A 71,059-nucleotide genomic window follows, 5' to 3' on the forward strand; every position below is an offset into this window, starting at 1 on the left:
TGTCCCTTTTGACCGGTGGGAAGTGATACTTCTTTGTAGTGCAGATTTGCATTGCCCACTTGCTTGCTTGGCCAAAAAGGGCGTATGCGTTTTCTCCTGAATATATTCAGGAGAAAACGCATATGCCCTTTTTGGCCAAGTGCATCATTGTCGAAGTTGTGCCCCTCTTCCTGTGCTTTAAAGGCGATTCCAACGTACCTCATGAAATCTGTTTCCTGCTATTCTGCCTCGCTTTCAAGTCTGCATCATTGCCTTCCCTCAACAGAGTTTTGGACGATAGTTGTCCTTTATTACTTGGCCAGTTTGTGAATTGCTGTGCCCGTGAGCTCCATTTTTCAACTCGTTTTTGGTCAGCTGACCGCAAGTCCAAAATTTTGGTTCAGGACCTATACTGGTTCCCGGTGGGTGGCTGAGACTTTGGTTAATTCTTCTTCCTTCCGGGAAGTTAGAGTGATATGTGCCCGTCTAAATGCCTAACAGCTACTCTCTCATTGGTTCTCCCTCTTCCCTTTCATCCTCTGCCATATTGGCAACCTGTGCGAACCAGGAGTTTAAAGGGGCTGTCTCTCCAAGTTGGGAGGTTTATAGTAAAGCAGATGGAAAGTCAAACTGGAGCACCAGGAGAGGGACTATTCGTTGAGTTTTAGAAACCTTTCGTATTCACAGTGTGTCCGTTCTCTAGGTTTCCCGTACATGTTATAGCTGTAGTAATATTCCCGTCAACCTGGAGAGTTGGGACCCATGGAATGGGTGCCAGGCATTTGTGCTTTAAAGGGTCTGCATTTGCTCACCCAATCTCACCAATCGTCTCAGTCCCAAGTGTCCCTCCTTATGCCACATCCAGCTGTCATTGTAGATAGGGTCATTCCAGGTTTCATCAGAGACCCTGAAGGAATTGTAAAGAATTTCCCAGTATTTTTGTTTTGTTTTTGAAATTCCTTTTTATAGTGGGTTTGAGCTGATTCTCGCTGCCATGTTTATGGCAGTCTAGACACACTTGATTCCCTTACGGAGACATATCAATACATAGGTTTTAAGATTCTTACTAGTCAGATATATTCTTCTTCTGGAACTATGGGGTTTGAGTCCCTTTCACCGAGGAAGGTGTAGGTCTTTTCTATTCCATAGTTGGTTTTTGGAACGGTACCTGTGCTTATATCAAACTCCGGTTTTATGCATCACCCCACTTCTCCTTCCCCCTTAAGCAGGCATAAGAGTGTTTTCTAAATGTGAGACACTGTTCTCTTTCCTAACTCAGTTCAAGTGTAGCCATGTTTACAGGATCTTCATAAGTGATATTTTATGATAAGTTTCTTTTTCTGTGTGACTTATTTCACTTAGAATCATCGTACCTGAATCCACCCATTTTGCTGCTACTGGTCTTATGACATTGATTTCATGGCTGAGGGATATTCCATCGTACGTAAGTACCACAATTTTTTGAACCATTTTTATATTTCCTGGGATATTTAAGGTGTACCCAAGTTGAGGTCCTTGTAAGCAGTGCAGCCCTAAATATTGGGGTGGCTCTGTCTTATTGATTTTCAGTTTTCCCAAGGTATATTCCCTAGACTGGAAGTGCCCTTGGCTCTGTAGCTCTGTTGTTTACTTGTTTTAGGGAACACAATGCACTCCTCCAGAGAGGCAGTTGGCAATTTACATCCAGCCCATCAGCATAACAAGGCTCCCTGTTCTCCAGGGCCTGTCTTGCCTTTCTGGTTTTTACACATTTTGTGGATGTCCCTTTTGACCGGTGGGAAGTGGTACTTCTTTGTAGTGCAGATTTGCATTGCCCGCTTGCTTGCTTGGCCAAAAAGGGCGTATGCGTTTTCTCCTGAATATATTCAGGAGAAAACGCATACGCCCTTTTTGGCCAAGTGCATCATTGTCGAAGTTGTGCCCCTCTTCCTGTGCTTTAAAGGCGATTCCAACATACCTCTTGAAATCTGTTTCCTGCTATTCTGCCTCGCTTTCAAGTCCGCCTCGTTGCCTTCCCTCAACAGAATTTTGGACCATAGTTGTCCTTTATTACTCGTCCAGTTTGTGAATTGTTGTGCCCCTGAGCTCCATTTTTCAACTCGTTTTTGGTGAGCTGACCGCAAGTCCAAAATTTTGGTTCAGGACCTTTACTGGTTCCCAGTGGGTGGCTGAGACTTTGGTTAATTCTTATTCCTGCCGGGAAATTACATTGATATGTGCCCGTCCAAATGCCTAACAGCTACTCTCTCATTGGTTCTCCCTCTTCCCTTTCATCCTCTGCCAAATTGGCAACCTGTGCGAACCAGGAGTTTACAGGGGCTGTCTCTCCATGTTGGGAGGTTGATAGTAAAGCAGATGGAAAGTAAAACCGGAGCACCAGGAGAGGGACTATTCGTTGAGTTTTAGAAACCTTTCGTATTCACAGTGTGTCCGTTCTCTAGGTTTCCCGTACATGTTATAACTGTAATAATATTCCCATCAACCTGGAGAGTTGGGACCCATGGAATGGGTGACATGCATTATTGCTTTAAAGGGTCTGCATTTGCTCACCCAATCTCACCAATCCTCTCAGTCCCAAGTGTCCAGCCTTATGCCACATCCAGGTGTCGTTTTAGAAAGGGTCATTCCAGGTTTCATCAGACACCCTGAAGGAATTGCAAAGAATTTCCCAGTTTTTTTGTCTTGTTTTTGAAATTCAATTTTATAGTGGGTTTGAGCTGATTCTCGCTGCCATGTTTATGCCAGTCTAGACACACTTGATTCCCTTACGGAGACATATCAATACATAGGTTTTAAGATTCTTACTAGTCAGATATATTCCTCTGCGGGAAATATGGGGTTTTGAGTCCCTTTCACTGAGGAAGGTGTAGGTCTTGTCTATTCCATAGTTGGTTTTTGGAACGGTACCTGTGCTTATATCAAACTCTGGTTTTAGGAATCACCCCACCTCTCCTTCCCCCTTAAGCAGGCATAAGGGTGTTTTCTAAATGTGAGACACTGCTCTCTTTCCTAACTCAGTTCAAGTGTAGCCATGTTTACAGGATCTTCATAAGTGATATCTTATGATAAGTTTCTCTTTCTGTGTGACTTATTTCACTTAGAATCATCGTACCTGAATCCACCCATTTTGCTGCTACTGGTCTTATGACATTGATTTCATGGCTGAGGGATATTCCATCGTACGTAAGTACCACAATTTTTTGAACCATTTCCATATTTCCTGGGATATTTAAGGTGTACCCAAGTTGAGGTCCTTGTAAGCAGTGCAGCCCTAGGTTTTGGGGTGGCTCTGTCTTATTGATTTTCAGTTTTCCCAAGGTATATTCCCTAGACTGGAAGTGCCCTTGGCTCTGTAGCTCTGTTCTTTAATTGTTTTAGGGAACACAATGCACTCCTCCAGAGAGGCAGTTGGCAATTTACATCCCGTCCATCAGCATAACAAGGCTCCCTGTTCTCCAGGGCCTGTCTTGCCTTTCTGGTTTTTACACATTTTGTGGATGTCCCTTTTGACCGGTGGGAAGTGATACTTCTTTGTAGTGCAGATTTGCATTGCCCGCTTGCTTGCTTGGCCAAAAAGGTCGTATGCGTTTTCTCCTGGAGAAATCGCCTACACCCTTTTTGGACAAGTGCATCATTTTCGTAGTTGTGCCCCTCTTCCTGTGCTTTAAAGGCGATTCCAACGTACCTCTTGAAATCTGTTTCCTGCTATTCTCCCTCGCTTTCAAGTCCGCATCGTTGCCTTCCCTCAACAGATTTTTGGACGATAGTTGTCCTTTATTACTCGGCAGTTTCTGAATTGCTGTGCCCCGGAGCTCCAGTTTTCAACTCGTTTTTTGTGAGCTGACCGCAAGTCCAAAATTTTGGTTCAGGACCTATGCTGGTTCCCGATGGGGGGCTGAGACTTTGGTTAATTCTTCTTCCTGCTGGGAAGTTAGAGTGATATGTGCCCGTCCAAATGCCTAACAGCTACTCTCTCATTGGTTCTCCCTCTTCCCTTTCATCCTCTGCCAAATTGGAAACCTGTGCGAACCAGGAGGTTAAAGGGGCTGTCTCTCCAAGTTGGGAGATTGATAGTAAAGCAGATGGAAATTCAAACCAGAGCACCAGGAGAGGGACTATTCGTTGAGTTTTAGAAACCTTTCGTATTCCCAGTGTGTCCGTTCTCTAGGTTTCCCGTACATGTTATAACTGTAGTAATATTCCCTTCAACCTGGAGAGTTGGGACCCATGGAATGGGTGCCATGCATTATTGCTTTAAAGGGTCTGCATTTGCTCACCCAATCTCACCAATCGTCTCAGTCCCAAGTGTCCAGCCTTATGCCACATCCAGCTGTCGTTGTAGATAGGGTCATTCCAGGTTTCATCAGAGACCCTGAAGGAATTGGAAAGAATTTCCCAGTTTTTTTGTTTTGTTTTTGCAATTCCTTTTTATAGTGGGTTTGAGCTGATTCTTGCTGCCATGTTTATGCCAGTCTAGACACACTTGATTCCCTTACGGAGACATATCAATACATAGGTTTTAAGATTCTTTCTAGTCTGATATATTCCTCTGCGGGAAATATGGGGTTTTGAGACCCTTTCACTGAGGAAGGTGTAGGTCTTGTCTATTCCATAGTTGGTTTTTGGAACGGTACCTGTGCTTATATCAAACTCTGGTTTTATGCATCACCCCACCTCTCCTTCCCCCTTAAGCAGGCATAAGAGTGTTTTCTAAATGTGAGACTCTGTTCTCTTTCCTAACTCAGTTCAAGTGTAGCCATGTTTACAGGATCTTCATAAGTGATATCTTATGATAAGTTTCTTTTTCTGTGTGACTTATTTCACTTAGAATCATCGTACCTGAATGCACCCATTTTGCTGCTACTGGTCTTATGACATTGATTTCATGGCTGAGGGATATTCCATCGTACGTAAGTACCACAATTTTTAGAACCATTTTTATATTTCCTGGGATACTTAAGGTGTATCCAAGTTGAGGTCCTTGTAAGCAGTGCAGCCCTAAATTTTGGGATGTCTCTGTCTTATTGATTTTCAGTTTTAACAAGGTATATTCCATAGACTGGAAGTGCCCTTGGCTCTGTAGCTCTGTTGTTTACTTGTTTTAGGGAACACAATGCACTCCTCCAGAGAGGCTGTTGGCAATTTACATCCCGCCCATCAGCATAACAAGGCTCCCTGTTCTCCAGGGCCTGTCTTGCCTTTCTGGTTTTTACACATTTTGTGGATGTCCCTTTTGACCGGTGGGAAGTGATACTTCTTTATAGTGCAGATTTGCATTGCCCGCTTGCTTGCTTGGCCAAAAAGGGCGTATGCGTTTTCTCCTGAATATATTCAGGAGAAAACGCATACGCCCTTTTTGGCCAAGTGCATCATTGTCGAAGTTGTGCCCCTCTACCTGTGCTTTAAAGGCGATTCCAACGTACCTCATGAAATCTGTTTCCTGCTATTCTGCCTCGCTTTCAAGTCTGCATCATTGCCTTCCCTCAACAGAGTTTTGGACGATAGTTGTCCTTTATTACTTGGCCAGTTTGTGAATTGCTGTGCCCCTGAGCTCCATTTTTCAACTCGTTTTTGGTCAGCTGACCGCAAGTCCAAAATTTTGGTTCAGGACCTATACTGGTTCCCGGTGGGTGGCTGAGACTTTGGTTAATTCTTCTTCCTTCCGGGAAGTTAGAGTGATATGTGCCCGTCCAAATGCCTAACAGCTACTCTCTCATTGGTTCTCCCTCTTCCCTTTCATCCTCTGCCAAATTGGAAACCTGTGCGAACCAGGAGGTTAAAGGGGCTGTCTCTCCAAGTTGGGAGATTGATAGTAAAGCAGATGGGAATTCAAACCATAGCACCAGGAGAGGGACTATTCGTTGAGTTTTAGAAACCTTTCATATTCACAGTGTGTCCGTTCTCTAGGTTTCCCGTACATGTTATAACTGTAGTAATATTCCCTTCAACCTGGAGAGTTGGGACCCATGGAATGGGTGCCATGCATTATTGCTTTAAAGGGTCTGCATTTGCTCACCCAATCTCACCATTGTCTCAGTCCCAAGTGTCCAGCCTTATGCCACATCCAGCTGTCGTTGTAGATAGGGTCATTCCAGGTTTCATCAGAGACCCTGAAGGAATTGTAAAGAATTTCCCAGTTTTTTTGTTTTGTTTTGGCAATTCCTTTTTATAGTGGGTTTGAGCTGATTCTCGCTGCCATGTTTATGCCAGTTTAGACACACTTGATTCCCTTACGGAGACATATCAATACATAGGTTTTAAGATTCTTTCTAGTCTGATATATTCCTCTGCGGGAAATATGGGGTTTTGAGACCCTTTCACTGAGCAAGGTGTAGGTCTTGTCTATACCATAGTTGGTTTTTGGAACGGTACCTGTGCTTATATCAAACTCTGGTTTTATGCATCACCCCACCTCTCCTTCCCCCTTAAGCAGGCATAAGAGTTTTTTCTAAATGTGAGACTCTGTTCTCTTTCCTAACTCAGTTCAAGTGTAGCCATGTTTACAGGATCTTCATAAGTGATATCTTATGATAAGTTTCTTTTTCTGTGTGACTTATTTCACTTAGAATCATCGTACCTGAATCCACCCATTTTGCTGCTACTGGTCTTATGACATTGATTTCATGGCTGAGGGATATTCCATCGTACGTAAGTACCACAATTTTTAGAACCATTTTTATATTTCCTGGGATACTTAAGGTGTATCCAAGTTGAGGTCCTTGGAAGCAGTGCAGCCCTAAATTTTGGGGTGGCTCTGTGTTATTGATTTTCAGTTTTAACAAGGTATATTCCCTAGACTGGAAGTGCCCTTGGCTCTGTAGCTCTGTTGTTTACTTGTTTTAGGGAACACAATGCACTCCTCCAGAGAGGCAGTTGGCAATTTACATCCCGCCCATCAGCATAACAAGGCTCCCTGTTCTCCAGGGCCTGTCTTGCCTTTCTGGTTTTTACACATTTTGTGGATGTCCCTTTTGACCGGTGGGAAATGATACTTCTTTGTAGTGCAGATTTGCATTGCCCGCTTGCTTGCTTGGCCAAAAAGGGCGTATGCGTTTTCTCCTGAATATATTCAGGAGAAAACGCATATGCCCTTTTTGGCCAAGGGCATCATTGTCGAAGTTGTGCCCCTCTTCCTGTGCTTTAAAGGCGATTCCAACGTACCTCATGAAATCTGTTTCCTGCTATTCTGCCTCGCTTTCAAGTCTGCATAATTGCCTTCCCTCAACAGAGTTTTGGACGATAGTTGTCCTTTATTACTTGGCCAGTTTGTGAATTGCTGTGCCTCTGAGCTCCATTTTTCAACTCGTTTTTGGTCAGCTGACCGCAAGTCCAAAATTTTGGTTCAGGACCTATACTGGTTCCCGGTGGGTGGCTGAGACTTTGGTTAATTCTTCTTCTTTCCGGGAAGTTAGAGTGATATGTGCCCGTCTAAATGCCTAACAGCAACTCTCTCATTGGTTCTCCCTCTTCCCTTTCATCCTCTGCCAAATTGGCAACCTGTGCGAACCAGGAGGTTAAAGGGGCTGTCTCTCCAAGTTGGGAGGTTTATAGTAAAGCAGATGGAAAGTCAAACCGGAGCACCAGGAGAGGGACTATTCGTTGAGTTTTAGAAAACTTTCGTATTCACAGTGTGTCCGTTCTCTAGGTTTCCCGTACATGTTATAGCTGCAGTAATATTCCCTTCAACCTGGAGAGTTGGGACACATGGAATGGGTGCCAGGCATTTGTGCTTTAAAGGGTCTGCATTTGCTCACCCAATCTCACCAATCATCGAAGTCCCATGTGTGCACCCTTATGCCACATCCAGCTGTCGTTGTAGATAGGGTCATTCCAGGATTCATCAGAGACCCTGAAGGAATTGTAAAGAATTTCCCAGTTTTTTTGTTTTGTTTTTGAAATTCCTTTTTATAGTGGGTTTGAGCTGATTCTCGCTGCCATTTTTATGCCAGTCTAGACACACTTGATTCCCTTATGGAGACATATCAATACATAGGTTTTAAGATTCTTACTAGTCAGATATATTCTTCTTCTGGAACTATGGGGTTTGAGTCCCTTTCACCGAGGAAGGTATAGGTCTTTTCTATTCCATAGTTGGTTTTTGGAACGGTACCTGTGCTTATATCAAACTCTGGTTTTATGCATCACCCCACCTCTCCTTCCCCCTTAAGCAGGCATAAGAGTGTTTTCTAAATGTGAGACACTGTTCTCTTTCCTAACTCAGTTCAAGTGTAGCCATGTTTACAGGATCTTCATAAGTGATATCTTATGATAAGTTTCTTTTTCTGTGTGAGTTATTTCACTTAGAATCATCGTACCTGAATCCACCCATTTTGCTGCTACTGGTCTTATGACATTGATTTCATGGCTGAGGGATATTCCATCGTACGTAAGTACCACAATTTTTTGAACCATCTTTATATTTCCTGGGATACTTAAGGTGTATCCAAGTTGAGGTCCTTGTAAGCAGTGCAACCCTAAATTTTGGGGTGGCTCTGTCTTATTGATTTTCAGTTTTCCCAAGGTATATTCCCTAGACTGGAAGTGCCCTTGGATCTGTAGCTTTGTTGTTTACTTGTTTTAGGGAACACAATTCATTCATCCAGAGAGGCAGTTGGCAATTTATATCCCGACCATCAGCATGACAAGGCTCCCTGTTCTCCAGGGCCGGTCTTGCCTTTCTGGTTTTTACACCTTTTGTGGATGTCCCTTTTGACCGGTGGGAAGTGATACTTCTTTGTAGAGCAGATTTGCATTGCCCGCTTGCTTGCTTGGCCAAAAAGGGCGTATGCGTTTTCTCCTGAATATATTCAGGAGAAAACGAATACGCCCTTTTTGGCCAAGTGCATCATTGTCGAAGTTGTGCCCCTCTTCCTGTGCTTTAAAGGCGATTCCAACGTACCTCTTGAAATCTGTTTCCTGCTATTCTGCCTCGCTTTCAAGTCTGCCTCGTTGCCTTCCCTCAACAGATTTTTGGACGATAGTTGTCCTTTATTACTTGGCCAGTTTGTGAATTGCTGTGCCCCTGAGCTCCATTTTTCAACTCGTTTTTGGTGAGCTGACCTCAAGTCCAAAATTTTGGTTCAGGACCTATGCTGGTTCCCGGGGGGTCGCTGAGACTTTGTTTAATTCTTCTTCCAGCCGGGAAGTTAGAGTGATATGTGCCCGTCCTAATGCCTAACAGCTACTCTCCCATTAGTTCTCCCTCTTCCCTTTCATCCTCTGCCAAATTGGAAACCTGTGCGAACCAGGAGGTTAAAGGGGCTGTCTCTCCAAGTTGGGAGGTTGATAGTAAAGCAGACGGAAAGTCAAACGGGAGCACCAGGAGAGGGACTATTCGTTGAGTTTTAGAAACCTTTCATATTCACAGTGTGTCCATTCTCTAGGTTTCCCGTACATGTTATAGCTGTAGTAATATTCCCTTCAACCTGGAGAGTTGGGACCCATTGAATGGGTGCCATGCATTATTGCTTTAAAGGGGCTGAATATGCTCACCCAATCTCACCAATCGTCTCAGTCCCAAGTGTCCAGCCTTATGCCACATGCAGCTGTCGTTGTTGATAGAGTCATTCCAGGTTTCATCAGAGACCCTGAAGGAATTATAAAGAATTTCCCAGTTTTTTTGTTTTGTTTTTGAAATTCCTTTTTATACTGGGTTTGAGCAGATTCTTGCTGCCATGTTTATGCCAGTCTAGACACACTTGATTCCCTTACGGAGACATATCAATACATAGGTTTTAAGATTCTTACTAGTCAGATATATTCCTCTGCGGGAAATATGGAGTTTTGAGTCCCTTTCACTGAGGAAGGTGTAGGTCTTGTCTATTCCATAGTTGGTTTTTGGAAGGGTACCTGTGCTTATATCAAACTCTGGTTTTATGCATCACCCCACCTCTCCTTCCCCCTTAAGCAGGCATAAGAGTGTTTTCTAAATGTGAGACTCTGTTCTCTTTCCTAACTCAGTTCAAGTGTAGCCATGTTTACAGGATCTTCATAAGTGATATCTTATGATAAGTTTCTTTTTCTGTGTGACTTATTTCACTTAGAATCATCGTACCTGAATGCACCCATTTTGCTGCTACTGGTCTTATGACATTAATTTCATGGCTGAGGGATATTCCATCGTACGTAAGTACCACAATTTTTGAACCATTTTTATATTTCCTTGGATATTTAAGGTGTACCCAAGTTGAGGTCCTTGTAAGCAGTGCAGCCCTAAATTTTGGGGTGGCCCTGTCTTATTGATTTTCAGTTTTCCCAAGGTATATTCCCTAGACTGGAAGTGCCCTTGGCTCTGTTGCTCTGTTGTTTACTTCTTTTAGGGAACACAATGCACTCCTCCAGAGAGGCAGTTGGCAATTTACATCCCGCCCATCAGCATAACAAGGCTCCCTGTTCTCCAGGGCCTGTCTTGCATTTCTGGTTTTTACACATTTTGTGGATGTCCCTTTTGACCGGTGGGAAGTGATACTTCTTTGTAGTGCAGATTTGCATTGCCCCCTTGCTTGCTTGGCCAAAAAGGGCGTATGCGTTTTCTCCTGAATATATTCAGGAGAAAACGCATACGCCCTTTTTGGCCAAGTGCATCATTGTCGAAGTTGTGCCCCTCTTCCTGTGCTTTAAAGGCGATTCCAACGTAACTCTTGAAATCTGTTTCCTGCTATTCTGCCTCACTTTCAAGTCCGCCTCGTTGCCTTCCCTCAACAGATTTTTGGACGATACTTGTCCTTTATTACTCGGCCAGTTTGTGAATTGCTGTGCCCCTGAGCTCCATTTTTCAACTCGTTTTTTGTGAGCTGACCGCAAGTCCAAAATTTTGGTTCAGGACCTATGCTGGTTCCCAGTGTGGGGCTGAGACTTTGGTTAATTCTTCTTCCTGCCGGGAAATTAGATTGATATGTGCCCGTCCAAATGCCTAACAGCTACTCTCTCATTGGTTCTCCCTCTTCCCTTTCATCCTCTGCCAAATTGGCAACCTGTGAGAACCAGGAGGTTAAAGGGGCTGTCTCTCCAAGTTGGGAGGTTGATAGTAAAGCAGATGGAAAGTCAAACCCGAGCACCAGGAGAGGGACTATTCGTTGAGTTTTAGAAACCTTTCGTGTTCACAGTGTGTCCGGTCTCTAGGTTTCCCGTACATGTTATAGCTGTCGTAATATTCCCTTTAACCTGGAGAGTTGGGACCCATGGAATGGGTGCCAGGCATTTGTGATTGAAAGGGTCTGCATTTGCTCACACATTCTCACCAATCCTCTCAGTCCCAAGTGTCCAGCCTTATGCCTCATCCAGCTGTCGTTGTACATAAGGTCATTCCAGGTTTCATCAGAGACTCTGAAGGAATTGTAAAGAATTTCCCAGTTTTTTTTTTTTTGAAATTCCTTTTTATAGTGGGTTTGAGCTGATTCTCGCTGCCTTGTTTATGCCGGTCTAGACACACTTGATTCCCTTACGGAGAGATATCAATACATAGGTTTTAAGATTCTTACTAGTCAGATATATTCCTCTGCGGGAAATATGGAGTTTTGAGTCCCTTTCACTGAGGAAGGTGTAGGTCTTGTCTATTCCATAGTTGGTTTTTGGAAGGGTACCTGTGCTTATATCAAACTCTGGTTTTATGCATCACCCCACCTCTCCTTCCCCCTTAAGCAGGCATAAGAGTGTTTTCTAAATGTGAGACACTGTTCTCTTTCCTAACTCAGTTCAAGTGTAGCCATGTTTACAGGATCTTCATAAGTGATATCTTATGATAAGTTTCTTTTTCTGTGTGACTTATTTCACTTAGAATCATCGTACCTGAATGCACCCATTTTGCTGCTACTGGACTTATGACATTAATTTCATGGCTGAGGGATATTCCATCGTACGTAAGTACCACTATTTTTTGAACCATTTTTATATTTCCTGGGATATTTAAGGTGTACCCAAGTTGAGGTCCTTGTAAGCAGTGCAGCCCTAAATTTTGGGGTGGCTCTGTCTTATTGATTTTCAGTTTTCCCAAGGTATATTCCCTAGACTGGAAGTGCCCTTGGCTCTGTAGCTCTGTTGTTTACTTCTTTTAGGGAACACAATGCACTCCTCCAGAGAGGCAGTTGGCAATTTACATCCCGCCCATCAGCATAACAAGGCTCCCTGTTCTCCAGGGCCTGTCTTGCCTTTCTGGTTTTTACACATTTTGTGGATGTCCCTTTTGACCGGTGGGAAGTGATACTTCTTTGTAGTGCAGATTTGCATTGCCCCCTTGCTTGCTTGGCCAAAAAGGGCGTATGCGTTTTCTCCTGAATATATTCAGGAGAAAACGCATACGCCCTTTTTGGCCAAGTGCATCATTGTCGAAGTTGTGCCCCTCTTCCTGTGCTTTAAATGCGATTCCAACGTAACTCTTGAAATCTGTTTCCTGCTATTCTGCCTCGCTTTCAAGTCCGCCTCGTTGCCTTCCCTCAACAGATTTTTGGACGATAGTTGTCCTTTATTACTCGGCCAGTTTGTGAATTGCTGTGCCCCTGAGCTCCATTTTTCAACTCGTTTTTGGTGAGCTGACCGCAAGTCCAAAATTTTGGTTCAGGACCTATGCTGGTTCCCGGTGTGTGGCTGAGACTTTGGTTAATTCTTCTTCCTGCCGGGAAATTAGATTGATATGTGCCCGTCCAAATGCCTAACAGCTACTCTCTCATTGGTTCTCCCTCTTCCCTTTCATCCTCTGCCAAATTGGCAACATGTGAAAACCAGGAGGTTAAAGGGGCTGTCTCTCCAAGTTGGGAGGTTGATAGTAAAGCAGATGGAAAGTCAAACCCGAGCACCAGGAGAGGGACTATTCGTTGAGTTTTAGAAACCTTTCGTGTTCACAGTGTGTCCGGTCTCTAGGTTTCCCGTACATGTTATAGCTGTCGTAATATTCCCTTTAACCTGGAGAGTTGGGACCCATGGAATGGGTGCCAGGCTTTTGTGATTGAAAGGGTCTGCATTTGCTCACACATTCTCACCAATCCTCTCAGTCCCAAGTGTCCAGCCTTATGCCTCATCCAGCTGTCGTTGTACATAAGGTCATTCCAGGTTTCATCAGAGACTCTGAAGGAATTGTAAAGAATTTCCCAGTTTTTTTTTTTTTTGAAATTCCTTTTTATAGTGGGTTTGAGCTGATTCTCGCTGCCATGTTTATGCCAGTCTAGACACACTTGATTCCCTTACGAAGACATATCAATACATAGGTTTTAAGATTCTTACTAGTCAGATATATTCCTCTGCGGGAAATATGGGGTTTTGAGTCCCTTTCACTGAGGAAGGTGTAGATCTTGTCTATTCCATAGTTGGTTTTTGGAACGGTACCTGTGCTTATATCAAACTCTGGTTTTATGCATCACCCCACCTCTCCTTCCCCCTTAAGCAGGCATAAGAGTGTTTTCTAAATGTCAGACACTGTTCTCTTTCCTAACTCAGTTCAAGTGTAGCCATGTTTACAGGATCTTCATAAGTGATATCTTATGATAAGTTTCTTTTTCTGTGTGACTTATTTCACTTAGAATCATCGTACCTGAATCCACCCATTTTGCTGCTACTGGTCTTATGACATTGATTTCATGGCTGAGGGATATTCCATCGTACATAAGTACCACAATTTTTTGAACCATTTTTATATTTCCTGGGATATTTAAGGTGTACCCAAGTTGAGGTCCTTGTAAGCAGTGCAGCCCTAAATTTTGGGGTGGCTCTGTCTTATTGATTTTCAGTTTTCCCAAGGTATATTCCCTAGACTGGAAGTGCCCTTGGCTCTGTAGCTCTGTTGTTTACTTGTTTTAGGGAACACAATGCACTCATCCAGAGAGGCAGTTGGCAATTTACATCCCGCCCATCAGCATAACAAGGCTCCCTGTTCTCCAGGGCCTGTCTTGCCTTTCTGGTTTTTACACATTTTGTGGATGTCCCTTTTGACCGGTGGGAAGTGATACTTCTTTGTAGTGCAGATTTGCATTGCCCGCTTGCTTGCTTGGCCAAAAAGGGCGTATGCGTTTTCTCCTGAATATATTCAGGAGAAAACGCATACGCCCTTTTTGGCCAAGTGCATCATTGTCGAAGTTGTGCCCCTCTTCCTGTGCTTTAAAGGCGATTCCAACGAACCTCTTGAAATCTGTTTCCTGCTATTCTGCCTCGCTTTCAAGTCCGCCTCGTTGCCTTCCCTCAACAGATTTTTGGACGATAGTTGTCCTTTATTACTCGGCCAGTTTGTGAATTGCTGTGCCCCTGAGCTCCATTTTTCAACTCGTTTTTTGTGAGCTGACCGCAAGTCCAAAATTTTGGTTCAGGACCTATGCTGGTTCCAGGAGTGTGGCTGAGACTTTGTTTAATTCTTCTTCCTGCCGGGAAATTAGAGTGATATGTGCCCATCCAAATGCCTAACAGCTACTCTCTCATTGGTTCTCCCTCTTCCCTTTCATCCTCTGCCAAATTGGCAACCTGTGCGAACCAGGAGGTTAAAGGGGCTGTCTCTCCAAGTTGGGAGGTTGATAGTAAAGCAGATGGAAAGTCAAACCCGAGCACCAGGAGAGGGAGTATTCGTTGAGTTTTAGAAACCTTTCGTATTCACAGTGTGTCCATTCTCTAGGTTTCCCGTACATGTTATATCTGTAGTAGTATTCCCTTTAACCTGGAGAGTTGGGACCCATGGAATGGGTGCCAGGCATTTGTGCTTTAAAGGGTCTGCATTTGCTCACCCAATCTCACCAATCTTCTCAGTCCCAAGTGTCCCTCCTTATGCCACATCCAGCTGTCGTTGTAGATAGGGTCATTCCAGGTTTCATCAGAGACCCTGAAGGAATTGTAAAAAGTTTCCCAGTTTTTTTGTTTGTTTTTGAAATTCCTTTTTATAGTGGGTTTGAGCTGATTCTCGCTGCCATGTTTATGCCAGTCTAGAGACACTTGATTCCCTTACGGAGACATATCAATACATAGGTTTTAAGATTCTTACTAGTCAGATATATTACTCTGTTGGAAATATGGTGTTTTGAGTCCCTTTCACTGAGGAAGGTGTAGGTCTTGTCTATTCCATAGTTGGTTTTTGGAACGGTACCTGTGCTTATATCAAACTCTGGTTTTATGCATCACCCCACCTCTCCTTCCCCCTTAAGCAGGCATAAGAGTGTTTTCTAAATGTGAGACACTGTTCTCTTTCCTAACTCAGTTCAAGTGTAGCCATGTTTACAGGATCTTCATAAGTGATATCTTATGATAAGTTTATTTTTCTGTGTGACTTATTTCACTTAGAATCATCGTACCTGAATCCACCCATTTTGCTGCTACTGGTCTTATGACATTGATTTCATGGCTGAGGGATATTCCATCGTACGTAAGTACCACAATTTTTTGAACCATTTTTATATTTCCTGGGATATTTAAGGTGTACCCAAGTTGAGGTCCTTGTAAGCAGTGCAGCCCTAAATTTTTGGGTGGCTCTGTCTTATTGATTTTCAGTTTTCCCAAGGTATATTCCCTAGACTGGAAGTGCCCTTGGCTCTGTAGCTCTGTTCTTTACTTGTTTTAGGGAACACAATGCACTCCTCCAGAGAGGCAGTTGGCAATTTACATCCCGCCCATCAGCATAACAAGGCTCCCTGTTCTCCAGGGCCTGTCTTGCCTTTCTGGTTTTTACACATTTTGTGGATATCCCTTTTGACCGGTGGGAAGTGATACTGCTTTGTAGTGCAGATTTGCATTGCCCGCTTGCTTGCTTGGCCAAAAAATGTGTATGCGTTGTCTCCTTAATATATTCAGGAGAAAACGCATATGCACTTTTTGGCCAAGTGCATCATTGTCGAAGTTGTGCCCCTCTTCCTGTGCTTTAAAGGATATTCCAACGTACCTCTTGAAATCTGTTTCCTGCTATTCTGCCTCGCTTTCAAGTCCACCTCGTTGCCTTCCCTCAACAGATTTTTGGACGATAGTTGTCCTTTATTACTCGGCCAGTTTGTGAAATGCTGTGCCCCTGAGCTCCATTTTTCAACTCGTTTTTTGTGAGCTGACCGCAAGTCCAAAATTATGGTTCAGGACCTATACTGGTTCCCGGTGGGTCGCTGAGACTTTGGTTAATTCTTCTTCCTGCCGGGAAATTAGAGTGATATGTGTCCGTCCAAATGCCTAACAGCTACTCTCTCATTGGTTCTCCCTCTTCCCTTTCATCCTCTGCCAAATTGGCAACCTGTGAGAACCAGGAGGTTAAAGGGGCTGTCTCTCCAAGTTGGGAGGTTGATAGTAAAGCAGATGGAAAGTCAAACCAGAGCACCAGGAGAGGGACTATTCGTTGAGTTTTAGAAACCTTTCGTATTCACAGTGTGTCCGGTCTCTAGGTTTCCCGTACATGTTATAGCTGTCGTAATATTCCCTTTAACCTGGAGAGTTGGGACCCATGGAATGGGTGCCAGGCATTTGTGATTGAAAGGGTCTGCATTTGCTCACCCATTCTCACCAATCCTCTCAGTCCCAAGTGTCCAGCCTTATGCCTCATCCAGCTGTCGTTGTACATAAGGTCATTCCAGGTTTCATCAGAGACCCTGAAGGAATTGTAAAGAATTTCCCAGTTTTTTTTTTTTGAAATTCCTTTTTATAGTGGGTTTGAGCTGATTCTCGCTGCCATGTTTATGCCAGTCTAGACACACTTGATTCCCTTACGAAGACATATCAATACATAGGTTTTAAGATTCTTACTAGTCAGATATATTCCTCTGCGGGAAATATGGGGTTTTGAGTCCCTTTCACTGAGGAAGGTGAAGGTCTTGTCTATTCCATAGTTGGTTTTTGGAACGGTACCTGTGCTTATATCAAACTCTGGTTTTATGCATCACCCCACCTCTCCTTCCCCCTTAAGCAGGCATAAGAGTGTTTTCTAAATGTGAGACACTGTTCTCTTTCCTAACTCAGTTCAAGTGTAGCCATGTTTACAGGATCTTCATAAGTGATATCTTATGATAAGTTTCTTTTTCTGTGTGACTTATTTCACTTAGAATCACCGTACCTGAATCCATCCATTTTGCTGCTACTGGTCTTATGACATTGATTTCATGGCTGAGGGATATTCCATCGTACGTAAGTACCACAATTTTTTGAACCATTTTTATATTTCCTGGGATATTTAAGGTGTACCCAAGTTGAGGTCCTTGTAAGCAGTGCAGCCCTAAATTTTGGGGTGGCTCTGTCTTATTGATTTTCAGTTTTCCCAAGGTATATTCCCTAGACTGGAAGTGCCCTTGGCTCTGTAGCTCTGTTGTTTACTTGTTTTAGGGAACACAATGCACTCATCCAGAGAGGCAGTTGGCAATTTACATCCCGCCCATCAGCATAACAAGGCTCCCTGTTCTCCAGGGCCTGTCTTGCCTTTCTGGATTTTACACATTTTGTGGATGTCCCTTTTGACCGGTGGGAAGTGATACTTCTTCGTAGTGCAGATTTGCATTGCCCGCTTGCTTGCTTGGCCAAAAAGGGCGTATGCGTTTTCTCCTGAATATATTCAGGAGAAAACGCATACGCCCTTTTTGGCCAAGTGCATCATTGTCGAAGTTGTGCCCCTCTTTCTGTGCTTTAAAGGCGATTCCAACGAACCTCTTGAAATCTGTTTCCTGCTATTCTGCCTCGCTTTCAAGTCCGCCTCGTTGCCTTCCCTCAACAGATTTTTGGACGATAGTTGTCCTTTATTACTCGGCCAGTTTGTGAATTGCTGTGCCCCTGAGCTCCATTTTTCAACTCGTTTTTGGTGAGCTGACCGCAAGTCCAAAATTTTGGTTCAGGACCTATGCTGGTTCCCGGTGTGTGGCTGAGACTTTGTTTAATTCTTCTTCCTGCCGGGAAATTAGAGTGATATGTGCCCATCCAAATGCCTAACAGCTACTCTCTCATTGGTTCTCCCTCTTCCCTTTCATCCTCTGCCAAATTGGCAACCTGTGCGAACCAGGAGGTTAAAGGGGCTGTCTCTCCAAGTTGGGAGGTTGATAGTAAAGCAGATGGAAAGTCAAACCCGAGCACCAGGAGAGGGAGTATTCGTTGAGTTTTAGAAACCTTTCGTATTCACAGTGTGTCCATTCTCTAGGTTTCCCGTACATGTTATAGCTGTAGTAATATTCCCTTTAACCTGGAGAGTTGGGACCCATGGAATGGGTGCCAGGCATTTGTGCTTTAAAGGGTCTGCATTTGCTCACCCAATCTCACCAATCTTCTCAGTCCCAAGTGTCCCTCCTTATGCCACAACCAGCTGTCGTTGTAGATAGGGTCATTCCAGGTTTCATCAGAGACCCTGAAGGAATTGTAAAAAGTTTCCCAGTTTTTTTGTTTTGTTTTTGAAATTCCTTTTTATAGTGGGTTTGAGCTGATTCTCGCTGCCATGTTTATGCCAGTCTAGAGACACTTGATTCCCTTACGGAGACATATCAATACATAGGTTTTAAGATTCTTACTAGTCAGATATATTACTCTGTTGGAAATATGGTGTTTTGAGTCCCTTTCACTGAGGAAGGTGTAGGTCTTGTCTATTCCATAGTTGGTTTTTGGAACGGTACCTGTGCTTATATCAAACTCTGGTTTTATGCATCACCCCACCTCTCCTTCCCCCTTAAGCAGGCATAAGAGTGTTTTCTAAATGTGAGACACTGTTCTCTTTCCTAACTCAGTTCAAGTGTAGCCATGTTTACAGGATCTTCATAAGTGATATCTTATGATAAGTTTATTTTTCTGTGTGACTTATTTCACTTAGAATCATCGTACCTGAATCCACCCATTTTGCTGCTACTGGTCTTATGACATTGATTTCATGGCTGAGGGATATTCCATCGTACGTAAGTACCACAATTTTTTGAACCATTTTTATATTTCCTGGGATATTTAAGGTGTACCCAAGTTGAGGTCCTTGTAAGCAGTGCAGCCCTAAATTTTGGGGTGGCTCTGTCTTATTGATTTTCAGTTTTCCCAAGGTATATTCCCTAGACTGGAAGTGCCCTTGGCTCTGTAGCTCTGTTGTTTCCTTGTTTTAGGGAACACAATGCACTCCTCCAGAGAGGCAGTTGGCAATTTACATCCCGCCCATCAGCATAACAAGGCTCCCTGTTCTCCAGGGCCTGTCTTGCCTTTCTGGTTTTTACACATTTTGTGGATATCCCTTTTGACCGGTGGGAAGTGATACTGCTTTGTAGTGCAGATTTGCATTGCCCGCTTGCTTGCTTGGCCAAAAAATGTGTATGCGTTGTCTCCTTAATATATTCAGGAGAAAACACATATGCACTTTTTGGCCAAGTGCATCATTGTCGAAGTTGTGCCCCTCTTCCTGTGCTTTAAAGGATATTCCAACGTACCTCTTGAAATCTGTTTCCTGCTCTTATGCCTCGCTTTCAAGTCCACCTCGTTGTCTTCCCTCAACAGATTTTTGGACGATAGTTGTCCTTTATTACTCGGCCAGTTTGTGAAATGCTGTGCCCCTGAGCTCCATTTTTCAACTCGTTTTTGTGAGCTGACCGCAAGTCCAAAATTTTGGTTCAGGACCTATACTGGTTCCCGGTGGGTGGCTGAGACTTTGGTTAATTCTTCTTCCGGCCGGGAAATTAGAGTGATATGTGTCCGTCCAAATGCCTAACAGCTACTCTCTCATTGGTTCTCCCTCTTCCCTTTCATCCTCTGCCAAATTGGAAACCTGTGCGAACCAGGAGGTTAAAGGGGCTGTCTCTCCAAGTTGGGAGGTTGATAGTAAAGTAGATGGAAAGTCAAACCGGAGCACCAGGAGAGGGACTATTCGTTGAGTTTTAGAAACCTTTCGTATTCACAGTGTGTCCGTTCTCTAGGTTTCCCATACATCTTATAGCTGTAGTAATATTCCCTTTAACCTGGAGAGTTGGGACCCGTGGAATGGGTGCCACGCATTTGTGCTTTCAAGAGTCTGCATTTGCTCACCCAATCTCACCAATCCTCTCAGTACCAAGTGTCCAGCCTTATGCCTCATCAAGCTGTCGTTGTACTTAGGGTCATTCCAGGTTTCATCAGAGACCCTGAAGGAATTATAAAGAATTTCCCAGTTTTTTTGTTTTGTTTTTGAAATTCCTTTTTATAGTGGGTTTGAGCTGATTCTCGCTGCCATGTTTATGCCAGTCTAGACACACTTGATTCCCTTACGGAGACATATCAATACATAGGTTTTAAGATTCTTACTAGTCAGATATATTCCTGTGCGGGAAATATGGGGTTTTGAGTCCCTATCACTGAGGAATGTGTAGATCTTGTCTATTCCATAGTTGGTTTTTGGAACGGTACCTGTGCTTATATCAAACTCTGGTTTTATGCATCACCTCACCTCTCCTTCCCCCTTAAGCAGGCATAAGAGTGTTTTCTAAATGTGAGACACTGTTCTCTTTCCTAACTCAGTTCAAGTGTAGCCATGTTTACAGGATCTTCATAAGTGATATCTTATGATAAGTTTCTTTTTCTGTGTGACTTATTTCACTTAGAATCATCGTACCTTAATCCACCCATTTTGCTGCTACTGGTCTTATGACATTGATTTCATGGCTGAGGGATATTCCATCGTACGTAAGTTCCACAATTTTTTGAACCATTTTTATATTTCCTGGGATATTTAAGGTGTACCCAAGTTGAGGTCCTTGTAAGCAGTGCAGCCCTAAATTTTGGGGTGGCTCTGTCTTATTGATTTTCAGTTTTCCCAAGGTATATTCCCTAGACTGGAAGTGCCCTTGGCTCTGTAGCTCTGTTGTTTACTTGTTTTAGGGAACACAATGCACTCATCCAGAGAGGCAGTTGGCAATTTACATCCCGCCCATCAGCATAACAAGGCTCCCTGTTCTCCAGGGCCTGTCTTGCCTTTCTGGTTTTTACACATTTTGTGGATGTCCCTTTTGACCGGTGGGAAGTGATACTTCTTTGTAGTGCAGATTTGCATTGCCCGCTTGCTTGCTTGGCCAAAAAGGGCGTATGCGTTTTCTCCTGAATATATTCAGGAGAAAACGCATACGCCCTTTTTGGCCAAGTGCATCATTGTCGAAGTTGTGCCCCTCTTCCTGTGCTTTAAAGGCGATTCCAACGAACCTCTTGAAATCTGTTTCCTGCTATTCTGCCTCGCTTTCAAGTCCGCCTCGTTGCCTTCCCTCAACAGATTTTTGGACGATAGTTGTCCTTTATTACTCGGCCAGTTTGTGAATTGCTGTGCCCCTGAGCTCCATTTTTCAACTCGTTTTTGGTGAGCTGACCGCAAGTCCAAAATTTTGGTTCAGGACCTATGCTGGTTCCAGGAGTGTGGCTGAGACTTTGTTTAATTCTTCTTCCTGCTGGGAAATTAGAGTGATATGTGCCCATCCAAATGCCTAACAGCTACTCTCTCATTGGTTCTCCCTCTTCCCTTTCATCCTCTGCCAAATTGGCAACATGTGCGAACCAGGAGGTTAAAGCGGCTGTCTCTCCAAGTTGGGAGGTTGATAGTAAAGAAGATGGAAAGTCAAACCCGAGCACCAGGAGAGGGAGTATTCGTTGAGTTTTAGAAACCTTTCGTATTCACAGTGTGTCCATTCTCTAGGTTTCCCGTACATGTTATAGCTGTAGTAATATTCCCTTTAACCTGGAGAGTTGGGACCCATGGAATGGGTGCCAGGCATTTGTGCTTTAAAGGGTCTGCATTTGCTCACCCAATCTCACCAATCTTCTCAGTCCCAAGTGTCCCTCCTTATGCCACATCCAGCTGTCGTTGTAGATAGGGTCATTCCAGGTTTCATCAGAGACCCTGAAGGAATTGTAAAAAGTTTCCCAGTTTTTTTTGTTTTGTTTTTGAAATTCCTTTTTTTTTTTTTTTGATTAGGTTTCAATATTTTATTCAAGTTTTATTTTAAGTGATGTTAATTACAGCATTTGGAGGGGAGGAACTAATTCCACACAAAATGGAAGACTCTAAAATGTACCCATTAAACTAAAAAATAAACTGAGTGGCGAGAATACAACAGAAGTTCAATTTAGATTCTGAGTGTTGTCACCATGTGATTACAGTCACAGAGACTCTTCCCAGCTTGCAGCTGGAGCTCTTAGAAGCTATTTTATACTCTGGTGCAAGGGCAAAAAAACACAACATGAGAAAAAACACAGTTAAGTCCTGAATTATTGGCTTCATCACATCCACCTTCTCCACCCCAAAATGGCACAAAAGAAACAGCTACCACGCCCTGCAGACTACTTTTGGTGTAAAAGAGGTGATGGATTGGGGTGGAAAAAGTCCCTGCCTAAAAAAGTCCCTTTCAGATGAGTTTGTATACACCATCAAACAGCCTCTCCTCAATCAGGGTAGAAAACCAAAGTTCAATTCTCAGGAAGTCACAATTTCATTCATTTACTCAATACAAATTTACAAAGTGCCTGCAAATTATCAACTTCCACTTGCAGCCATTTCTAGGTAAAAAAGAAACCTGACATCTTTAGAGGGGCCAGCAAGCTCCCCCTCAAGTCTACAGCTGAAAGGACCTTTTTTGAAATTGGGTTTCTTCTGTACCTCTGAAAGGGTAACACCCTAAAGCTGAATCATCTTTAACCTGGAAGTCTAACATGATATTTAGCAATACTTGCATCCCAGACATACAACATTAAAAGGTACACTAAATTCTGAAGGTAGCTATGCTGCAAAATAGTTTAAAATTAAACGATTGTACAGTATCCATTTATGCTTGAAACTCCAGTCCTAGACCAAGCTTGTGGCCACCAGCGTTGACATTCTTGCCATCCAGCAGAGCTGACAGTGTCAGTTTGATACCTGGCTTTAGGGTCTGAGTATATCCTAACCCTATCAGGCTGGAGTTGTTCACTTTAGCCGAGAAGCAGGCCTCAGGGTCGATCTGGTACTTGGCTGCTATTCCGAAGCGAGTGTTACTGTTTCCTGCTGTCCAGGCCAAATTAACAGCAGTCTCCAACTTCTTATTCACCTTCTGATAAATGGAGCCACCAAACTCTGTCCCATCATTTACATTAGTGTGAAGCTGGAACTCATCAGTCTTGTAGCCAACTGCAAAGTTGCTCTGGGTCACTCGAGACTTTGCAGTCTCAAAATTCATCTGGTAGCCAGCCAGCCAGCCCTCATAACCCAACACCAGAGCACCCCGGATGGAAGGCCCAGCAATGTCGAAATCCACGTCACAGCCCAGGTTGATATGTTCCCGCTTGTACCCTGTCTTGATTTTAGCATTCTTTTTCCCAGTGTTTGGTGAGAAGGATGAATCGAAGGTCAGCTTCAGGCCATGTGCAAGCTGATCTTCCACAGTACTCTCCGTGCCTAGTGTGTTGTCAGTGTTCCATTTCTCCGTAAACGTCAGACCATATTCGGTCCATCTGTACTTGGTTTCCAGACTGCCCGTCACTTTGGTGGTCTCGGTGTTGGCTGAACCTGAGCTTGTAAATTCCAGTCCATTCTCAGATTTTGTTTTCAAATCAAGTTTTATTAAGCCAAACCCATAGCCCTTGGTAAAGACATCCCTGGCAGATTTGCCAAGATCAGCATACGTGGGAGGCACAGCCATCTTCTGCTCAGAAGCGGTGGCAGTGGGCTCCGCGGCGGCTACGGCGGGGTCTGCAGCGTGAGGAACCTGAAATTCCTTTTTATAGTGGGTTTGAGCTGATTCTCGCTGCCATGTTTATGCCAGTCTAGAGACACTTGATTCCCTTATGGAGACATATCAATACATAGGTTTTAAGATTCTTACTAGTCAGATATATTACTCTGTTGGAAATATGGTGTTTTGAGTCCCTTTCACTGAGGAAGGTGTAGGTCTTGTCTATTCCATAGTTGGTTTTTGGAACGGTACCTGTGCTTATATCAAACTCTGGTTTTATGCATCACCCCACCTCTCCTTCCCCCTTAAGCAGGCATAAGAGTGTTTTCTAAATGTGAGACACTGTTCTCTTTCCTAACTCAGTTCAAGTGTAGCCATGTTTACAGGATCTTCATAAGTGATATCTTATGATAAGTTTATTTTTCTGTGTGACTTATTTCACTTAGAATCATCGTACCTGAATCCACCCATTTTGCTGCTACTGGTCTTATGACATTGATTTCATGGCTGAGGGATATTCCATCGTACGTAAGTACCACAATTTTTTGAACCATTTTTATATTTCCTGGGATATTTAAGGTGTACCCAAGTTGAGGTCCTTGTAAGCAGTGCAGCCCTAAATTTTGGGGTGGCTCTGTCTTATTGATTTTCAGTTTTCCCAAGGTATATTCCCTAGACTGGAAGTGCCCTTGGCTCTGTAGCTCTGTTCTTTACTTGTTTTAGGGAACACAATGCACTCCTCCAGAGAGGCAGTTGGCAATTTACATCCTGCCCATCAGCATAACAAGGCTCCCTGTTCTCCAGGGCCTGTCTTGCCTTTCTGGTTTTTACACATTTTGTGGATATCCCTTTTGACCGGTGGGAAGTGATACTGCTTTGTAGTGCAGATTTGCATTGCCCGCTTGCTTGCTTGGCCAAAAAATGTGTATGCGTTGTCTCCTTAATATATTCAGGAGAAAACGCATATGCACTTTTTGGCCAAGTGCATCATTGTCGAAGTTGTGCCCCTCTTCCTGTGCTTTAAAGGATATTCCAACGTACCTCTTGAAATCTGTTTCCTGCTATTCTGCCTCGCTTTCAAGTCCACCTCGTTGCCTTCCCTCAACAGATTTTTGGACGATAGTTGTCCTTTATTACTCGGCCAGTTTGTGAAATGCTGTGCCCCTGAGCTCCATTTTTCAACTCGTTTTTTGTGAGCTGACCGCAAGTCCAAAATTTTGGTTCAGGACCTATACTGGTTCCCGGTGGGTCGCTGAGACTTTGGTTAATTCTTCTTCCTGCCGGGAAATTAGAGTGATATGTGTCCGTCCAAATGCCTAACAGCTACTCTCTCATTGGTTCTCCCTCTTCCCTTTCATCCTCTGCCAAATTGGCAACCTGTGAGAACCAGGAGGTTAAAGGGGCTGTCTCTCCAAGTTGGGAGGTTGATAGTAAAGCAGATGGAAAGTCAAACCAGAGCACCAGGAGAGGGACTATTCGTTGAGTTTTAGAAACCTTTCGTGTTCACAGTGTGTCCGGTCTCTAGGTTTCCCGTACATGTTATAGCTGTCGTAATATTCCCTTTAACCTGGAGAGTTGGGACCCATGGAATGGGTGCCAGGCATTTGTGATTGAAAGGGTCTGCATTTGCTCACCCATTCTCACCAATCCTCTCAGTCCCAAGTGTCCAGCCTTATGCCTCATCCAGCTGTCGTTGTACATAAGGTCATTCCAGGTTTCATCAGAGACCCTGAAGGAATTGTAAAGAATTTCCCAGTTTTTTTTTTTTGAAATTCCTTTTTATAGTGGGTTTGAGCTGATTCTCGCTGCCATGTTTATGCCAGTCTAGACACACTTGATTCCCTTACGAAGACATATCAATACATAGGTTTTAAGATTCTTACTAGTCAGATATATTCCTCTGCGGGAAATATGGGGTTTTGAGTCCCTTTCACTGAGGAAGGTGAAGGTCTTGTCTATTCCATAGTTGGTTTTTGGAACGGTACCTGTGCTTATATCAAACTCTGGTTTTATGCATCACCCCACCTCTCCTTCCCCCTTAAGCAGGCATAAGAGTGTTTTCTAAATGTGAGACACTGTTCTCTTTCCTAACTCAGTTCAAGTGTAGCCATGTTTACAGGATCTTCATAAGTGATATCTTATGATAAGTTTCTTTTTCTGTGTGACTTATTTCACTTAGAATCACCGTACCTGAATCCATCCATTTTGCTGCTACTGGTCTTATGACATTGATTTCATGGCTGAGGGATATTCCATCGTACGTAAGTACCACAATTTTTTGAACCATTTTTATATTTCCTGGGATATTTAAGGTGTACCCAAGTTGAGGTCCTTGTAAGCAGTGCAGCCCTAAATTTTGGGGTGGCTCTGTCTTATTGATTTTCAGTTTTCCCAAGGTATATTCCCTAGACTGGAAGTGCCCTTGGCTCTGTAGCTCTGTTGTTTACTTGTTTTAGGGAACACAATGCACTCATCCAGAGAGGCAGTTGGCAATTTACATCCCGCCCATCAGCATAACAAGGCTCCCTGTTCTCCAGGGCCTGTCTTGCCTTTCTGGTTTTTACACATTTTGTGGATGTCCCTTTTGACCGGTGGGAAGTGATACTTCTTCGTAGTGCAGATTTGCATTGCCCGATTGCTTGCTTGGCCAAAAAGGGCGTATGCGTTTTCTCCTGAATATATTCAGGAGAAAACGCATACGCCCTTTTTGGCCAAGTGCATCATTGTCGAAGTTGTGCCCCTCTTTCTGTGCTTTAAAGGCGATTCCAACGAACCTCTTGAAATCTGTTTCCTGCTATTCTGCCTCGCTTTCAAGTCCGCCTCGTTGCCTTCCCTCAACAGATTTTTGGACGATAGTTGTCCTTTATTACTCGGCCAGTTTGTGAATTGCTGTGCCCCTGAGCTCCATTTTTCAACTCGTTTTTGGTGAGCTGACCGCAAGTCCAAAATTTTGGTTCAGGACCTATGCTGGTTCCCGGTGTGTGGCTGAGACTTTGTTTAATTCTTCTTCCTGCCGGGAAATTAGAGTGATATGTGCCCATCCAAATGCCTAACAGCTACTCTCTCATTGGTTCTCCCTCTTCCCTTTCATCCTCTGCCAAATTGGCAACCTGTGCGAACCAGGAGGTTAAAGGGGCTGTCTCTCCAAGTTGGGAGGTTGATAGTAAAGCAGATGGAAAGTCAAACCCGAGCACCAGGAGAGGGAGTATTCGTTGAGTTTTAGAAACCTTTCGTATTCACAGTGTGTCCATTCTCTAGGTTTCCCGTACATGTTATAGCTGTAGTAATATTCCCTTTAACCTGGAGAGTTGGGACCCATGGAATGGGTGCCAGGCATTTGTGCTTTAAAGGGTCTGCATTTGCTCACCCAATCTCACCAATCTTCTCAGTCCCAAGTGTCCCTCCTTATGCCACAACCAGCTGTCGTTGTAGATAGGGTCATTCCAGGTTTCATCAGAGACCCTGAAGGAATTGTAAAAAGTTTCCCAGTTTTTTTGTTTTGTTTTTGAAATTCCTTTTTATAGTGGGTTTGAGCTGATTCTCGCTGCCATGTTTATGCCAGTCTAGAGACACTTGATTCCCTTACGGAGACATATCAATACATAGGTTTTAAGATTCTTACTAGTCAGATATATTACTCTGTTGGAAATATGGTGTTTTGAGTCCCTTTCACTGAGGAAGGTGTAGGTCTTGTCTATTCCATAGTTGGTTTTTGGAACGGTACCTGTGCTTATATCAAACTCTGGTTTTATGCATCACCCCACCTCTCCTTCCCCCTTAAGCAGGCATAAGAGTGTTTTCTAAATGTGAGACACTGTTCTCTTTCCTAACTCAGTTCACGTGTAGCCATGTTTACAGGATCTTCATAAGTGATATCTTATGATAAGTTTATTTTTCTGTGTGACTTATTTCACTTAGAATCATCGTACCTGAATCCACCCATTTTGCTGCTACTGGTCTTATGACATTGATTTCATGGCTGAGGGATATTCCATCGTACGTAAGTACCACAATTTTTTGAACCATTTTTATATTTCCTGGGATATTTAAGGTGTACCCAAGTTGAGGTCCTTGTAAGCAGTGCAGCCCTAAATTTTGGGGTGGCTCTGTCTTATTGATTTTCAGTTTTCCCAAGGTATATTCCCTAGACTGGAAGTGCCCTTGGCTCTGTAGCTCTGTTGTTTCCTTGTTTTAGGGAACACAATGCACTCCTCCAGAGAGGCAGTTGGCAATTTACATCCCGCCCATCAGCATAACAAGGCTCCCTGTTCTCCAGGGCCTGTCTTGCCTTTCTGGTTTTTACACATTTTGTGGATATCCCTTTTGACCGGTGGGAAGTGATACTGCTTTGTAGTGCAGATTTGCATTGCCCGCTTGCTTGCTTGGCCAAAAAATGTGTATGCGTTGTCTCCTTAATATATTCAGGAGAAAACACATATGCACTTTTTGGCCAAGTGCATCATTGTCGAAGTTGTGCCCCTCTTCCTGTGCTTTAAAGGATATTCCAACGTACCTCTTGAAATCTGTTTCCTGCTATTATGCCTCGCTTTCAAGTCCACCTCGTTGCCTTCCCTCAACAGATTTTTGGACGATAGTTGTCCTTTATTACTCGGCCAGTTTGTGAAATGCTGTGCCCCTGAGCTCCATTTTTCAACTCGTTTTTGTGAGCTGACCGCAAGTCCAAAATTTTGGTTCAGGACCTATACTGGTTCCCGGTGGGTGGCTGAGACTTTGGTTAATTCTTCTTCCGGCCGGGAAATTAGAGTGATATGTGTCCGTCCAAATGCCTAACAGCTACTCTCTCATTGGTTCTCCCTCTTCCCTTTCATCCTCTGCCAAATTGGAAACCTGTGCGAACCAGGAGGTTAAAGGGGCTGTCTCTCCAAGTTGGGAGGTTGATAGTAAAGTAGATGGAAAGTCAAACCGGAGCACCAGGAGAGGGACTATTCGTTGAGTTTTAGAAACCTTTCGTATTCACAGTGTGTCCGTTCTCTAGGTTTCCCATACATGTTATAGCTGTAGTAATATTCCCTTTAACCTGGAGAGTTGGGACCCATGGAATGAGTGCCACGCATTTGTGCTTTCAGGAGTCTGCATTTGCTCACCCAATCTCACCAATCCTCTCAGTACCAAGTGTCCAGCCTTATGCCTCATCAAGCTGTCGTTGTACTTAGGGTCATTCCAGGTTTCATCAGAGACCCTGAAGGAATTATAAAGAATTTCCCAGTTTTTTTGTTTTGTTTTTGAAATTCCTTTTTATAGTGGGTTTGAGCTGATTCTCGCTGCCATGTTTATGCCAGTCTAGACACACTTGATTCCCTTACGGAGACATATCAATACATAGGTTTTAAGATTCTTACTAGTCAGATATATTCCTGTGCGGGAAATATGGGGTTTTGAGTCCCTATCACTGAGGAATGTGTAGATCTTGTCTATTCCATAGTTGGTTTTTGGAACGGTACCTGTGCTTATATCAAACTCTGGTTTTATGCATCACCTCACCTCTCCTTCCCCCTTAAGCAGGCATAAGAGTGTTTTCTAAATGTGAGACACTGTTCTCTTTCCTAACTCAGTTCAAGTGTAGCCATGTTTACAGGATCTTCATAAGTGATATCTTATGATAAGTTTCTTTTTCTGTGTGACTTATTTCACTTAGAATCATCGTACCTTAATCCACCCATTTTGCTGCTACTGGTCTTATGACATTGATTTCATGGCTGAGGGATATTCCATCGTACGTAAGTTCCACAATTTTTTGAACCATTTTTATATTTCCTGGGATATTTAAGGTGTACCCAAGTTGAGGTCCTTGTAAGCAGTGCAGCCCTAAATTTTGGGGTGGCTCTGTCTTATTGATTTTCAGTTTTCCCAAGGTATATTCCCTAGACTGGAAGTGCCCTTGGCTCTGTAGCTCTGTTCTTTACTTGTTTTAGGGAACACAATGCACTCATCCAGAGAGGCAGTTGGCAATTTACATCCCGCCCATCAGCATAACAAGGCTCCCTGTTCTCCAGGGCCTGTCTTGCCTTTCTGGTTTTTACACATTTTGTGGATGTCCCTTTTGACCGGTGGGAAGTGATACTTCTTTGTAGTGCAGATTTGCATTGCCCGCTTGCTTGCTTGGCCAAAAAGGGCGTATGCGTTTTCTCCTGAATATATTCAGGAGAAAACGCATACGCCCTTTTTGGCCAAGTGCATCATTGTCGAAGTTGTGCCCCTCTTCCTGTGCTTTAAAGGCGATTCCAACGAACCTCTTGAAATCTGTTTCCTGCTATTCTGCCTCGCTTTCAAGTCCGCCTCGTTGCCTTCCCTCAACAGATTTTTGGACGATAGTTGTCCTTTATTACTCGGCCAGTTTCTGAATTGCTGTGCCCCTGAGCTCCATTTTTCAACTCGTTTTTGGTGAGCTGACCGCAAGTCCAAAATTTTGGTTCAGGACCTATGCTGGTTCCAGGAGTGTGGCTGAGACTTTGTTTAATTCTTCTTCCTGCTGGGAAATTAGAGTGATATGTGCCCATCCAAATGCCTAACAGCTACTCTCTCATTGGTTCTCCCTCTTCCCTTTCATCCTCTGCCAAATTGGCAACCTGTGCGAACCAGGAGGTTAAAGGGGCTGTCTCTCCAAGTTGGGAGGTTGATAGTAAAGCAGATGGAAAGTCAAACCCGAGCACCAGGAGAGGGAGTATTCGTTGAGTTTTAGAAACCTTTCGTATTCACAGTGTGTCCATTCTCTAGGTTTCCCGTACATGTTATAGCTGTAGTAATATTCCCTTTAACCTGGAGAGTTGGGACCCATGGAATGGGTGCCAGGCATTTGTGCTTTAAAGGGTCTGCATTTGCTCACCCAATCTCACCAATCTTCTCAGTCCCAAGTGTCCCTCCTTATGCCACATCCAGCTGTCGTTGTAGATAGGGTCATTCCAGGTTTCATCAGAGACCCTGAAGGAATTGTAAAAAGTTTCCCAGTTTTTTTTGTTTTGTTTTTGAAATTCCTTTTTTTTTTTTTTTGATTAGGTTTCAATATTTTATTCAAGTTTTATTTTAAGTGATGTTAATTACAGCATTTGGAGGGGAGGAACTAATTCCACACAAAATGGAAGACTCTAAAATGTACCCATTAAACTAAAAAATAAACTGAGTGGCGAGAATACAACAGAAGTTCAATTTAGATTCTGAGTGTTGTCACCATGTGATTACAGTCACAGAGACTCTTCCCAGCTTGCAGCTGGAGCTCTTAGAAGCTATTTTATACTCTGGTGCAAGGGCAAAAAAACACAACATGAGAAAAAACACAGTTAAGTCCTGAATTATTGGCTTCATCACATCCACCTTCTCCACCCCAAAATGGCACAAAAGAAACAGCTACCACGCCCTGCAGACTACTTTTGGTGTAAAAGAGGTGATGGATTGGGGTGGAAAAAGTCCCTGCCTAAAAAAGTCCCTTTCAGATGAGTTTGTATACACCATCAAACAGCCTCTCCTCAATCAGGGTAGAAAACCAAAGTTCAATTCTCAGGAAGTCACAATTTCATTCATTTACTCAATACAAATTTACAAAGTGCCTGCAAATTATCAACTTCCACTTGCAGCCATTTCTAGGTAAAAAAGAAACCTGACATCTTTAGAGGGGCCAGCAAGCTCCCCCTCAAGTCTACAGCTGAAAGGACCTTTTTTGAAATTGGGTTTCTTCTGTACCTCTGAAAGGGTAACACCCTAAAGCTGAATCATCTTTAACCTGGAAGTCTAACATGATATTTAGCAATACTTGCATCCCAGACATACAACATTAAAAGGTACACTAAATTCTGAAGGTAGCTATGCTGCAAAATAGTTTAAAATTAAACGATTGTACAGTATCCATTTATGCTTGAAACTCCAGTCCTAGACCAAGCTTGTGGCCACCAGCGTTGACATTCTTGCCATCCAGCAGAGCTGACAGTGTCAGTTTGATACCTGGCTTTAGGGTCTGAGTATATCCTAACCCTATCAGGCTGGAGTTGTTCACTTTAGCCGAGAAGCAGGCCTCAGGGTCGATCTGGTACTTGGCTGCTATTCCGAAGCGAGTGTTACTGTTTCCTGCTGTCCAGGCCAAATTAACAGCAGTCTCCAACTTCTTATTCACCTTCTGATAAATGGAGCCACCAAACTCTGTCCCATCATTTACATTAGTGTGAAGCTGGAACTCATCAGTCTTGTAGCCAACTGCAAAGTTGCTCTGGGTCACTCGAGACTTTGCAGTCTCAAAATTCATCTGGTAGCCAGCCAGCCAGCCCTCATAACCCAACACCAGAGCACCCCGGATGGAAGGCCCGGCAATGTCGAAATCCACGTCACAGCCCAGGTTGATATGTTCCCGCTTGTACCCTGTCTTGATTTTAGCATTCTTTTTCCCAGTGTTTGGTGAGAAGGATGAATCGAAGGTCAGCTTCAGGCCATGTGCAAGCTGATCTTCCACAGTACTCTCCGTGCCTAGTGTGTTGTCAGTGTTCCATTTCTCCGTAAACGTCAGACCATATTCGGTCCATCTGTACTTGGTTTCCAGACTGCCCGTCACTTTGGTGGTCTCGGTGTTGGCTGAACCTGAGCTTGTAAATTCCAGTCCATTCTCAGATTTTGTTTTCAAATCAAGTTTTATTAAGCCAAACCCATAGCCCTTGGTAAAGACATCCCTGGCAGATTTGCCAAGATCAGCATACGTGGGAGGCACAGCCATCTTCTGCTCAGAAGCGGTGGCAGTGGGCTCCGCGGCGGCTACGGCGGGGTCTGCAGCGTGAGGAACCTGAAATTCCTTTTTATAGTGGGTTTGAGCTGATTCTCGCTGCCATGTTTATGCCAGTCTAGAGACACTTGATTCCCTTATGGAGACATATCAATACATAGGTTTTAAGATTCTTACTAGTCAGATATATTACTCTGTTGGAAATATGGTGTTTTGAGTCCCTTTCACTGAGGAAGGTGTAGGTCTTGTCTATTCCATAGTTGGTTTTTGGAACGGTACCTGTGCTTATATCAAACTCTGGTTTTATGCATCACCCCACCTCTCCTTCCCCCTTAAGCAGGCATAAGAGTGTTTTCTAAATGTGAGACACTGTTCTCTTTCCTAACTCAGTTCAAGTGTAGCCATGTTTACAGGATCTTCATAAGTGATATCTTATGATAAGTTTATTTTTCTGTGTGACTTATTTCACTTAGAATCATCATACCTGAATCCACCCATTTTGCTGCTACTGGTCTTATGACATTGATTTCATGGCTGAGGGATATTCCATCGTACGTAAGTACCACAATTTTTTGAACCATTTTTATATTTCCTGGGATATTTAAGGTGTACCCAAGTTGAGGTCGTTGTAAGCAGTGCAGCCCTAAATTTTGGGGTGGCTCTGTCTTATTGATTTTCAGTTTTCCCAAGGTATATTCCCTAGACTGGAAGTGCCCTTGGCTCTGTAGCTCTGTTGTTTACTTGTTTTAGGGAACACAATGCACTCCTCCAGAGAGGCAGTTGGCAATTTACATCCCGCCCATCAGCATAACAAGGCTCCCTGTTCTCCAGGGCCTGTCTTGCCTTTCTGGTTTTTACACATTTTGTGGATATCCCTTTTGACCGGTGGGAAGTGATACTGCTTTGTAGTGCAGATTTGCATTGCCCGCTTGCTTGCTTGGCCAAAAAGGGCGTATGCGTTTTCTCCTGAATATATTCAGGAGAAAACGCATACGCCCTTTTTGGCCAAGTGCATCATTGTCGAAGTTGTGCCCCTCTTCCTGTGCTTTAAAGGCGATTGCAACGAACCTCTTGAAATCTGTTTTCTGCTATTCTGCCTCGCTTTCAAGTCCGCCTCGTTGCCTTCCCTCAACAGATTTTTGGACGATAGTTGTCCTTTATTACTCGGCCAGTTTGTGAATTGCTGTGCCCCTGAGCTCCATTTTTCAACTCGTTTTTGGTGAGCTGACTGCAAGTCCAAAATTTTGGTTCAGGACCTGTGCTGGTTCCCGGTGTGTGGCTGAGACTTTGTTTAATTCTTCTTCCTGCCGGGAAATTAGAGTGATATGTGCCCATCCAAATGCCTAACAGCTACTCTCTCATTGGTTCTCCCTCTTCCCTTTCATCCTCTGCCAAATTGGCAACCTGTGCGAACCAGGAGGTTAAAGGGGCTGTCTCTCCAAGTTGGGAGGTTGATAGTAAAGCAGATGGAAAGTCAAACCCGAGCACCAGGAGAGGGAGTATTCGTTGAGTTTTAGAAACCTTTCGTATTCACAGTGTGTCCATTCTCTAGGTTTCCCGTACATGTTATAGCTGTAATAATATTCCCTTTAACCTGGAGAGTTGGGACCCATGGAATGGGTGCCAGGCATTTGTGCTTTAAAGGGTCTGCATTTGCTCACCCAATCTCACCAATCTTCTCAGTCCCAAGTGTCCCTCCTTATGCCACAACCAGCTGTCGTTGTAGATAGGGTCATTCCAGGTTTCATCAGAGACCCTGAAGGAATTGTAAAAAGTTTCCCAGTTTTTTTGTTTTGTTTTTGAAATTCCTTTTTATAGTGGGTTTGAGCTGATTCTCGCTGCCATGTTTATGCCAGTCTAGAGACACTTGATTCCCTTACGGAGACATATCAATACATAGGTTTTAAGATTTTTACTAGTCAGATATATTACTCTGTTGGAAATATGGTGTTTTGAGTCCCTTTCACTGAGGAAGGTGTAGGTCTTGTCTATTCCATAGTTGGTTTTTGGAACGGTACCTGTGCTTATATCAAACTCTGGTTTTATGCATCACCCCACCTCTCCTTCCCCCTTAAGCAGGCATAAGAGTGTTTTCTAAATGTGAGACACTGTTCTCTTTCCTAACTCAGTTCAAGTGTAGCCATGTTTACAGGATCTTCATAAGTGATATCTTATGATAAGTTTCTTTTTCTCTGTGACTTATTTCACTTAGGATCATCGTACCTGAATCCACCCATTTTGCCACTACTGGTCTTATGACATTGATTTCATGGCTGAGGGATATTCCATCGTACGTAAGTACCACAATTTTTTGAACCATTTTTATATTTCCTGGGATATTTAAGGTGTACCCAAGTTGAGGTCCTTGTAAGCAGTGCAGCCCTAAATTTTGGGGTGGCTCTGTCTTATTGATTTTCAGTTTTCCCAAGGTATATTCCCTAGACTGGAAGTGCCCTTGGCTCTGTAGCTCTGTTCTTTACTTGTTTTAGGGAACACAATGCACTCCTCCAGAGAGGCAGTTGGCAATTTACATCCCGCCCATCAGCATAACAAGGCTCCCTGTTCTCCAGGGCCTGTCTTGCCTTTCTGGTTTTTACACATTTTGTGGATGTCCCTTTTGACCGGTGGGAAGTGATACTTCTTTGTAGTGCAGATTTGCATTGCCCGCTTGCTTGCTTGGCCAAAAAGGGTGTATGCGTTTTCTCCTGAATATATTCAGTAGAAAACGCATACGCCCTTTTTGGCCAAGTGCATCATTGTCGAAGTTGTGCCCCTCTTCCTGTGCTTTAAAGGCGATTCCAACGTACCTCTTGAAATCTGTTTCCTGCTATTCTGCCTCGCTTTCAAGTCCGCCTCGTTGCCTTCCCTCAACAGATTTTTGGACGATAGTTGTCCTTTATTACTCGGCCAGTTTGTGAATTGCTGTGCCCCTGAGCTCCATTTTTTTACTCATTTTTTGTGAGCTGACCGCAACTCCAAAATTTTGGTTCAGGACCAATGCTGGTTCCTGGTGGTGGGCTGAGACTTTGGTTAATCCTTCTTCCTGCCGGTAAATAACAGTGATATGTGCCCGTCCGAATGCCTAACAGCTACTCTCTCATTGGTTCTCCCTCTTCCCTTTCATCCTCTGCCAAATTGGCAACCTGTGCGAACCAGGAGGTTAAAGGGGCTGTCTCTCCAAGTTGGGAGGTTGATAGTAAAGCAGATGGAAAGCCAAACAGGAGCACCAGGAGAGGGACTATTCGTTGAGTTTTAGAAACCTTTCGTTTTCACAGTGTGTCCGTTCTCTAGGTTTCCCGTACATGTTATAGCTGTTGTAATATTCCCTTCAACCTGGAGAGTTGGGACTCATGGAATGGGTGCCAGGCATTTGTGCTTTAAAGGGTCTGCATTTGCTCACCCAATCTCACCAATCATCTCAGTCCCAAGTGTCCAGCCTTATGCCACATCCAGCTGTCGTTGTAGATACGTTCATTTCAGGTTTCATCAGAGACCCTGAAGGAATTGTAAAGAATTTCCCAGTTTTTTTGTTTTGTTTTTGAAATTCCTTTTTATAGTGGGTTTGAGCTGATTCACGCTGCCATGTTTATGCCAGTCTAGACACACTTGATTCCCTTACGGAGACATATCAATACATAGGTTTTAAGATTCTTACTAGTCAGATATATTCCTCTGCGAGAAATATGGGGTTTTGAATCCCTTTCATTGAGGAAGGTGTAGGTCTTGTCTATTCCATAGTTGGTTTTTGGAACGGTACCTGTGCTTATATCAAACTCGGGTTTTATGCATCACCCCACCTCTCCTTCCCCCTTAAGGAGGCATAAGAGTGTTTTCTAAATGTGAGACTCTGTTCTCTTTCCTAACTCAGTTCAAGTGTAGCCAAGTTTACAGGATCTTCTTAAGTGATATCTTATGATAAGTTTCTTTTTCTGTGTGACTTATTTCACTTAGAATCATCGTACCTGAATCCACCCATTTTGCTGCTACTGGTTTTATGACATTGATTTCATGGCTGAGGGATATTCCATCGTACGTAAGTACCACAATTTTTTGAACCATTTTTATATTTCCTGGGATATTTAAGGTGTACCCAAGTTGAGGTCCTTGTAAGCAGTGCAGCCCTAAATTTTGGGGTGGCTCTGTCTTATTGATTTTCAGTTTTCTCAAGGTATATTCCCTAGACTGGAAGTGCCCTTGGCTCTGTAGCTCTGTTGTTTACTTGTTTTAGGGAACGCAATGCACTCCTCCAGAGAGGCAGTTGGCAATTTGCATCCCGCCCATCAGCATAACAAGGCTCCCTGTTCTGAAGGGCCTGTCTTGCCTTTCTGGTTTATACACATTTTGTGGATGTCCCTTTTGACCGGTGGGAAGTGATACTTCTTTGTCGTGCAGATTTGCATTGCCCACTTGCTTGCTTGGCCAAAAAGGGCGTATGCGTTTTCTCCTGAATATATTCAGGAGAAAACGCATACGCCCTTTTTGGCCAAGTGCATCATTGTCTAAGTTGTGACCCTCTTCCTGTGTTTTAAAGGTGATTCCAACGTACCTCTTGAAATCTGTTTCCTGCTATTCTGCCTCGCTTTCAAGTCCGCCTCGTTGCCTTCCCTCAACAGATTTTTGGACGATAGTTGTCCTTTATTACTCTGCAAGTTTGTGAATTGCTCTGGCCTAGAGCTCCATTATTCAACTAGTTATTTGTGAGCTGACCGCACGTCCAAAATTTTGGTTCAGTACTTATGCTGGTTCCCGGTGGGGGGCTGAGACTTTGGTTAATTCTTCTTCCTGCTGGGAAGTTAGAGTGATATGTGACCGTCCAAATGCCTAACAGCTACTCTCTCATTGGTTCTCCCTCTTCCCTTTCATCCTCTGCCAATTTGGAAACCTGTGCGAATCAGGAGGTTAAAGGGGCTGTCTCTCCAATTTGGGAGATTGATAGTAAAGCAGATGGAAAGTCAAACCGGAGCACCAGGAGAGGGACTATTCGTTGAGTTTTAGAAAACTTTCGTATTCACAGTGTGTCCGTTCTCTAGGTTTCCTGTACATGTTATTGCTGTAGTAATATTCACTTCAACCTGGAGAGTTGGGACCCATGGAATGGGTGCCAGGCATTTGTGCTTTAAAGGGTCTGCATTTGCTCACCCAATCTCACCAATCCTCTCAGTCCCAAGTGTCCAGCCTTATGCCACATCCAGCTGTCATTGTAGATAGGGTCATTCCAGGTTTCATCAGATTCCCTGAAGGAATTGTAAAGAATTTCCCAGTTTTTTTGTTTTGTTTTTGAAATTCCTTTTTATAGTGGGTTTGAGCTGATTCTCGCTGCCATGTTTATGCCAGTCTAGACACACTTGATTCCCTTATGGAGACATATCAATACATAGATTTTAAGATTCTTACTAGTCAAATATATTCCTCTGCGGGAAATATGGGGTTTTGAGTCCCTTTCTCTGAGGAAGGTGTAGGTCTTGTCTATTCCATAGTTGGTTTTTGGAACGGTACCTGTGCTTATATCAAACTCTGGTTTTATGCATCACCCCACCTCTCCGTCCCCCTTCAGCAGGCATAAGAGTGTTTTCTAAATGTGAGACACTGTTCTCTTTCCTAACTCAGTTCAAGTGTAGCCATGTTTACAGGATCTTCATAATTGATATCTTATGATAAGTTTCTTTTTCTGTGTGACTTATTTCACTTAGAATCATCGTACCTGAATCCACCCATTTTGCTGCTACTGGTCTTATGACATTGATTTCATGGCTGAGGGATATTCCATCGTACGTAAGTACCACAATTTTTTGAACCATTTTTATATTTCCTGGGATACTTAAGGTGTAACCAAGTTGAGGTCCTTGTAAGCAGTGCAGCCCTAAATGTTGGGGTGACTCTGTCTTATTGATTTTCAGTTTCACCAAGGTATATTCCCTAGACTGGAAGTGCCCTTGGCTCTGTAGCTCTGTTGTTTACTTGTTTTAGGGAACGCAATGCACTCCTCCAGAGAGGCAGTTGGCAATTTACATCCCGCCCATCAGCATAACAAGGCTCCCTGTTCTCCAGGGCCTGTCTTGGCTTTCTGGTTTTTACACATTTTGTGGATGTCCCTTTTGACCGGTGGGAAGTGATACTTCTTTGTAGTGCATATTTGCATTGCCCGCTTGCTTGCTTGGCAAAAAAGGGCGTATGTGTTTTCTCCTGAATATATTCAGGAGAAAACGCATACGCCCTTTTTGGCCAAGTGCATCATTGTCGAAGTTGTGCCCCTCTTCCTGTGCTTTAAAGGTGATTCCAACGTACCTCTTGAAATGTGTTTCCTGCTATTCTGCCTCGCTTTCAAGTCCGCCTCTTTGCCTTCCCTCAACAGATTTTTGGACGATAGTTGTCCTTTATTACTTGGCCAGTTTGTGAACTGCTGTGCCCCTGAGCTCCATTTTTCAACTCGTTTTTTTTGAGCTGACCGCAAGTCCAAAATTTTGGTTCAGGACCTATGCTGTTTCCCGGGGGGTGGCTGAGACTTTGGTTAATTCTTCTTCCTGCCGGGAAGTTAGAGTGATATGTGCCCGTCTAAATGCCTAACAGCTACTCTCTCATTGGTTCTCCCTCTTCCTTTTCATCCTCTGCCAAATTGGAAACCTGTGCGAACCAGGAGGTTAAAGGGGCTGTCTCTCCAAGTTGAGAGGTTGATAGTAAAGCAGATGGAAAGTCAAACCGGAGCACCAGGAGAGGGACTATTCGTTGAGTTTTAGAAACCTTTCATATTCACAGTGTGTCCGTTCTCTAGGTTTCCCGTACATGTTATAGCTGTTGTAATATTTCCTTCAACCTGGAGAGTTGGGACCCATGGAATGGGTGCCAGGCATTTGTGCTTTAAAGGGTCTGCATTTGCTCACCCAATTTCACCAATCGTCTCAGTCCCAAGTGTCCAGCCTTATGCCACATCCAGCTGTCGTTGTAGATACGGTCATTTCAGGTTTCATCAGAGACCCTGAAGGAATTGTAAAGAATTTCCCAGTTTTTTTGTTTTGTTTTTGAAATTCCTTTTTATAGTGGGTTTGAGCTGATTCTCGCTGCCATGTTTATGCCAGTCTAGACACACTTGATTCCCTGAAGGAGACATATCAATACATAGGTTTTAAGATTCTTACTAGTCAGATATATTCCTCTGCGAGAAATATGGGGTTTTGAATCCCTTTCATTGAGGAAGGTGTAGGTCTTGTCTATTCCATAGTTGGTTTTTGGAACGGTACCTGTGCTTATATCAAACTCTGGTTTTATGCATCACCCCACCTCTCCTTCCCCCTTAAGCAGGCATAAGAGTGTTTTCTAAATGTGAGACTCTGTTCTCTTTCCTAACTCAGTTCAAGTGTAGCCATGATTACAGGATCTTCATAAGTGATATCTTATGATAAGTTTCTTTTTCTGTGTGACTTATTTCACTTAGAATCATCGTACCTGAATCCACCCATTTTGCTGCTACTGGTCTTATGACATTGATTTCATGGCTGAGGGATATTCCATCGTACGTAAGTACCACAATTTTTTGAACCATTTTTATATTTCCTGGGATACTTAAGGTGTAACCAAGTTGAGGTCCTTGTAAGCAGTGCAGCCCTAAATATTGGGGTGACTCTGTCTTATTGATTTTCAGTTTTCCCAAGGTATATTCCCTAGACTGGAAGTGCCCTTGGCTCTGTAGCTCTGTTGTTTACTTGTTTTAGGGAACGCAATGTACTCCTCCAGAGAGGCAGTTGGCAATTTACATCCCGCCCATCAGCATAACAAGGCTCCCTGTTCTCCAGGGCCTGTTTTGCCTTTCTGGTTTTTACACATTTTGTAGATGTCCCTTTTGACCGGTGGGAAGTGATAGTTCTTTGTAGTGCACATTTGCATTGCCCGCTTACTTGCTTGGCCAAAAAGGGCGTATGAGTTTTCTCCTGAATATATTCAGGAGAAAACGCATACACCCTTTTTGGCCAAGTGCATCATTGTCGAAGTTGTCCCCTCTTCCTGTGCTTTAAAGGCAATTCCAACTTACCTCTTGAAATCTGTTTCCTGCTATTCTGCCTCGCTTTCAAGTCCGCCTCGTTGCCTTCCCTCAACAGATTTTTGGACGATAGTTGTCCTTTATTACTCTGCAAGTTTGTGAATTGCTCTGGCCTAGAGCTCCATTATTCAACTAGATATTTGTGAGCTGACCGCACGTCCAAAATTTTGGTTCAGTACTTATGCTGGTTCCCGGTGGGGGGCTGAGACTTTGGTAAATTCTTCTTCCTGCTGGGAAGTTAGAGTGATATGTGACCGTCCAAATGCCTAACAGCTACTCTCTCATTGGTTCTCCCTCTTCCCTTTCATCCTCTGCCAATTTGGAAACCTGTGCGAACCAGGAGGTAAAAGGGGCTGTCTCTCCAAGTTGGGAGATTGATAGTAAAGCAGATGGAAAGTCAAACCGGAGCACCAGGAGAGGGACTATTCGTTGAGTTTTAGAAAACTTTCGTATTCACAGTGTGTCCGTTCTCTAGGTTTCCTGTACATGTTATTGCTGTAGTAATATTCACTTCAACCTGGAGAGTTGGGACCCATGGAATGGGTGCCAGGCATTTGTGCTTTAAAGGGTCTGCATTTGCTCACCCAATCTCACCAATCCTCTCAGTCCCAAGTGTCCAGCCTTATTCCACATCCAGCTGTCGTTGTAGATAGGGTCATTCCAGGTTTCATCAGAGACCCTAAAGGAATTGTAAAGAATTTCCCAGTTTTTTTTTGTTTTCTTTTTGAAATTCCTTTTTATAGTGTGTTTGAGCTGATTCTCACTGCCATGTTTATGCCAGTCTAGACACACTTGATTCCCTTACGGAGACATATCAATCCATAGGTTTTAAGATTCTAAATGGTCAGATATATTCCTCTGTGGGAAATATGGGGTTTTGAGTCCCTTTCACTGAGGAAGGTGTAGGTCTTGTCTATTCCATATTTGTTTTTTGGTACGGTACCTGTGCTTATATCAAACTCTGGTTTTATGCATCACCCCACCTCTCCTTCCCCCTTAAGCAGGCATAAGAGTGTTTTCTAAATGTGAGACACTGTTCTCTTTCCTAACTCAGTTCAAGTGTAGCCATGTTTATAGGATCTTCATAAGTGATATCTTATGATAAGTTTCTTTTTCTGTGTGACTTATTTCACTTACAATCATCGTACCTGAATCCACCTATTTTGCTGCTACTGGTCTTATGACATTGATTTCATGGCTGAGGGATATTCCATCGTACGTAAGTACCACTATTTTTTGAACCATTTTTATATTTCCTGGGATATTTAAGGTGTACCCAAGTTGAGGTCCTTGTAAGCAGTGCAGCCCTAAATTTTGGGGTGGCTCTGTCTTATTGATTTTCAGTTTTCCCAAGGTATATTCCCTAGACTGGAAGTGCCCTTGGCTCTGTAGCTCGGTTCTTTACTTGTTTTAGGGAACACAATGCACTCCTCCAGAGAGGCAGTTGGCAATTTACATCCCGCCCAACAGCATAACAAGGCTCCCTGTTCTGAAGGGCCTGTCTTGCCTTTCTGGTTTTTACACATTTTGTGGATGTCCCTTTTGACCGGTGGGAAGTGATACTTCTTTGTAGTGCAGATTTGCATTGCCCGCTTGCTTGCTTGGCCAAAAAGGGCGTATGCATTTTCTCCTGAATATATTCAGGAGAAAACGCATACGCCCTTTTTGGCCAAGTGCATCATTGTCGAAGTTGTGACCCTCTTCCTTTGCTTTAAAGGTGATTCCAACGTACCTCTTGAAATCTGTTTCCTGCTATTCTGCCTCGCTTTCAAGTCCGCCTCGTTGCCTTCCCTCAACAGATTTTTGGACGATACTTGTCCTTTATTACTCGGCCAGTTTGTGAATTGCTGTGCGCCTGAGCTCCATTTTTCAACTCGTTTTTGTGAGATGACCGCAAGTCCAAAATTTTGGTTCAGGACCTATGCTGGTTCCCGGTGGGTGGCTGAGACTTTGGTTAATTGATCTTCTTGCCGGGAAGTTAGAGTGATATGTGCCCGTCCAAATGCCTAACAGCTACTCTCTCATTGGTTCTCCCTCTTCCCTTTCATCCTCTGCCAAATTGGCAAACTTTGCGAACCAGTAGGTTAAAGGGGCTGTCTCTCCAAGTTGGGAGGTTGATAGTAAACCAGATGGAATGTCAAACCGGAACACCAGGAGAGGGACTATTCGTTGAGTTTTAGAAACCTTTCGTATTCACAGTGTGTCCGTTCTCTAGGTTTCGCGTACATGTTATAGCTGTAGTAATATTCCCTTCAACCTGGAGAGTTGGGACCCATGGAATGGGTGCCAGGCATTTGTGCTTTAAAGGGTCTGCATTTGCTCACCCAATCTCACCAATCATCTCAGTCCCAAGTGTCCCTCCTTATGCCACATCCAGCTGTCGTTGTAGATAGGGTCATTCCAGGTTTCATCAGAGACCCTGAAGGAATTGTAAAGAATTTCCCAGTTTTTTTGTTTTGTTTTTGAAATTCCTTTTTATAGTGGGTTTGAGCTGATTCTCGCTGCCATGTTTATGCCAGTCTAGACACACTTGATTCCCTTACGGAGACATATCAATACATAGGTTTTAAGATTCTTACTAGTCAGATATATTCCTCTGCGGGAAATATGGGGTTTTGAGTCCCTTTCACTGAGGAAGGTGTAGGTCTTGTCTATTCCATAGTTGATTTATGGAACGGTACCTGTGCTTATATCAAACTCTGGTTTTATGCATCACCCCACCTCTCCTTCCCCCTTAAGCAGGCATAAGAGTGTTTTCTAAATGTGAGACACTGTTCTCTTTCCTAACTCAGTTCAAGTGTAGCCATGTTTACAGGATCTTCATTAGTGATATCTTATGATAAGTTTCTTTTTCTCTGTGACTTATTTCACTTAGAATCATCGTACCTGAATCAACCCATTTTGCTGCTACTGGTCTTATGACATTGATTTCATGGCTGAGGGATATTCCATCGTACGTAAGTACCACAATTTTTGAACCATTTTTATATTTTCTGGGATAATTAAGGTGTACCCAAGTTGAGGTCCTTGTAAGCAGTGCAGCCCTAAATTTTGGGGTGGCTCTGTCTTATTGATTTTCAGTTTTCCCAAGGTATATTCCCTAGACTGGAAGTGTCCTTGGCTCTGTAGCTCGGTTCTTTACTTGTTTTAGGGAACACAATGCACTCCTCCAGAGAGGCAGTTGGCAATTTACATCCCGCCAAACAGCATAACAAGGCTCCCTGTTCTCCGGGGCCTGTCTTCCCTTTCAGGTTTTTACACACTTTGTGGATGTCCCTTTTGACCGGTGGGAAGTGATACTTCTTTGTACTGCAGATTTGCATTGCCCGCTTGCTTGCTTGGCCAAAAAGGGCGTATGCGTTTTCTCCTGAATATATTCAGGAGAAAACGCATACGCCCTTTTTGGCCAAGTGCATCATTGTCGAAGTTGTGCCCCTCTTCCTGTGCTTTAAAGGTGATTCCAACGTACCTCTTGAAATCTGTTTCCTGCTATTCTGCCTCGCTTTCAAGTCCGCCTCCTTGCCTTCCCGCAACAGATTTTTGGACGATAGTTGTCCTTTATTACTCTGCCAGTTTGTGAATTGCTGTGCCCCTGAGCTCCGTTTCTCAACTCGTTTTTTGTGAGCTGACCGCAAGTCCAAAGTTTTGGTTCAGGACATATGCTGGTTCCCGGTGGGGGGCTGAGACTTTGGTTAATTCTTCTTCCTGCCGGGAAGTTAGAGTGATATGTGCCCGTCCAAATGCCTAACAGCTACTCTCTCATTGGTTCTCCCTCTTCCCTTTCATCCTCTGCCAAATTGGCAACCTGTGCGAACCAGGAGGTTAAAGGGGCTGTCTCTTCAAGTTGGGAGGTTGATAGTAAAGCAGATGGAAAGTCAAAGCGGAGCACTTGGAGAGGGACTATTCGTTGAGTTTTAGAAACCTTTCGTATTCACAGTGTGTCCGTTCTCTAGGTTTCGCGTACATGTTATAGCTGTTGTAATATTCCCTTCAACCTGGAGAGTTGGGACCCATGGAAAGGGTGCCATGCATTATTGCTTTAAATGGTCTGCATTTGCTCACCCAATCTCACGAATTCTGTCAGTCCCAAGTGTCCCTCCTTATGCCACATCCAGCTGTCGTAGTAGATAGGGTCATTCCAGGCTTCATCAGAGACCCTGAAGGAATTGTAAAGAATTTCCGAGTTTTTTTGCTTTGTTTTTGAAATTCCTTTTTATAGTGGGTTTGAGCTGATTCTCGCTGCCATGTTAATGCCAGTCTAGACACACTTGATTCCCTTACGGAGACATATCAATACATAGGTTTTAAGATTCTTACTAGTCAGATATACTCCTCTGCAGGAAATATGGGGTTTTGAGTCCCTTTCACTGAGGAAGGTGTAGGTCTTGTCTATTCCATAGTTGGTTTTTGGAACGGTACCTGTGCTTATATCAAACTCTGGTTTTATGCATCACCCCACCTCTCCTTCCCCCTTATGCAGGCATAAGAGTGTTTTCTAAATGTGAGACACTGTTCTCTTTCCTAACTCAGTTCAAGTTTAGCCATGTTTACAGGATCTTCATAAGTGATATCTTATGATAAGTTTCTTTTTCTGTGTGACTTATTTCACTTAGAATCATCGTACCTGAATCCACCCATTTTGCTGCTACTGGTCTTATGACATTGATTTCATGGCTGAGGGATATTCCATCGTATGTAAGTACCACAATTTTTTGAACCATTTTTATATTTTCTGGGATATTTAAGGTGTACCCAAGTTGAGGTCCTTGTAAGCAGTGCAGCCCTAAATTTTGGGGTGGCTCTGTCTTATTGATTTTCAGTTTTCCCAAGGTATATTCCCTAGACTGGAAGTGCCCTTGGCTCTGTAGCTCTGTTGTTTACTTGTTTTAGGGAACACAATGCACTCCTCCAGAGAGGCAGTTGTCAATATACATCCCGCCCAACAGCATAACAAGGCTCCCTGTTCTCCGGTGCCTGTCTTCCCTTTCAGGTTTTTACACACTTTGTGGATGTCCCTCTTGACCGGTGGGAAGTGATACTTCTTTGTAGTGCAGATTTGCATTGCCCGCTTGCTTGCTTGGCCAAAAAGGGCGTATGCGTTTTCTCCTGAATATATTCAGGAGAAAACGCATACGCCCTTTTTGGCCAAGTGCATCGTTATAGAAGTTGTGCCCCTCTTCCGGTGCTTTAAAGGTGATTCCAACGTACCTCTTGAAATCTGTTTCCTGCTATTCTGCCTCGCTTTCAAGTCCGCCTCGTTGCCTTCCCTCAACAGATTTTTGGACGATAGTTGTCCTTTATTACTCGTCCAGTTTGTGAATTGCTGTGCCCCTGAGCTCCATTTTTCAACTCGTTTTTTGTGAGCTGACCGCAAGTCCAAAATTTTGGTTCAGGACCTTGCTGGTTCCCGGTGGGGGGCTGAGACTTTGGTTAATTCTTCTTCCTGCCGAGAAGTTAGAGTGATATGTGCCCGTCCAAATGCCTAACAGCTACTCTCTCATTGGTTCTCCCTCTTCCCTTTCATCCTCTGCCAAATTGGCAACCTGTGCGAACCAGGAGGTTAAAGGGGCTGTCTCTCCAAGTTGGGAGGTTGATAGTAAAGCAGATGGAAAGTCAAACCGGAGCACCAGGAGAGGGACTATTCGTTGAGATTTAGAAACCTTTCGTATTCACAGTGTGTCCGTTCTCTAGGTTTCCCGTACATGTTATAGCTGTAGTAATATTCCCTTCAACCTGGAGAGTTGGGACCCGTGGAATGGGTGCCAGGCATTTGTGCTTTAAAGGGTCTGCATTTGCTCACCCAATCTCACCAATCCTCTCAGTCCCAATTGTCCCTCCTTATGCCACATCCAGCTGTCGTTTTAGATAGGGTCATTCCAGGTTTCATCAGAGACCCTGAAGGAACTGTAAAGAATTTCCCAGTTTTTTTGTTTTGATTTGAAATTCCTTTTTATAGTGGGTTTGAGCTGATTCTCGCTGCCATGTTTATGCCAGTCTAGACACACTTGATTCCCTGAAGGAGACATATCAATACATAGGTTTTAAGATTCTTACTAGTCAGATATATTCCTCTGCGAGAAATATGGGGTTTTGAATCCCTTTCATTGAGGAAGGTGTAGGTCTTGTCTATTCCATAGTTGGTTTTTGGAACGGTACCTGTGCTTATATCAAACTCGGGTTTTATGCATCACCCCACCTCTCCTTCCCCCTTAAGCAGGCATAAGAGTGTTTTCTAAATGTGAGACACTGTTCTCTTTCCTAACTCAGTTCAAGTGTAGCCATGTTTACAGGATCTTCATTAGTGATATCTTATGATAAGTTTCTTTTTCTCTGTGACTTATTTCACTTAGAATCATCGTACCTGAATCCACCCATTTTGCTGCTACTGGTCTTATGACATTGATTTCATGGCTGAGGGATATTCCATCGTACGTAAGTACCACAATTTTTTGAACCATTTTTATATTTTCTGGGATATTTAAGGTGTACCCAAGTTGAGGTCCTTGTAAGCAGTGCAGCCCTAAATTTTGGGGTGGCTCTGTCTTATTGATTTTCAGTTTTCCCAAGGTATATTCCCTAGACTGGAAGTGTCCTTGGCTCTGTAGCTCGGTTCTTTACTTGTTTTAGGGAACACAATGCACTCCTCGAGAGGGGCAGTTGGCAATTTACATCCCGCCCAACAGCATAACAAGGCTCCCTGTTCTGAAGGGCCTGTCTTGCCTTTCTGGTTTTTACACATTTTGTGGATGTCCCTTTTGACCGGTGGGAGGAGATACTTCTTTGTAGTGCAGATTTGCATTGACCGCTTGCTTGCTTGGCCAAAAAGGGCGTATGTGTTTTCTCCTGAATATATTCAGGAGAAAACGCATACGCCCTTTTTGGCCAAGTGCATCATTGTCGAAGTTTTGCCCCTCTTCCTGTGCTTTAAAGGCGATTCCAACGTACCTCTTGAAATCTGTTTCCTGCTATTCTGGCTCGCTTTCAAGTCTGCCTCGTTGCCTTCCCTCAACAGATTTTTGGACGATAGTTGTCCTTTATTACTCGGCCAGTTTGTGAATTGCTGTGCCCCTGAGCTCCATTTTTCAACTCCTTTTTGGTGAGCTGACCGCAAGTCTAAAATTTTGGTTCAAGACCTATACTGGTTCCCGGTGGGTGGCTGAGACTTAGGTTAATTCTTCTTCCTGCCGGGAAATTACAGTGATATGTGCCCGTCCAAATGCCTAACAGCTATTCTCTCATTGGTTCTCCCTCTTCCCTTTCATCCTCTGCCAAATTGGCAACCTGTGCGAACCAGGAGGTTAAAGGGTCTGTCTCTCCATGTTGGGAGGTTGATAGTAAAGCAGATGGAAAGTCAAACCGGAGCACCAGGAGAGGGACTATTCTTTGAGGTTTAGAAACCTTTCGTATACACAGTGTGTCCGTTCTCTAGGTTTCCCGTACATGTTATAACTGTAGTAATATTCCCTTCAACCTGGAGAGTTGGGACCCATGGAATGGGTGCCATGCATTATTGCTTTAAAGGGTCTGCATTTGATCACCCAATCTCACCAATCCTCTCAGTCCCAAGTGTCCAGCCTTATGCCACATCCAGCTGTCGTTGTAGATAGTGTCATTCCAGGTTTCATCAGAGACCCTGAAGGAATTATAAAGAATTTCCCAGTTTTTTTGTTTTGTTTTTGAAATTCCTTTTTGTAGTGCGTTTGAGCTGATTCTCGCTGCCATGTTTATGCCAGTCTAGACACACTTGATTCCCTTACGGAGACATATCAATACATAGGTTTTAAGATTCTTACTAGTCAGATATATTCCTCTGCGGGAAATATGGGGTTTTGAGTCCCTTTCACTGAGGAAGGTGTAGGTCTTTTCTATTCCATAGTTGGTTTTTGGAACGGTACCCATGCTTATATCAAACTCTGGTTTTATGCATCACCCCACCTCTCCTTCCCCCTTCAGCAGGCATAAGAGTGTTTTCTAAATGTGAGACACTGTTCTCTTTCCTAACTCAGTTCAAGTGTAGCCATGTTTACAGGATCTTTATAAGTGATATCTTATGATAAGTTTCTTTTTCTGTGTGACTTATTTCACTTAGAATCATCGTACCTGAATCCACCCTTATTGCTGCTACTGGTCTTATGACATTGATTTCATGGCTGAGGGATATTCCATCGTACGTAAGTACCACAATTTTTTGAACCATTTTTATATTTCCTGGGATATTTAAGGTGTACCCAAGTTGAGGTCCTTGTAAGCAGTGCAGCCCTAAATTTTGGGGTGGCTCTGTCTTATTGATTTTCAGTTTTCCCAAGGTATATTCCCTAGGCTGGAAGTGCCCTTGGCTCTGTAGCTCTGTTGTTTACTTGTTTTAGGGAACACAATGCACTCCTCCAGAGAGGCAGTTGGCAATTTACATCCCGCCCAACAGCATAACAAGGCTCCCTGTTCTCGGGGCCTGTCTTCCCTTTCAGGTTTTTACACACTTTGTGATGTCCCTTTTGACCGGTGGGAAGTGATACTTCTTTGTAGTGCAGATTTGCATTGGCCGCTTTCTTGCTTGGCCAAAAAGGGCGTATGCGTTTTCTCCTGAATATATTCAGGAGAAAACGCATACGCCCTTTTTGGCCAAGTGCATCATTGTCGAAGTTGTGCGTCTCTTCCTGTGCTTTAAAGGCGATTCCAACGTACCTCTTGAAATCTGTTTCCTGCTATTCTGCCTCGCTTTCAAGTCCGCCTCGTTGCCTTCCCTCAACAGATTTTTGGACGATACTTGTCCTTTATTACTCGGCCAGTTTGTGAATTGCTGTGCCCCTGAGCTCCATTTTTCAACTCGTTTTTTGTGAGATGACCGCAAGTCCAAAATTTTGGTTCAGGACCAATGCTCGTTCCCGGAGGGTGGCTGAGACTTTGGTTAATTGATCTTCCTGCCGGGAAGATAGAGTGATATGTGCCCGTCCAAATGCCTAACAGCTACTCTCTCATTGGTTCTCCCTCTTCCCTTTCATCCTCTGCCAAATTGGCAAACTTTGCGAACCAGTAGGTTAAAGGGGCTGTCTCTCCAAGTTGGGAGGTTGATAGTAAAGCAGATGGAAAGTCAAACCGGAACACCAGGTGAGGGACTATTCGTTGAGTTTTAGAAACATTTCGTATTCACAGTGTGTCCGTTCTCTAGGTTTCGCGTACATGTTATAGCTGTAGTAATATTCCCTTCAACCTGGAGAGTTGGGACCCATGGAATGGGTGCCAGGAATTTGTGCTCTAAAGGGTCTGCATTTGCTCACCCAATCTCACCAATCATCTCAGTCCCAAGTGTCCCTCCTTATGCCACATCCAGCTCTCTTTGTAGATAGGGTCATTCCAGGTTTCATCAGAGACCCTGAAGGAATTGTAAAGAATTTCCCAGTTTTTTTTGTTTTGTTTTTGAAATTCCTTTTTATAGTGGGTTTGAGCTGATTCTCGCTGCCATGTTTATGCCAGTCTAGACACACTTGATTCCCTTACGGAGACATATCAATACATAGGTTTTAAGATTCTTACTAGTCAGATATATTCCTCTGCAGGAAATTTGGGGTTTTGAGTCCCTTTCACTGAGGAAGGTGTAGGTCTTGTCTATTCCATAGTTGATTTATGGAACGGTACCTGTGCTTATATCAAACTCTGGTTTTATGCATCACCCCACCTCTCCTTCCCCCTTAAGCAGGCATAAGAGTGTTTTCTAAATGTGACACACTGTTCTCTTTCCTAACTCAGATCAAGTGTAGCCATGTTTACAGGATCTTCATTAGTGATATCTTATGATAAGTTTCTTTTTCTCTGTGACTTATTTCACTTAGAATCATCGTACCTGAATCCACCCATTTTGCTGCTACTGGTCTTATGACATTGATTTCATGGCTGAGGGATATTCCATCGTACGTAAGTACCACAATTTTTTGAACCATTTTTATATTTTCTGAGATATTTAAGGTGTACCGAAGTTGAGGTCCTTGTAAGCAGTGCAGCCCTAAATTTTGGGGTGGCTCTGTCTTATTGATTTTCAGTTTTCCCAAGGTATATTCCCTAGGCTGGAAGTGCCCTTGGCTCTGTAGCTCTGTTGTTTACTTGTTTTAGGGAACACAATGCACTCCTCCAGAGAGGCAGTTGGCAATTTACATCCCGCCCAACAGCATAAAAAGGCTCCCTGTTCTCCGGGGCCTGTCTTCCCTTTCAGGTTTTTACACACTTTGTGGATGTCCCTTTTGACCGGTGGGAAGTGATACTTCTTTGTACTGCAGATTTGCATTGCCCGCTTGCTTGCTTGGCCAAAAAGGGCGTATGCGTTTTCTCCTGAATATATTCAGGAGAAAACGCATACGCCCTTTTTGGCCAAGTGCATCATTGTAGAAGTTGTGCCCCTCTTCCTGTGCTTTAAAGGTGATTCCAACGTACCTCTTGAAATCTGTTTCCTGCTATTCTGCCTCTCTTTCCAGTCCGCCTCGTTGCCTTCCCTAAACAGATTTTTGGACGATAGTTGTCCTTTATTACTCGGCCAGTTTGTGAATTGCTGTGCCCCTGAGCTCCATTTTTCAACTCGTTTTTTGTGAGCTGAACGCAATGCCAAAATTTTGGTTCAGGACCTTGCTGGTTCCCGGTGGGAGGCTGAGACTTTGGTTAATTCTTCTTCCTGCCGAGAAGGTAGAGTGATATGTGCCCGTCCAAATGCCTAACAGCTACTCTCTCATTGGTTCTCCCTCTTCCCTTTCATCCTCTGCCAAACTGGCAACCTGTGCGAACCAGGAGGTTAAAGGGGCTGTCTCTCCAAGTTGGGAGGTTGATAGTAAAGCAGATGGAAAGTCAAACCGGAGCACCAGGAGAGGGACTATTCGTTGAGTTTTAGAAACTTTTCGTATTCACAGTGTGTCCGTTCTCTAGGTTTCCCGTACATGTTATAGCTGTAGTAATATTCCCTTCAACCTGGAGAGTTGGGACCCATGGAATGGGTGCCAGGCATTTGTGCTTTAAAGGGTCTGCATTTGCTCACCCAATCTCACCAATCGTCTCAGTCCCAAGTGTCCCTCCTTATGCCACATCCAGCTGTCGTTGTAGATAGGGTCATTCCAGGTTTCATCAGAGACCCTGAAGGAATTGTAAAGAATTTCCCAGTTTTTTTGTTTTGTTTTTGAAATTCCTTCTTATAGTGGATTTGAGCTGATTCTCGCTGCCATGTTAATGCCAGTCTAGACACACTTGATTCCCTTACGGAGACATATCAATACATAGGTTTTAATATTCTTACTAGTCAGATATATTCCTCTGCGGGAAATATGGGGTTATGAGTCCCGTTCACTGAGGAAGGTGTAGGTCTTGTCTATTCCCTAGTTGGTTTTTGGAAAGGTACCTGTGCTTATATCAAATTCTGGTTTTATGCATCACCCCACCTCTCCTTCCCCCTTAAGCAGGCATAAGAGTGTTTTCTAAATGTGAGACACTGTTCTCTTTCCTAACTCAGTTCAAGTGTAGCCATGTTTACAGGATCTTCATAAGTGATATCTTATGATAAGTTTCTTTTTCTGTGTGACTTATTTCACTTAGAATCATCGTACCTGAATCCACCCATTTTGCTGCTACTGGTCTTATGTCATTGATTTCATGGCTGAGGGATATTCCATCGTACGTAAGTACCACAATATTTTGAACCATTTTTATATTTCCTGGGATATTTAAGGTGTACCCAAGTTGAGGTCCTTGTAAGCTGTGCAGCCCTAAATTTTGGGGTGGCTCTGTCTTATTGATTTTCTGTTTTCCCAAGGTATATTCCCTAGACTGGAAGTGCCCTTGGCTCTGTAGCTCTGTTGTTTACTTGTTTTAGGGAACACAATGCACTCCTCCAGAGAGGCAGTTGGCAATTTACATCCCGCCCATCAGCATAACAAGGTTCCCTGTTCCCAGGGCCTGTCTTGCCTTTCCGGTTTTTACATATTTTGTGGATGTCCATTTTGACCGGTGGGAAGTGATACTTCTTTGTAGTGCAGATTTGCATTGCCCGCTTGCTTGCTTGGCCAAAAAGGGCGTATGCGTTTTCTCCTGAATATATTCAGGAGAAAACGCATACGTCCTTTTTGGCCAAGTGCATCATTGTCGAAGTTGTGCGTCTCTTCCTGTGCTTTAAAGGCTATTCCAACGTACCTCTTGAAATCTGTTTCCTGCTATTCTGCCTCGCTTTCAAGTCCGCCTCGTGGCCTTCCCTCAACAGATTTTTGGACGATAGTTGTCCTTTATTACTCGGCCAGTTTGTGAATTGCTGTGCCCCTGAGCTCCATTTTTCAACTCGTTTTTTGTGAGCTGACCGCAAGTCCAAAATTTTGGTTCAGGACCTTGCTGGTTCCTGGTGGGGGGCTGAGACTTTGGTTAATTCTTCTTCCTGCCGAGAAGTTAGAGTGATATGTGCCCGTCCAAATGCCTAACAGCTACTCTCTCATTGGTTCTCCCTCTTCCCTTTCATCCTCTGCCAAATTGGCAACCTGTGCGAACCAGGAGGTTAAAGGGGCTGTCTCTTCAAGTTGGGAGGTTGATAGTAAAGCAGATGGAAAGTCAAACCGGAGCACCAGGAGAGGGACTATTCGTTGAGTTTTAGAAACCTTTCGTATTCACAGTGTGTCCGTTCTCTAGGTTTCCCGTACATGTTATAGCTGTAGTAATATTCCCTTCAACCTGGAGAGTTGGGACCCATGGAATGGGTGCCAGGCATTTGTGCTTTAAAGGGTCTGCATTTGCTCACCCAATCTCACCAATCGTCTCAGTCCCAAGTGTCCCTCCTTATGCCACATCCAGCTGTCATTGTAGATAGGGTCATTCCAGGTTTCATCAGAGACCCTGAAGGAATTGTAAAGAATTTCCCAGTTTTTTTGTTTTGTTTTTGAAATTCCTTTTTATAGTGGGTTTGAGCTGATTCTCGCTGCCATGTTTATGCCAGTCTAGACACACTTGATTCCCTTACAGAGACATATCAATACATAGGTTTTAGGATTCTTACTAGTCAGATATATTCCTCTGTGGGAAATATGGGGTTTTGAGTCCCTTTCACTGAGGAAGGTGTAGGTCTTGTCTATTCCATAGTTGGTTTTTGGAACGGTACCTGTGCTTATATCAAACTCTGGTTTTATGCATCACCCCACCACTCCTTCCCCCTTAAGCAGGCATAAGAGTGTTTTCTAAATGTGAGACGCTGTTCTTTTTCCTAACTCAGTTCAAGTGTAGCCATATTTATAGGATCTTCATAAGTGATATCTTATGATAAGTTTCTTTTTCTGTGTGACTTATTTCACTTAGAATCATCGTACCTGAATCCACCCATTTTGCTGCTACTGGTCTTATGACATTGATTTCATGGCTGAGGGATATTCCATCGTACGTAAGTACCACAATTTTTTGAACCATTTTTATATTTCCTGGGATATTTAAGGTGTACCCAAGTTGAGGTCCTTGTAAGCAGTGCAGCCCTAAATTTTGGGGTGGCTCTGTCTTATTGATTTTCAGTTTTCCCAATGTATATTCCCTACACTGGAAGTGCCCTTGGCTAAGTAGCTCTGTTGTTTACTTGTTTTCGGGAACACAATGCACTCCTCCAGAGAGGCAGTTGGCAATTTACATCCCGCCCATTAGCATAACAAGGCTTCCTGTTCTCCAGGGCCTGTCTTGCGTTTCTCGTTTTTACACATTTTATGGATGTCCCTTTTGACCGGTGGGAAGAGATACTTCTTTGTAGTGCAGATTTGCATTGCCCGCTTGCTTGCTTGGCCAAAATGGGCGTATGCGTTTTCTCCTGAATATATTCAGGAGAAAACGCATACACCCTTTTAGGCCAAGTGCATCATTGTCGAAGTTGTGCCCCTCTTCCTGTGCTTTAAAGGCGATTCCAACGTACCTCTTGAAATCTGTTTCCTGCTATTCTGCCTCGCTTTCAAATCCACCTCGTTGCCTTCCCTCAACAGATTTTTGGACGATAGTTTTCCTTTATTACTCGGCCAGTTTGTGAATTGCTCTGCCCCTGAGCTCCATTTTTCAACTCGTTTTTGGTGAGCTGACCACAAGTCCAAAATTTTGGTTCAGGACCTATACTGGTTCCCGGTGGGGGGCTGAGACTTTGGTTAATTCTTCTTCCTGCCGGGAAATTACAGTGATATGTGCCCGTCCAAATGCCTAACAGCTACTCTCTCATTGGTTCTGCCTCTTCCCTTTCATCCTCTGCCAAATTGGCAACCTGTGCGAACCAGGAGGTTAAAGGGACTTTCTCTCCAAGTTGGGAGGTTGATAGTAAAGCAGATGGAAAGTCAAACCGGAGCACCAGGAGAGGGACTATTCGTTCAGTTTTAGAAACCTTTCGTATTCACAGTGTGTCCGTTCTCTAGGTTTCCCGTACATGTTATAACTGTAGTAATATTCCCTTCAACCTGGAGAGTTGGGACCCATGGAATGGATGCCATGCATTATTGCTTTAAAGGGTCTGCATTTGCTCACCCAATCTCACCAATTCTCTCAGTCCCAAGTGTCCAGCCTTATGCCACATACAGCTGTCGTTGTAGATAGGGTCATTCCAGGTTTCATCAGAGACCCTGAAGGAATTGTAAAGAATTTCCAAGATTTTTTGTTTTGTTTTTGAAATTCCTTTTATAGTGGGTTTGAGCTGATTCTCGCTGCCATGTTTATGCCAGTCTAGACACACTGGATTCCCTTACGGAGACATATCAATACATAGGTTTTAAGATTCTTACTAGTCAGATATATTCCTCTGCGGGAAATATGGTGTTTTGAGTCCCTTTCACTGAGGAAGGTGTAGGTCTTGTCTATTCCATAGTTGGTTTTTGGAACGGTACCTGTGCTTATATCAAACTCTGGTTTTATGCATCACCCCACCTCTCCTTCCCCCTTAAGCAGGCATAAGAGTGTTTTCTAAATGTGAGACACTGTTCTCTTTCCTAACTCAGTTCAAGTGTAGCCATGTTTACAGGATCTTCATAAGTGATATCTTATGATAACTTTCTTTTTCTGTGTGACTTATTTCACTTAGAATCATCATACCTGAATCCACCCATTTTGCTGCTACTGGTCTTATGACATTGATTTCATGGCTGAGGGATATTCCATCGTACGTAAGTACCACAATTTTTTGAACCATTTTTATATTTCCTGGGATATTTAAGGTGTACCCAAGTTGAGGTCCTTGTAAGCTGTGCAGCCCTAAATTTTGGGGTGACTCTGTCTTATTGATTTTCAGTTTTCCCAAGGTATATTCCCTAGACTCGAAGTGCCCTTGGCTCTGTAGCTCTGTTCTTTACTTGTTTTAGGGAACACAATGTACTCCTCAAGAGAGGCAGTTGGCAATTTACATCCCGCCCATCTGCATAACAAGGCTCCCTGTTCTCCACGACCTGTCTTGGCTTTCTGGTTTTTACACATTTTGTGGATGACCCTTTTGACCGGTGGGAGGAGATACTTCTTTGTAGTGCAGATTTGCATTGACCGCTTGCTTGCTTGCCCAAAAAGGGCGTATGCGTTTTCTCCTGAATATATTCAGGAGAAAACGCATACACCCTTTTTGGCCAAGTGCATCATTGTCGAAGTTGTGCCCCTCTTCCTGTGCTTTAAAGGCAATTCCAACGTACCTCTTGAAATCTGTTTCCTGCTATTCTGGCTCGCTTTCAAGTCTGCCTCGTTGCCTTCCCTCAACAGATTTTTGGACGATAGTTGTCCTTTATTACTCGGCCAGTTTGTGAATTGCTGTGCCCCTGAGCTCCATTTTTCAACTCCTTTTTGGTGAGCTGACCGCAAGTCTAAAATTTTGGTTCAGGACCTATACTGGTTCCCGGTGGGTGGCTGAGACTTTGGTTAATTCTTCTTCCTGCCGGCAAATTACAGTGATATTTGCCCATCCAAATGCCTAACAGCTACTCTCTCATTGGTTCTCCCTCTTCCCTTTCATCCTCTGCCAAATTGGCAACCTGTGCGAACCAGGAGGTTAAAGGGGCTGTCTCTCCAAGTTGGGAGATTGATAGTAAACCAGATGGAAAGTCAAACCGGAGCACCAGGAGAGGGACTATTCGTTGAGTTTTAGAAACCTTTCGTATTCACAGTGTGTCCGTTCTCTAGGTTTCCCGTACATGTTATAAGTATAGTAATATTCCCTTCAACCTGGAGAGTTTGGACCCATGGAATGGGTGCCAGGCATTTGTGCTTTAAAGGGCCTGCATTTGCTCTCCCAATCTCACCAATCCTCTCAGTCCCAAGTGTCCAGCCTTATGCCACATCCAGCTGTCGTTGTAGATAGGGTCATTCCAGGTTTCATCAGAGACCCTGAAGGAATTGTAAAGAATTTCCCAGGTTTTTTGTTTTGTTTTTGAAATTCCTTTTTATAGTGGGTTTGAGCTGATTCTCGCTGCCATGTTTATGCTAGTCTAGACACTCTTGATTCCCTTACGGAGACATATCAATACATAGGTTTTAAGATTCTTACTAGTCAGATATATTCCTCTGCAGGAAATATGGTGTTTTGAGTCCCTTTCACTGAGGAAGGTGTAGGTCTTGTCTATTCCATAGTTGGTTTTTGGAACGGAACCTGTGCTTATATGAAACTCTGGTTTTATGCATCACCCCACCTCTCCTTCCCCCTTAAGCAGGCATAAGAGTGTTTTCTAAATATGAGACACTGTTCTCTTTCCTAACACAGTTGAAGTGTAGCCATGTTTACAGGATCTCCATAAGTGATATCTTATGATAAGTTTCTTTTTCTGTGTGACTTATATCACTTAGAATCATCGTACCTGAATCCACCCATTTTGCTGCTACTGGTCTTATGACATTGATTTCATGGCTGTGGGATATTCCATCGTACGTAGGTACCACAATTTTTTTAACCATTTTTATATTTCCTGGGATATTTAAGGTGTACCCAAGTTGAGGTCCTTGGAAGCAGTGCAGCCCTAAATTTTGGGTTGGCTCTGTCTTATTGATTTTCAGTTTTCCCAAGGTATATTCCCTACACTGGAAGTGCCCATGGCTCTGTAGCTCTGTTCTTTACTTGTTTTAGGGAACAAAATGTACTCCTCCAGAGAGGCAGTTGGCAATTTACACCCCGCCCATCAGCATAACAAGGCTCCCTGTTCTCCAGGGCCTGTTTTGCCTTTCTGGTTTTCACACATTTTGTGGATGTCCCTTTTGACCGGTGGGAAGTGATACTTCTTTGTAGTGCAGATTTGCATTGCCCGCTTGCTTGCTTGGCCAAAAAGGGCGTATGCGTTTTCTCCTGAATATATTCAGGAGAAAACGCATACGCCCTTTTTGGCCAAGTGCATCATTGTCGAAGTTGTGCCCCTCTTCCTGTGCTTTAAAGGCGATTCCAACGTACCTCTTGAAATCTGTTTCCTGCTATTCTGCCTCGCTTTCAAGTCCGCCTCGTTGCCTTCCCTCAACAGATTTTTGGACGATAGTTGTCCTTTATTACTCGGCCAGTTTGTGAATTGCTGTGCCCTTGAGCTCCATTTTTCAACTCGTTTTTGGTGAGCTGACTGCAAATCCAAAATTTTGGTTCAGGACCTATACTGGTTCCCGGTGGGTGGCTGAGACTTTGGTTAATTCTTCTTCCTGCCGGGAAATTACAGTGATATGTGCCCGTCCAAATGCCTAACAGCTACTCTCTCATTGGTTCTCCCTCTTCCCTTTCATTCTCTGCCAAATTGGCAACCTGTGCGAACCAGGAGGTTAAAGGGGCTGTCTCTCCAAGTTGGGAGATTGATAGTAAAGCAGATGGAAAGTCAAACCGGAGCACCAGGAGAGGGACTATTCGTTGAGTTTTAGAAACCTTTCGTATTCACAGTGTGTCCGTTCTCTAGGTTTCCCGTACATGTTATAACTGTAGTAATATTCCCTTCAACCTGGAGAGTTGGGACCCATGGAATGTGTGCCATGCATTATTGCTTTAAAGGGTCTGCATTTGCTCACCCAATCTCACCAATCCTCTCAGTCCCAAGTGTCCAGCCTTATGCCACATCCATCTGTCGTTGTAGATAGGGTCATTCCAGGTTTCATCAGAGACCCTGAAGGAATTGTAAAGAAGTTCCCAGTTTTTTTGTTTTGTTTTTGAAATTCCTTTTTATAGTGGGTTTGAGCTGATTCTCGCTGCCATGTTTATGCCAGTCTAGACACACTTGATTCCCTTATGGAGACATATCAATACATAGGTTTTAAGATTCTTACTAGTCAGATATATTCCTCTGCAGGAAATATGGGGTTATGAGTCCCTTTCACTGAGGAAGGTGTAGGTCTTTTCTATTCCATAGTTGGTTTTTGGAACGGTACCTGTGCTTATATCAAACTCTGGATTTATGCATCACCCCACCTCTCCTTCCCCCTTAAGCAGGCATAAGAGTGTTTTCTAAATGTGAGACACTGTTCTCTTTCCTAACTCAGTTCAATTGTAGCCATGTTTACAGGATCTTCATAAGTGTTATCTTATGATAAAGTTCTTTTTCTGTGTGACTTATTTCACTTAGAATCATCGTACCTGAATCCACCTATTTTGCTGCTACTGGTCTTATCACATTGATTTCATGGCTGAGGGATATTCCATCGTACGTACATACGAAAATTTTTTGAACCATTTTTATATTTCCTGGGATATTTAAGGTGTACCCAAGTTGAGGTCCTTGTAAGCAGTGCAGCCCTAAATTTTGGGATGGCTCTGTGTTATTGATTTTCAGTTTTCCCAAGGTATATTCCCTAGACTGGAAGTGCCCTTGGCTCTGTAGCTCTCTTCTTTACTTGTTTTAGGGAACACAATGTACTCCTCCAGAGAGGCAGTTGGCAATTTACATCCCGCCCATCAGCATAACAAGGCTCCCTGTTCTCCAGGGCCTGTCTTGCCTTTCTGGTTTTTACACATTTTGTGGATGTCCCTTTTGACCGGTGGGAAGTGATACTTCTTTGTAGTGCAGATTTGCATTGCCCGCTTGCTTGCTTGGCCAAAAAGGGCGTATGCCTTTTCTCCTGAATATATTCAGGCGAAATCGCATACGCCCTTTTTGGCCAAGTGCATCATTGTCGAAGTTGTGGCACTCTTCCTGTGCTTTAAAGGCGATTCCAATGTACCTCTTGAAATCTGTTTCCTGCTATTCTGCCTCGCTTTCAAGTCCGCCTCGTTGCCTTCCCTCAACAGATTTTTGGACGATAGTTGTCCTTTATTACTCGGCCAGTTTGTGAATTGCTGTGCCCCTGAGCTCCATTTGTCAACTCGTTTTTGGTGAGCTGACCGCAAGTCCAAAATTTTGGTTCAGGACCTATTCTGGTTCCCGGTGGGTGGCTGAGACTTTGGTTAATTCTTCTTCCTGCTGGGAAGTTAGAGTGATATGTGCCCGTCCAAATGCCTAACAGCTACTCTCTCATTGGTTCTCCCTCTTCCCTTTCATCCTCTGCCAATTTGGAAACCTGTGCGAACCAGGAGGTTAAAGGGGCTGTCTCTCCAAGTTGGGAGATTGATAGTAAAGCAGATGGAAACTCAAAGCGGAGCACCAGGAGAGGGACTATTCGTTGAGTTTTAGAAACCTTTCGTATTCACAGTGTGTCCGTTCTCTAGGTTTCCCGTACATGTTATAACTGTAGTAATATTCCCTTCAACCTGGAGAGTTGGGACCCATGGAATGGGTGCCATGCATTATTGCTTTAAAGGGTCTGCATTTGCTCACCCAATCTCAGCAATCCTGTCAGTCCCAAGTGTCCAGCCTTATGCCACATCCAGCTGTCGTTGTAGATAGGGTCATTCCAGGTTTCATCAGAGACCCTGAAGGAATTGTAAAGAATTTCCCAGTTTTTTTGTTTTGTTTTCGAAATTCCTTTTTATAGTGGGTTTGAGTTGATTCTCGCTGCCATGTTTATGCCAGTCTAGACACACTTGATTCCCTTACGGAGACATATCAATACATAGGTTTTAAGATTCTTACTATTCAGATATATTCCTCTGCGTGAATTATGGGGTTTTGAGTCCCTTTCACTGAGGAAGGTGTAGGTCTTGTCTATTCCATAGTTGGTTTTTGGAAAGGTACCTGTGCTTATATCAAACTCTTGTTTTATGCATCACCCCACCTCTCCTTCCCCCTTAAGCAGGCATAAGAGTGTTTTCTAAATGTGACACACTGTTCTCTTTCCTAACTCAGTTCTAGTGTAGCCATGTTTACAGGATCTTCATAAGTGATATCTTATGATAAGTTTCTTTTTCTCTGTGACTTATTTCACTTAGAATCATCGTACCTGAATCCACCCATTTTGCTGCTACTGGTCTTATGACATTGATTTCATGGCTGAGGGATATTCCATTGTACGTAAGTACCAAAATTTTTTGAACCATTTTTATATTTCCTGGGATATTTAAGGTGTACCCAAGTTGAGGTCCTTGTAAGCAGTGCAGCCCTAAATTTTGGGGTGGCTCTGTCTTATTGATTTTCAGTTTTCCCAAGGTATATTCCCTAGACTGGAAGTGCCCTTGGCTCTGTAGCTCTCTTCTTTACTTGTTTTAGGGAACACAATGTACTCTTCCAGAGAGGCAGTTGGCAATTTACATCCCGCCCATCAGCATAACAAGGCTCCCTGTTCTCCAGGGCCTGTCTTGCCTTTCTGGTTTTTACACATTTTGTGGATGTCCCTTTTGACCGGTGGGAAGTGATACTTCTTTGTAGTGCAGATTTGCATTGCCCGCTTGCTTGCTTGGCCAAAAGGGGCGTATGCGTTTTCTCCTGAATATATTCAGGAGAAAACGCATACGCCCCATTTGGCCAAGTGCATCATTGTCGAAGTTGTGCCCATCTTCCTGTGCTTTAAAGGCGATTCCAACGTACCTCTTGAAATCTGTTTCCTGCTATTCTGCCTCGCTTTCAAGTCCGCCTCGTTGCCTTCCCTCAACAGATTTTTGGACGATAGTTGTCCTTTATTACTCGGCCAGTTTGTGAATTGCTGTGCCCCTGAGCTCCATTTTTCAACTCGTTTATGCTGAGCTGACCGCAAGTCCAAAATTTTGGTTCAGGACCTAAACTTGTTCCCGGTGGGTGGCTGAGACTTTGGTTAATTCTTCTTCCTGCCGGGAAATTACAGTGATATGTGCCCGTCCAAATGCCTAACAGCTACTCTCTCATTGGTTCTCCCTCTTCCCTTTCATTCTCTGCCAAATTGGAAACCTGTGCGAACCAGGAGGTTAAAGGGGCTGTCTCTCCAAGTTGGCAGGTTGATAGTAAAGCAGATGTAAAGTCAAACCGGAGCTCCAGGAGAGGGACTATTCGTTGAGTTTTAGAAACCTTGCGTATTCACAGTGTGTCCATTCTCTAGGTTTCCGGTACATGTTATAGCTGTAGTAATATTCCCTTCAACCTGGAGAGTTGCGACCCATGGAATGGGTGCCAGGCATTTGTGCTTTAAATGGTCTGCATTTGCTCACCCAATCTCACCAATCGTCTCAGTCCCAAGTGTCCCTCCTTATGCCACATCCAGCTGTCATTGTAGATAGGGTCATTCCAGGTTTCATCAGAGACCCTGAAGGAATTGTAAAGAATTTCCCAGTTTTTTTGTTTTGTTTTCGAAATTCCTTTTTATAGTGGGTTTGAGTTGATTCTCGCTGCCATGTTTATGCCAGTCTAGACACATTTGATTCCCTTACGGAGACATATCAATACATAGGTTTTAAGATTCTTACTATTCAGATATATTCCTCTGCGTGAATTATGGGGTTTTGAGTCCCTTTCACTGAGGAAGGTGTAGGTCTTGTCTATTCCATAGTTGGTTTTTGGAAAGGTACCTGTGCTTATATCAAACTCTTGTTTTATGCATCACCCCACCTCTCCTTCCCCCTTAAGCAGGCATAAGAGTGTTTTCTAAATGTGACACACTGTTCTCTTTCCTAACTCAGTTCTAGTGTAGCCATGTTTACAGGATCTTCATAAGTGATATCTTATAATAAGTTTCTTTTTCTCTGTGACTTATTTCACTTAGAATCATCGTACCTGAATCCACCCATTTTGCTGCTACTGGTCTTATGACATTGATTTCATCGCTGAGGGATATTCCATTGTACGTAAGTACCAAAAATTTTTGAACCATTTTTATATTTCCTGGGATATTTAAGGTGTACCCAAGTTGAGGTCCTTGTAAGCAGTGCAGCCCTAAATTTTGGGATGGCTCTGTCTTATTGATTTTCAGTTTTCCCAAGGTATATTCCCTAGACTGGAAGTGCCCTTGGCTCTGTAGCTCTCTTCTTTACTTGTTTTAGGGAACACAATGTACTCCTCCAGAGAGGCAGTTGGCAATTTACATCCCGCCCATCAGCATAACAAGGCTCCCTGTTCTCCAGGGCCTGTCTTGCCTTTCTGGTTTTTACACATTTTGTGGATGTCCCTTTTGACCGGTGGGAAGTGATACTTCTTTGTAGTGCAGATTTGCATTGCCCGCTTGCTTGCTTGGCCAAATGGGGCGTATGCGTTTTCTCCTGAATATATTCAGGAGAAAACGCATACGCCCCATTTGGCCAAGTGCATCATTGTCGAAGTTGTGCCCCTCTTCCTGTGCTTTAAAGGCGATTCCAACGTACCTCTTGAAATCTGTTTCCTGCTATTCTGCCTCGCTTTCAAGTCCGCCTCGTTGCCTTCCCTCAACAGATTTTTGGACGATAGTTGTCCTTTATTACTCGGCCAGTTTGTGAATTGCTGTGCCCCTGAGCTCCATTTTTCAACTCGTTTATGCTGAGCTGACCGCAAGTCCAAAATTTTGGTTCAGGACCTAAACTTGTTCCCGGTGGGTGGCTGAGACTTTGGTTAATTCTTCTTCCTGCCGGGAAATTACAGTGATATGTGCCCGTCCAAATGCCTAACAGCTACTCTCTCATTGGTTCTCCCTCTTCCCTTTCATTCTCTGCCAAATTGGAAACCTGTGCGAACCAGGAGGTTAAAGGGGCTGTCTCTCCAAGTTGGCAGGTTGATAGTAAAGCAGATGTAAAGTCAAACCGGAGCTCCAGGAGAGGGACTATTCGTTGAGTTTTAGAAACCTTGCGTATTCACAGTGTGTCCATTCTCTAGGTTTCCGGTACATGTTATAGCTGTAGTAATATTCCCTTCAACCTGGAGAGTTGCGACCCATGGAATGGGTGCCAGGCATTTGTGCTTTAAATGGTCTGCATTTGCTCACCCAATCTCACCAATCGTCTCAGTCCCAAGTGTCCCTCCTTATGCCACATCCAGCTGTCATTGTAGATAGGGTCATTCCAGGTTTCATCAGAGACCCTGAAGGAATTGTAAAGAATTTCCCAGTTTTTTTGTTTTGTTTTTGAAATTCCTTTTTATAGTGGGTTTGAGCTGATTCTCGCTGCCATGTTTATGCCAGTCTAGATACGCTTGATTCCCTTACGGAGACATATCATTCCATAGGTTTTAAGATTCTGACTAGTCAGATATATTCCTCTGCGGGAAATATGGGGTTTTGAGTCCCTTTCACTGAGGAAGGTGTAGGTCTTGTCTATTCCATAGTTGGTTTTTGGAACGGTACCTGTGCTTATATCAAACTCTGGTTTTATGCATCACCCCACCTCTCCTTCCCCCTTAAGCAGGCATAAGAGTGTTTTCTAAATGTGAGACACTGTTCTCTTTCCTAACTCAGTTCAAGTGTAGCCATGTTTACAGGATTTCATAAGTTACATCTTATGATAAGTTTCTTTTTCTGTGTGACTTATTTCACTTAGAATCATCGTACCTGAATCCACCCATTTTGCTGCTACTGGTCTTATGACATTGATTTCATGGCTGAGGGATATTCCATCGTACGTAAGTACCACAATTTTTTGAACCATTTTTATATTTCCTGGGATATTTAAGGTGTACCCAAGTTGAGGTCCTTGTACGCAGTGCAACCCTAAATTTTGGGGTGGCTCTGTCTTATTGATTTTCAGTTTTCCCAAGGTATATTCCCTAGACTGGAAGTGCCCTTGGCTCTGTAGCTCTCTTCTTTACTTGTTTTCGGGAACACAATGTACTCCTCCAGTGAGGCAGTTGGCAATTTACATCCCACCCATCAGCATAACAAGGCTCCCTGTTCTTCAGGGCCTGTCTTGCCTTTCTGGTTTTTACACATTTTGTGGATGTCCCTTTTGACCGGTGGGAAGTGATACTTCTTTGTAGTGCAGTTTTGCATTGCCCACTTGCTTGCTTGGCCAAAATGGGCGTATGCGTTTTCTCCTGAATATATTCAGGAGAAAACGCATACGCACTTTTGGCCAAGTGCATCATTGTCGAAGTTGTGCCCCTCTTCCTGTGCTTTAAAGGCGATTCCAACGTACCTCTTGAAATCTGTTTACTGCTATTCTGCCTCGCTTTCAAGTCCGCCTCGTTGCCTTCCCTCAACAGATTTTTGGACGATAGTTGTCCTTTATTACTCGGCCAGTTTGTGAATTGCTGTGCCCCTGAGCTCCATTTTTCAACTCGTTTTTTGAGAGCTGACTGCAAGTCCAAAATTTTGGCTCAGAACCTATACTCGTTCCCGGTGGGTAGCTGAGACTTTGGTTAATTCTTCTTCCTGCCGGGAAATTAGAGTGACATGTGCCCGTCCAAATGCCTAACAGCTACTCTCTCATTGGTTCTCCCTCTTCCCTTTCATTCTCTGCCAAATTGGAAACCTGTGCGAACCAGGAGGTTAAAGGGGATGTCTCTCCAAGTTGGGAGATTGATAGTAAAGCAGATGGAAAGTGAAACCGGAGCACCAGGAGAGGGAATATTTGTTGAGTTCTAGAAACCTTTCGTATTCACAGTGTGTCCGTTCTCTAGGTTTCTTGTACATGTTATAACTGTAGTAATATTCCCTTCAACCTGCAGAGTTGGGACACATGGAATGGGTGCCATGCATTATTGCTTTAAAGGGTATGCATTTGCTCACCCAATCTCACCAATCCTCTCAGTCCCATGTGTCCAGCCTTATGCCACTTCCAGCTGTCGTTGTAGATAGGGTCATTACAGGTTTCATCAGAGACCCTGAAGGAATTGTAAAGACTTTCCCAGTTTTTTTGTTTTGTTTTTGAAATTCATTTTTATAGTGGGTTTGAGCTCATTCTCGCTGCCATGTTTATGCCAGTCTATACACACTTGATTCCCTTACGGAGACACATCAATACATAGGTTTTAATATTCTAACTAGTCAGATATATTCCTCTGCAGGAAATATGGGGTTTTGAGTCCCTTTCACTGAGGAAGGTGTAGGTCTTGTCTATTCCATAGTTGGTTTTTGGAACGGTACTTGTTCTTATATCAAACTCTGGTTTTATGCATCACCCCACCTCTCCTTCCCCCTTAAGCAGGCATAAGAGTGTTTTCTAAATGTGAGACACTGTTCCCTTTCCTAACTCAATTCACTTGTAGCCATGTTTACAGGATCTTCATAAGTGATATCTTATGATAAGTTTCTTTTTCTGTGTGACTTATTTCACTTAGAATCATCGTACCTGAATCCACCCATTTTGCTGCTACTGGTGTTATGACATTGATTTCATGGCTGAGGGATATTCCATCGTACGTAAGTACCACAATTTTTTGAAACATTTTTATATTTCCTGGTATATTTAAGGTGAACCCAAGTTGAGGTCCTTGTAAGCAGTGCAGCCCTAAATTTTGGGGTGGCTCTGTCTTATTGATTTTCAGTTTTCACAAGGTATATTCCGTAGACTGGAAGAGCCGTTGGCTCTGTGGCTCTGTTCTTTACTTGTTTTAGGGAACACAATGTACTCCTCCAGAGAGGCAGTTGTCAATTTACATCCCGCCCATCGGCATAACAAGGCTCCCTGTTCTCCAGGTCCTGTCTTGCCTTTCTGGTTTTTACACATTTTGTGGATGTCCCTTTTGACCGGTGGGAAGTGATACTTCTTTGTAGTGAATATTTGAATTTCCCGCTTGCTTGCTTGGCCAAAAAGGGCGTATGCGTTTTCTCCTGAATATATTCAGGAGAAAACGCATACGCCCTTTTTGGCCAAGTGCATCATTGTCGAGGTTGTGCCCCTCTTCCTGTGCTTTAAAGGCGATTCCAACGTACCTCTTGAAATCTGTTTCCTGCTATTCTGCCTCGCTTTCAAGTCCGCCTCGTTCCCTTCCCTCAACAGATTTTTGGACGATAGTTGTCCTTTATTACTCGGCCAGTTTGTGAATTGCTGTGCCCCTGAGCTCCATTTTTCAACTCGTTTTTGGTGAGCTGACCGCAAGTCCAAAATTTTTGTTCAGGACCTATACTGGTTCCCGGTGGGTGGCTGAGACTTTGGTTAATTCTTCTTCCTGCCTGGAAATTACAGTGATATGTGCCCGTCCAAATGCCTAATAGCTACTCTATCATTGGTTCTCCCTCTTCCCTTTCATCCTCTGCCAAATTGGAAACCTGTGCGAACCAGGAGATTAAAGGGGCTGTCTCTCCAAGTTGGGAGATTGAGAGTAAAGCAGATGGAAAGTCAAACCGGAGCACCAAGAGAGGGACTATTCGTTGAGTTTTAGAAACCTTTCGTATTCACAGTGTGTCTGTTCTCTAGGTTTCCCGTACATGTTATAACTGTAGTAATATTCCCTTCAACCTGGAGAGTTGGGAGCTATGGAATGGGTGCCAGGCTTTTTTGCTTTAAAGGGTATGCATTTGCTCACCCAATCTCACCAATCGTCTCACTCCCAAGTGTCCCTCCTTATGCCACATCCAGCTGTCATTGTAGATAGGGTCATTCCAGGTTTCATCAGAGACCCTGAAGGAATTGTAAAGAATTTCCATGTTTTTTTGGTTTGTTTTTGAAATTCCTTTTTATAGTGGGTTTGAGCTGATTCTCGCTGCCATGTTTATGCCAGTCTAGACACACTTGATTCCCTTACAGAGACATATCAATACATAGGTTTTAAGATTCTTACTAGTCAGATATATTCCTCTGCGGGAAATATGGGGTTTTGAGTCCCTTTCACTGAGGAAGGTGTAGGTCTTGTCTATTCCATAGTTGCTTTTTGGAACGGTACCTGTGCTTATATCAAACTCTGGTTTTATGCATCACCCCACCTCTCCTTCCCCCTTAAGCAGGCATAAGAGTGTTTTCTAAATGTGAGACACTGTTCTCTTTCCTAACTCAGTTCAAGTGTAGCCATGTTTACAGGATCTTCATAAGTGATATCTTATGATAAGTTTCTTTTTCTGTGTGACTTATTTCACTTAGAATCATCGTACCTGAATCCACACATTTTGCTGCTACTGGTCTTATGACATTGATTTCATGGCTGAGGGATATTCCATCGTATGTAAGTACCACAATTTTTTGAACCATTTTTATATTTCCTGGGATATTTAAGGTGTACCCAAGTTGAGGTCCTTGTAAGCAGTGCAGCCCTAAATTTTGGGGTGGCTCTGTCTTATTGATTTTCTGTTTTCCCAAGGTCTATTCCCTAGACTGGAAGTGCCCTTGGCTCTGTAGCTCTGTTGTTTACTTCTTTTAGGGAACACAATGCACTCCTCCAGAGAGGCAGTTGGCAATTTACATCCCGCCCATCAGCATAACAAGGCTCCCTGTTCTCCAGGGCCTGTCTTGCCTTTCTGGTTTTCACACATTTTGTGGATGTCCCTTTTGACCGGTGGGAAGTGATACTTCTTTGTAGTGCAGATTTGCATTGCCCGCTTGCTTGCTTGTCCAAAAAGGGCGTATGCATTTGCTCCTGAATATATTCAGGAGAAAACGCATACGCCCTTTTTGGCCAAGGGCATCATTGTCGAAGTTGTGCCCCTCTTCCTGTGCTTTAAAGGCGATTCCAACGTACCTCTTGAAATCTGTTTCCTGCTATTCTGCCTCGCTTTCAAGTCCGCCTCGTTGCCTTTCCTCAACAGATTTTTGGACTATAGTTGTCCTTTATTACTCGGCCAGTTTGTGAATTGCTGTGCCCCTGAGCTCCATTTTTCAACTCGTTTTTGGTGAGCTGACCGCAAGTCCAAAATTTTGGTTCAGGACCTATACTGGTTCCCGGTGGGTGGCTGAGACTTTGGTTAATTCTTCTTCCTGCCGGGAAATTACAGTGATATGTGCTCGTCCAAATGCCTAACAGCTACTCTCTCATTGGTTCTCCCTCTTCCCTTTCATCCTCTGCCAAATTGGCAACCTGTGCGAACCAGGAGGTTAAAGGGGCTGTCTCTCCAAGTTGGGAGGTTGATACTAAAGCAGATGGAAAGTCAAACTGGAGCACCAGGAGAGGGACTATTCGTTGAGTTTTAGAAACTTTTCGTATTCACAGTGTTTCCGTTCTCTAGGTTTCCCGTACATGTTATAGCTGTAGTAATATTCCCTTCAACCTGGAGAGTTGGGCCCCATGGAGTGGGTGCCATGCATTTGCGCTTTAAAGGGTCTGCATTTGCTCACCCAATCTCACCAATCGTCTCAGTCCCAAGTGTCCCTCCTTATGCCACCTCCAGCTGTCATTGTAGATATTGTCATTCCAGGTTTCATCACAGAACCTGAAGGAATTGTAAAGAATTTCCCAGTTTTTTTGTTTTGTTTTTGAAATTCCTTTTTATAGTGGGTTTGAGCTGATTCTCGCTGCCATGTTTATGCCAGTCTAGACACACTTGATTCCCTTACGGAGATATATCAATACATAGGTTTTAAGATTCTTACTAGTCAGATATATTCCTCTGCGGGAAATATGGGGTTTTCAGTCCCTTTCACTGAGGAAGGTGTAGGTCTTGTCTATTCCATAGTTGGTTTTTGGAACGGTACCTGTGCTTATATCAAACTCTGGTTTTATGCATCACCGCACCTCTCCTTCCCCCTTAAGCAGGCATAAGAGTGTTTTCTAAATGTGAGACACTGTTCTCTTTCCTAACTCAGTTCAAGTGTAGCCATGTTTACAGGATCTTCATAAGTGATATCTTATGATAAGTTTCTTTTTCTCTGTGACTTATTTCACTTAGAATCATCGTACCTGAATCCACTCATTTGCTGCTACTGGTCTTATGACATTGATTTCATGGCTGAGGGATATTCCATCGTACGTAAGTACCACAATTATTTGAACCATTTTTATATTTCCTGGGATATTTAATGTGTACCCAAGTTGAGGTTCTTGTAAACAGTGCAGCCCTAAATTTTGAGGTGGCACTTTCTTATTGATTTTCAGTTTTCCCAAGGCATATTCCCTAGACTGGAAGTGCCCTTGGCTCTGTAGCTCTGTTGTTTACTTGTTTTAGGCCACACAATGCATTCCTCCAGTGAGGCAGTTGACAATTTACATCCCGCCCATCAGCATAACAAGGCTTCCTGTTCTCCAGGGCCTGTCTTGCCTTTCTGGATTTTACACATTTTGTGGCTGTCCCTTTTGACCAGTTGGAAGTGATACTTCTTTGAGTGCAGATTTGCAATGCCCGCTTACTTGCTTGGCCAAAAAGGGCGTATGCGTTTTCTCCTGAATATATTCAGGAGAAAACGCTTACGCCCTTTTTGGCCAAGTGCATTATTGTCGAAGTTGTGCCCCTCTTCCTGTGCTTTAAAGGCGATTCCAATGTACCTCTTGAAATCTGTTTCCTGCTATTCTGCCTGCCTTTCAAATACGCCTCGTTTCCTTCCCTCAACAGTTTTTTGACGAGAGTTGTCCTTTATTACTCTGCCAGTTTTTGAATTGCTGTGCCCCTGAGCTCCATTTTTCAACTCTTTTTTTTGTGAGCTGAACGCAAGTCCAAAATTTTGGTTCAGGACCTATACTGGTTCCCGGTGGGTGCCTGAGACTTTTGTTAATTCTTCTTCCTGCCGGGAAATTAGAGTGACATGTGCCCGTCCAAATGCCTAACAGCTACTCTCTCATTGGTTCTCCCTCTTCCCTTTCATCCTCTGCCAAATTGGCAACCTGTGCGAACCAGGAGGTTAAAGGTGCTGTATCTTCAAGTTGGGAGACTGATAATAAAGCAGTTGGAAAGTCAAACCGGTGCACCAGGAGAGGGTCTATTCTTTGAGTTTTAGAAACCTTTTGTATTCACAGTGTGTCTGTTCTCTAGGTTTCCTGTACATGTTATAGCTGTAGTAATATTTCCTTCAACCTGGAGAGTTGGGACCCATGGAATGGGTGCCACATATTATTGTTTTAAAGTGTCTGCATTTGCTCACCCAATCTCACCAATCCTCTCAGTCCCAAGAGTCCAGCCTTATGCCACATCCAGCTGTCGTTGTTGATAGGGTCATTCCAGGTTTCATCAGAGACCCTGAAGGAAATGTAAAGAATTTCCCTGTTTTTTGTTTTGTTTTTGAATTTCCTTTTCTAGTGGGTTTGAACTGATTCTCGCTGCCATGTTTATGCCAGTCTAGACACACTTGATTCCCTTACGGAGACATATCAATACATAGGTTCTAAGATTCTTACTAGTAAGATATATTCTTCTGCGGGAAATATGGGGTTTTGAGTCCCGTTCACAGAGGAAGTAGTAGGTCTTGTCTATTCTGTATTTGGATTATGGAACCGTACCTGTGCTAATATCAAACTCTGGTTTTATTCATCACCCCACCTCTGCTTTCCTTTAAGCATGCATAAGAGTGTTTTCTATATATGAGACTCTGTTCCCTTTCCTAATTCATTCCATGTGTAGCCATGTTTATATACCCTTCATAAGTGATATCTTATGATAAGTTTCTTTTTCTGTGTGATTTTTTCAGTTAGAATCATCGTACATGAATCCCATCATTATGCTGCTACTGGCCTTATGACATTGACTTCATGGCTGAGGGTATTCCATCATACGTATGTACCACAATTT

General features: G+C 43.5%; 2 protein-coding genes across 8 annotated transcripts; both read right to left on the bottom strand.

The window, feature by feature from the left end:
• Positions 1–22,323: 22,323 nt before the first annotated feature.
• LOC307070075 (non-selective voltage-gated ion channel VDAC1-like) lies at positions 22,324–23,495 on the bottom strand (the record flags this gene model as incomplete). Of its 4 annotated transcripts, none has more annotated exons than XM_079728674.1 (2): positions 22,324–22,943; positions 23,172–23,495. In XM_079728674.1, the coding sequence occupies 2 exons, from the start codon at positions 23,493–23,495 to the stop codon at positions 22,644–22,646; spliced, it is 624 nt and encodes a 207-aa protein (XP_079584800.1). In that variant the 3' UTR covers positions 22,324–22,643. The 4 variants fall into 4 exon arrangements, with proteins under 4 accessions (XP_079584800.1, XP_079584799.1, XP_079584798.1 ...); XM_079728673.1 differs by having other exon boundaries at positions 22,324–22,793; positions 22,947–23,495; XM_079728672.1 differs by having other exon boundaries at positions 22,324–22,793; positions 22,905–23,495.
• A 7,574-nt stretch (positions 23,496–31,069) lies between these two features.
• On the bottom strand, positions 31,070–32,241 carry LOC307070076 (non-selective voltage-gated ion channel VDAC1-like; the record flags this gene model as incomplete). Of its 4 annotated transcripts, none has more annotated exons than XM_079728678.1 (2): positions 31,070–31,689; positions 31,918–32,241. In XM_079728678.1, 2 exons carry the CDS (start codon positions 32,239–32,241, stop codon positions 31,390–31,392), a joined length of 624 nt encoding a protein of 207 aa, XP_079584804.1. In that variant the 3' UTR covers positions 31,070–31,389. The 4 variants fall into 4 exon arrangements, with proteins under 4 accessions (XP_079584804.1, XP_079584803.1, XP_079584802.1 ...); XM_079728677.1 differs by having other exon boundaries at positions 31,070–31,539; positions 31,693–32,241; XM_079728676.1 differs by having other exon boundaries at positions 31,070–31,539; positions 31,651–32,241.
• Between the last annotated feature and the right edge of the window lie 38,818 nt (positions 32,242–71,059).

Source organism: Hyperoodon ampullatus (genome assembly GCF_949752795.1).
Source record: "Hyperoodon ampullatus genome assembly, contig: scaffold_228, whole genome shotgun sequence".
NCBI classification, from domain to species: domain Eukaryota; kingdom Metazoa; phylum Chordata; class Mammalia; order Artiodactyla; family Ziphiidae; genus Hyperoodon; species Hyperoodon ampullatus.